This window comes from Physcomitrium patens, chromosome 26 (assembly GCF_059467195.1).
Source record: "Physcomitrium patens ecotype Gransden chromosome 26, ASM5946719v1, whole genome shotgun sequence".
NCBI lineage: Eukaryota > Viridiplantae > Streptophyta > Bryopsida > Funariales > Funariaceae > Physcomitrium > Physcomitrium patens.
This window is the reverse complement of record NC_143435.1, coordinates 1,834,305-1,894,994: the sequence shown is the minus strand read 5'-3', so window position 1 is coordinate 1,894,994 and position 60,690 is coordinate 1,834,305. Positions and strand designations below refer to the sequence as shown.

The 60,690-nt window shown below is 35.5% G+C and overlaps 9 protein-coding genes and 1 long non-coding RNA gene across 20 annotated transcripts; 4 read left to right on the top strand and 6 right to left on the bottom strand.

The window, feature by feature from the left end:
• Positions 1-10,244: 10,244 nt before the first annotated feature.
• On the top strand, positions 10,245-13,292 carry LOC112277784 (histone-lysine N-methyltransferase ATXR4). Its single transcript, XM_024510503.3, has 10 exons — positions 10,245-10,378; positions 10,492-10,562; positions 10,874-11,007; positions 11,102-11,212; positions 11,378-11,436; positions 11,583-11,709; positions 12,032-12,101; positions 12,266-12,448; positions 12,690-12,761; positions 12,902-13,292. The coding sequence occupies exons 2-10, from the start codon at positions 10,502-10,504 to the stop codon at positions 13,018-13,020; spliced, it is 936 nt and encodes a 311-aa protein (XP_024366271.1). The 5' UTR covers positions 10,245-10,378; positions 10,492-10,501; the 3' UTR covers positions 13,021-13,292.
• Positions 13,293-15,643: 2,351 nt separating this feature from the next.
• On the top strand, positions 15,644-22,313 carry LOC112278004 (uncharacterized). Of its 4 annotated transcripts, none has more exons than XM_090248190.1 (7): positions 15,644-15,815; positions 17,542-17,622; positions 17,952-19,199; positions 19,423-20,523; positions 20,770-20,995; positions 21,342-21,484; positions 21,632-22,313. In XM_090248190.1, exons 3-7 carry the CDS (start codon positions 18,111-18,113, stop codon positions 21,986-21,988), a joined length of 2,916 nt encoding a protein of 971 aa, XP_090104316.1. In that variant the 5' UTR covers positions 15,644-15,815; positions 17,542-17,622; positions 17,952-18,110; the 3' UTR covers positions 21,989-22,313. The 4 variants fall into 4 exon arrangements, with proteins under 4 accessions (XP_090104316.1, XP_024366725.1, XP_090104317.1 ...); XM_024510957.3 differs by having other exon boundaries at positions 17,542-17,627; XM_090248191.1 differs by having other exon boundaries at positions 15,697-15,928.
• A 1,509-nt stretch (positions 22,314-23,822) lies between these two features.
• LOC112278086 (uncharacterized) lies at positions 23,823-26,833 on the bottom strand. The gene is made up of 5 exons (XM_024511153.3): positions 26,386-26,833; positions 25,805-26,147; positions 25,522-25,672; positions 25,132-25,272; positions 23,823-24,997 (listed from the first exon to the last, which is right to left on the bottom strand). Exons 2-5 carry the CDS (start codon positions 25,904-25,906, stop codon positions 24,270-24,272), a joined length of 1,122 nt encoding a protein of 373 aa, XP_024366921.1. The 5' UTR covers positions 25,907-26,147; positions 26,386-26,833; the 3' UTR covers positions 23,823-24,269.
• A 489-nt stretch (positions 26,834-27,322) lies between these two features.
• Positions 27,323-29,692, bottom strand: LOC112278087 (uncharacterized). Of its 4 annotated transcripts, none has more exons than XM_090248186.1 (7): positions 29,392-29,692; positions 28,994-29,097; positions 28,565-28,690; positions 28,280-28,357; positions 28,123-28,166; positions 27,879-27,936; positions 27,323-27,647 (listed from the first exon to the last, which is right to left on the bottom strand). In XM_090248186.1, exons 2-7 carry the CDS (start codon positions 29,072-29,074, stop codon positions 27,597-27,599), a joined length of 438 nt encoding a protein of 145 aa, XP_090104312.1. In that variant the 5' UTR covers positions 29,075-29,097; positions 29,392-29,692; the 3' UTR covers positions 27,323-27,596. The 4 variants fall into 4 exon arrangements, with proteins under 4 accessions (XP_090104312.1, XP_090104314.1, XP_090104311.1 ...); XM_090248188.1 differs by having other exon boundaries at positions 28,280-28,346; positions 28,644-28,690; XM_090248185.1 differs by having other exon boundaries at positions 28,994-29,041.
• Positions 29,693-31,527: 1,835 nt separating this feature from the next.
• Positions 31,528-32,873, top strand: LOC112277950 (protein METHYLENE BLUE SENSITIVITY 1). The gene has a single exon (XM_024510840.3). The coding sequence runs from the start codon at positions 32,193-32,195 to the stop codon at positions 32,508-32,510; it is 318 nt and encodes a 105-aa protein (XP_024366608.1). The 5' UTR covers positions 31,528-32,192; the 3' UTR covers positions 32,511-32,873.
• Positions 32,874-34,080: 1,207 nt separating this feature from the next.
• Positions 34,081-35,911, bottom strand: LOC112277949 (uncharacterized). Its single transcript, XM_073531647.2, has 4 exons — positions 35,293-35,911; positions 34,951-35,111; positions 34,541-34,793; positions 34,081-34,377 (listed from the first exon to the last, which is right to left on the bottom strand). The coding sequence occupies exons 1-4, from the start codon at positions 35,569-35,571 to the stop codon at positions 34,318-34,320; spliced, it is 753 nt and encodes a 250-aa protein (XP_073387748.1). The 5' UTR covers positions 35,572-35,911; the 3' UTR covers positions 34,081-34,317.
• Positions 35,912-40,280: 4,369 nt separating this feature from the next.
• On the bottom strand, positions 40,281-40,780 carry LOC112277756 (uncharacterized). Its single transcript, XR_002968492.3, has 2 exons — positions 40,640-40,780; positions 40,281-40,527 (listed from the first exon to the last, which is right to left on the bottom strand). It is a non-coding gene; the product is annotated as an uncharacterized LOC112277756 (long non-coding RNA).
• On the top strand, positions 40,709-42,957 carry LOC112277755 (uncharacterized). 5 transcript variants are annotated; one of them, XR_016501195.1, is made up of 4 exons: positions 40,709-41,183; positions 41,464-41,589; positions 41,836-42,152; positions 42,655-42,957. XR_016501195.1 is itself a non-coding variant. In XM_090248000.1 (3 exons), the coding sequence occupies exons 2-3, from the start codon at positions 41,869-41,871 to the stop codon at positions 42,746-42,748; spliced, it is 378 nt and encodes a 125-aa protein (XP_090104126.1). In that variant the 5' UTR covers positions 40,986-41,183; positions 41,836-41,868; the 3' UTR covers positions 42,749-42,957. The 5 variants fall into 5 exon arrangements, 2 of the variants coding, with proteins under 2 accessions (XP_090104126.1, XP_024366218.1); XR_016501196.1 differs by having other exon boundaries at positions 40,709-41,188; XR_012216815.1 differs by lacking the exon at positions 41,464-41,589.
• A 1,179-nt stretch (positions 42,958-44,136) lies between these two features.
• On the bottom strand, positions 44,137-46,398 carry LOC112277794 (putative plant SNARE 13). The gene is made up of 4 exons (XM_024510523.3): positions 45,443-46,398; positions 44,956-45,048; positions 44,536-44,629; positions 44,137-44,440 (listed from the first exon to the last, which is right to left on the bottom strand). Exons 1-4 carry the CDS (start codon positions 45,511-45,513, stop codon positions 44,237-44,239), a joined length of 462 nt encoding a protein of 153 aa, XP_024366291.1. The 5' UTR covers positions 45,514-46,398; the 3' UTR covers positions 44,137-44,236.
• A 3,010-nt stretch (positions 46,399-49,408) lies between these two features.
• LOC112278164 (GSH-induced LITAF domain protein) lies at positions 49,409-50,966 on the bottom strand. Its single transcript, XM_024511334.3, has 3 exons — positions 50,412-50,966; positions 50,060-50,183; positions 49,409-49,928 (listed from the first exon to the last, which is right to left on the bottom strand). The coding sequence occupies exons 1-3, from the start codon at positions 50,726-50,728 to the stop codon at positions 49,845-49,847; spliced, it is 525 nt and encodes a 174-aa protein (XP_024367102.1). The 5' UTR covers positions 50,729-50,966; the 3' UTR covers positions 49,409-49,844.
• Between the last annotated feature and the right edge of the window lie 9,724 nt (positions 50,967-60,690).

The following is a 60,690-nucleotide window of genomic DNA, read 5'->3' as shown; positions in this document are numbered from 1 at the left end:
CAAATGCAGCAAAGGAGGTGGAGGCTTTTCATCGACGACATCCATCAAAATCAAGATGAAAACCTTCTTTATAAAAGAAATAACATCTAGTCAAGATAACATTCTACTTTCAATTCTTGTTCGTAGCTTCGTTGTAGTAGTGGCGCTCAGGAGATGGAGAACCAACAACCAGCGGATTCAACTCAAGAGCCTTTATTTGCTGACCTGCCAGACGAGACATTACGATTGTCACAACCTTCAAGACGACGCAATCGAGATAAAGATCTTCAAGAACGACATGTTCTTCTTCGAATAGATGGTGAGATACAACGCATTTGGTATCATGATTTGGGAAGGGACTCCCGATGTTTGGTGATTTTGTTAGAGGTAGGAACAACTCCTGATGGTGTTCCAAATATTCTATTCGAAGGAAGTTACGAAGGCCTCAACAATGATCAAATAATTGGGTAGTCTTCCCGCCCTGGTATAGGACACTACCGATGGTTGAGAGGCCCTATCAATCATCTTCAAAGAGAACAGAGATCAGAGTATGTAGCGAATACAATTCGTTGCATCATAGATTTCCTCAACATATGATGACCGCTCCTCGTGGAACTCGTCCCTAGAAGGGGAGGTAATGTCATGGCCATAATCATGTAAGCTAATAATTACATATAGAAATAGGTAGAAATAAGTAAAAGTAGATAAAAGTAAGTTAATTCTATAGTATTTAATATGAAAGCTTCCTAGAAACTTCTTAGACGCTGCTTTAACTTCATAGGTGTCTTTAATTGACTTTTTGGATTAGAAACGTGGTCAACAAGTTGGCCATGTGCCACACATGTTGTTAGCTTGAAGATCAAGCTAATTATGTGGCCCACACGTAGAAAAACTTGCCTTGTAAGTCAAGGCATGTGTCCTACAAAGTCAACACATATTAGAGGTCCTATAGAATGTCGCCATGTAGTCCCTAGTTAGATAGTATATATAGAGACAAGAGTGAAGGCTTCTTCACTCTTGTCAACTCTTTTCTTGCTTCTAGTCTAGTTTCAAGGGTCTTTAGTTTTCTTGTCTTTTGGCAATAGCCATTCCAGTTTCTCTTTCAATATATATACTTGTTTATGTATATTTTGTTACCTCTCTTTGAGTGAAGGCTCACTTGTCTAAATTGTTTTTTCATCGAGTTCTTGTCCTTGACACTAAAGTATAACATTGTCAAGTACATAAATTTGCTTCTTAAAATAAAACAAGCCATTACTGAGACAGTAATCTTGATATTGTACATTACCTATTTTCAATCAATTGGTAATTAACTTGAAATAAACATCTTGACATGTAGCTTCCTTCCATTGTGCTCTTCTCATTAGGTTTGAAATGACACTACTAATGGTAATGACTTCTGTCTTACCTTTTGATTTGAGCTTCAATTTTGGTTTCTAAGATTAGATATTGACTACAATTTGTTGTTGCCTTTGCTTGTATTCAAGTTGAATATTGAAGAATTGTAATTTTTTTTCCAACAATGATGTTATGACTTCATATTTTTTAGATTCAAATTGTGTAGCAGGGATTGATGGTCAATCTAAATAGTTACTAGCTTCTCTAATAAATAGTGCCGCCATAGTTTTGTGGCATGTACAATTATTAGTTGCTCTCAATTACATGTAGAATAATTATACTTTGCCCTTCTGAGCTTATGTGATTCATACACCATAGGTTGAAGGCCTCTACTAAAGTCTTGTTAAATGATTGTGCCAATAGCAAAGTCAAAAGCATCAATGTAAAGTGTATACAAAAAGTTGGGATCATATTGTAATATTGGAATAATGATGAATTCTTCTTTAAACTTATTGAAAGTTTGATTCAAATGAGACATCTTTCTCTAATAGGCTTATTAGTCATGCAATAATATATGCAAATTACTAAACATAATGACAATAATATCTAGCAAAGCCTAAGAATAAGCAAACTTTAAAAGCATCCTTGGAGGTTGGTCAATCTTTTATTACTTTCATCTTGTGATGCTCCATGCGTATGCCTTCAAAAGATATTATATGCCCCCAAAAAATAATCTCCAACTTCCAAAGTTTGTTCTTTAATTGCTTATAATAGAAGTGACTATCTTATAACTAGCACAACACTTTTTATAGATGTTACGCATACTCCATAAAGATTTTACTATAGACTAAGATATCATCAATAAAAATAACTACATACTTATCCAAAAGATCTCAAAATAATCAGTTTATGTAATCTATGAAGGAGGTTGGAGCATTAGTGAGGCCAAAAGGTAAAAGAAGTCATTCAAAATGTCCATAGCGCATATGAAATGCCCTCTTTTCTATATCCATTTTTGCAATATATATCTGCCAATAGCCACTTTAAAGATCCAATTTATTAAAGATAGTTCTATCTTGAAGTTGATCAAGAAGATCTTCCACATGTAGAAGTAGATATATATTTTTCATATTCTACTTATTGAGGCTTCAATAGTCAATGCAAAGTCAAAGTCCACCATCATTTTTGGTGCAAAGAATATAGGTGCTTTCTATGGTGATGTGCTTTCTCAAATAAGATCATTTTTTAAAAATTTATCTAATATCTTTTGCAATTCTTGAAGTTCATTTGATGTTAGGAAATAAATTGGCCAACTTGTAGGTTTGATTCCAAATAATAGTTCTATTTAGAAAGAGGCATTTTGATTAGGTGGCATGCCACTAAATAAGTTGGTTGGAAATAAATCTCGATATTCATATATGAATTGCTTTGCTTATTTGGTTCTTTTGATTGTCTTTTTCACCACTAAAGAAAGATTTGAATTTATCACATATACCAATTGCTTATGCTATATTTGCTTCTTCATAAAGGTCATCCCTATGAGTAATCTTTTAGTTGTAGATTGTTTTGCCACCTCACTTGATGCGGAGGTACATAGAATCACTTTGTGCCTACCATCTTTGAAAGAGATCTTCCTTGCTAGCTAATCAACTTCTTTATTTTCCACCCCTAGCTATGATATACCCAAAATAATATCATATTTAATTTTTATTATTCTAAATTTTTTCCTTAAGGCATAGATGTTACTCAACCTTAAGATTTTTTTTTTATATGTCTCAAGTAACATGTTTTTTCAATCATCTGCTAGATATATACTTCCTCTTTTGATTACCTTGGTTTTAATTCCAAGTCAATTAACAATCCCAATTAAGATATAATTTTTTATAGAAACTAAATCTTTAAGCACTCAACATGGCTATCCTTTTAATTGATCCATAAGACATACTACTTGACTCTTTTGATAGTTATTTGAGACCATGCCATTTGTCTTTGAGAGACATCAACTTTTGTTAGTACTAGCCCATAATGCCTTTATTAGAAAGTCCTATTTTTCTATTCCACTTCTTTATCAACTTGGTGAATCTTGAGATTATGAACCTGCCTTGATTTATTGGTGCTTGCATTTTGATGTTTTGAACAATCTCTAAACTAATAGATTAATTCTTGATAATAGAAATGCAATCTATTCTATGCCAATATTTTTTGTCTTTGTGGATTCAATGAACTTTATAGGGCATCAATTTCTATTGGCATTGGCTGTTGTGTCATAATACTAGATAGCCACATAGAACACCATATTATAGGTTGTGCTCCATAATTTCTAAAATCTATAGTATCAAACTTCTTTGCAATCCTAACTACCTCTTCAAATTTTTATAGATCCTTTGATTCTACCTCTTGTTGGAGTACATGTTTGAATCCTTGTATAAACTAATGCATCATCTGCACCTCTAAAATGTTATTAATTTGGAGACATAGGGGCTTGAATCAAGAGATATAATCTTGTATTAACTTAGATTGTGTAAAATTAGCTAATTGATTGTCTATTAATTTTTCTATATTAATGAGCTAAAATTGACTTCTAAGCTTTGTCTCAAATTTCTTCCAATCACCAAATTCATCTTAATCTCCATAGCTTTGAACTCAATGTTGCCACCAAATGGCTATCACACCTCTCAAATAATTGGATGTATACACAATTCTTTTGGTGGTATTTGCCTCAGATAGTTGGAGGTATTGTCATATACTCAAGAGCCATTGGCATACATCTTCTTGGCTTGAAGTTTCAAAGTATGTATTGGGCTTACTCAATTTTAGCCTAACAAATATCAATTTCTTTATCTTAGAGGCTTCTACTTGTCTTTATAGAGTAGTTATCTAGCATAGAAGATGTTGTATTTGAGTCTCCATCTAAATTTGCTCTACCATATCTCTCATGTTGTAATTTCTTTGTTGGACTCTACTACTATAATGTCTTCTTTCTTTTTAGTTGACTTCTTAAAAATAGCTCGTGGTAGCTTCAAAATAGTATTAGGTGTGACTACAAAAATTTACCTCTAATTAGATGGTGGCTATCAATATACTACTAAAGAAGAAACCAACAATCACTTTGATACCAATGAAAAAGTATCATGAGGCATGATTTGTAATCTAAGAATATACAAGATATTTAGCTTTAAAGAATTTAGTTTTAACTTATTGGCTAAGCTCTAATAATTAATTTATTCTATCTTTAACTTATATACAAAGCCTTGGCTCTCAAAATCTCTTCACTTTATATAAAATATCCAAATTATAGCAAAATTCTTCAAAATATATTTTTTCTACAAATGGTTCTTTTTTTCCAAATTTTAGAAATTCATATCTCTTAATCCAACTATTCAATTTCTTTCAAATTTTTCTATAATGTAGCTATTATCCTTAAGCTTTACCATAATAAAATAAACTATAAATTTTCTACTAAACTTTTGGTATCTTAGAAATCCTAGCAGATATTCTAAATCCTAACTTATAAGCACCTGAGTACTATTTTCTTTATATCTCAAAAATAAAAAATTAAATGCCACAAAATTTATATATAAAATTTATTAACATAATTATACACATTCTAAAAAAAATTGAGTCAAAATCTTATCAAATTGCTCAAGATATACCTCAAAACACAACTACTTGTAAATTGGGTCACTTAATATCCTTAGATTGCAAGTGTTGACTTCAACCTCTAGTATCTCCTTTATTTAAAATTAGAATTTATCAAATAATATATCAAAAGTATAGTTGAAAAAGTGCTCTTTCTAATTCTAGTCACTGATCTTTTATTGCTTTCTATATGCGCATATTATGTCCAAAAGAGTGATAGTAGGTACAAAATCAACACCTTAACTTTGAGTGCATATATGTCTTTCATATAAGCTCTAAATCACACAAAATTTTCACCAAAACCATAGCCAAAAACCTAAAATTGTTGATCCTAGCCTCCAAAGTTTGAATTCCTTCAAAACAGTAATCATAATCCCTAATAAGGCTTTAGACAGCCTCCTTGAAGCCCATTGGGCATGATTTTTGGCCAATAGGAATGGAGATTTTCATCATCCATCTCCACTCAACCACATGGATGTCCTAACTTCTCTTCTTGCTACCAAATTCCCTCTCAAATCCTTTTTTTAATAAGATTTATATACTATATGTCCTAAACATCAAATAAAAGAAAAAAAACAAATCTTTAAAGGTCACTAATTTCTAATAAAGGTGACTTTAAATATGTAAAAGTTACTATCAATCAAAATTAATCTTAAAAGTGACCATCAAAAAATATAAAATTATATAAATTCTACTAGTAGTTCTTTTAAACAACCTCTTTTTAAAGTAGTAATTTAACTATATTCTACAACCAATTAAAATCTAATAATATGGCTTTTACCATATTACTTAGTCTATTGTATATTAAACATATAAATACAATATTTTTACATGGTAGCCGAACCACAATACAACAATGGGATTGAACTCTCTTTAAGATCTAAAACCTTTCTAATTTATAGCAACATATATTTCATCACAACATAGAATATATCAGACTAAAATAAAACTAAATAGAACCAAATGAAATCGAACATAAGAATTAAAATATAACAAAAGAAAATAGAATACAACAGAACAAAAAAAAATACAAACCAAACTTTACTAAGAAAAAGAGATCAAAGCCATACTTGATTGAATATCCAAATAGCCTTGGCTAATCCTATTTATACTTTATTCAACCATCCTAGAACTTTCTAGAATGTTCCTAATAGTGGGTTCTAATAAGATAACCGCCATAATTCCCCCTAGAATGTTCCATGGTGGATCCTACATAAACCACCAACCTAACTCCAATTCTAGAAACTTCTAGAAACTTTTCAAAAATGGATTTAACTACCTATATCTATGTATCAATAATATGAATATCTTATCTATGCCATATTACAATATTAGTCAATTGTAAGAATATGACTTAGTGATACTTCATCTTCTACAATGTGATCTTGTATAAAGTAAAAATTTGCTTTAATGTGCTTTGCTTTTATATAAAAATTTAAATTTTGAGCCAAATGCCTACCTCTTTGGTTGATAGAATGCAAGTAAATATCATGAATAATTTAATATAACTAATTAAGAAAGGTTAGATTTGATCTTTAAACATTCAGTTTCTATAGACACAAGAGTTGAAGAAACTAGATTTAATTTAAGAAAAGATTACTTTATATAAATTCTTTCTTTTGTGGCTTTTTAATAATCTTTATATTAAGTCTTTATTGTGCTATTAGAAACTATTTCTTGTCATTTCTTATATTAAGCTATTAGGTTGATAGCAAGCTTGAATATATAGTAGTCTTTCAATCTATATGTTTTTAAACATCCTAAATAGTTCATATTTGAACATCCTTGCAATATAATATTTAGAAAGCTAATTTGGACTTCTTTATTTGATGAAAAAAAAAATAGAGAGAAAACTTAATGAGATTTTTTTAAGCATTTATTTTGAAAGATTTGATTGCATAATGATTTTGTAAGAGCTTTGCAAAGTCAATATTACTTTTGATGATTGTATTTTTCGTAGAATAAAGAAAGGATTACATTTTAATAAATTTTATAGATATTATAACAAATATATGGATGAAAATTTGTCAATTTGTGAATTTAATTGTATTAGATATGTGATGTAAAACTTTATTTAGGTAAACAATTAGATGCAAGGTTGTTAATATTTAATTGGTTTAGGATCTCAAAAATCAAATTTTTAAGATCAAAGATAGTTTTTTTACTTTTAATCAATTTTTCAATTGGATTGATATGATTTATTTGTAATTTTTTAGATAAATTAGTTTTTAATATTTATATAACTATTTATGGCAAGTTAATGGTACAAATAGAAACTCTTAAGGCCAAAAGATAATATAAAGGTTGAAAAAAGATGAAAATTAACATCTTAGAAAATTATGAGTATTTTCTTTGAATTTTTAGGTTTAACTATCTTTAAAAAAATTATACTTATTTTCAACTAATATATTAAAAAGAAATTAAAAACTAAATTAATTTTTATGATTAAACTGATAATTATATAAATTTTAAATGTATTATAGAATTTATGTGAGATTTACTTGGGATTTGATTCAAATTATAAAATTCAACTTCAAGTTAAGATCAAATCCTTCTACAACCAAATATGAATGTATTTTCAAGTTGATTTTTATATAACACAACAATGATAAGACTAATAAAAATATATCAATTTTAGAAATTATAGCATCTATATTCCTTTGTATTCTTATTATATCTAACATATGGAGCAAAGATAGATTTGTCTTGAAACTTGTAACAAAATTAAGAAAGAATATAAATAAAGAACTACGACTAAGAACAAATAATTCAAAAATATTAAATCTATAAAGAAATAATTCTTGATAAAGAATTGAAAGGTGGAAAAAATAAATAGAATAGTTGTTAAAAATATAAGTTGTAGTACAAATGGCTTTAAAAAAAAACTCAAAAATAAGAGGCTTTGAACATAATACCATGAGTAGTTTTTAGAAAAGTACAACTTTTCTTTTCAAAAACATTGGTTTGGCAAAGATTATTGGATATAATTAATTGTTTAAGAATTTTGTGATTGGTATAGTATTGATTAAAGATTCTAAAAGTATATTCACTATTATGCTCATAACAAAGAAACTTAAAAAAACAAACAATTTTTTTTTTATAGTAGTATTAGATATAATAAAGTTAAAAAAATAAAATTTCATTTCTATTGAAAAAAGTAAAGCCATGTGTAATAAAAAAAAATTATATATAAAATTGAATAAAAATTTAAATTTTGACTTTGAATTAAAAAAAAAAAACACATAGATATGATAGAATAATTTAAGTGGTCAAAAATTAATTGTAAAAATATGCTTTAGAGATTTGTTAGGATGTTGCTTGCAAAGAATATAATTGTTGCAATAGCACTCTGTGAAAGGAATATTGGAAATATAATCTACCAATTATTTGTTAGACATGTTATAAATTACATAAAAATTAATGTATCTTGATTAATGATGCCATAAATTATGAAAATGTTGTGGTGCTTCTTCTTGAGATTATGAAAAAATGAATAATTGTGGCAAGTACTATAAAGTCACAAATAAGTAGAGTTGACGTGGAGATAGCTAGAATCATAACAAGCTAAAAAAAAAAAAAAAAAAAAAAAAAAAAAAATTGTGGTAATTGTACAATCAACATGGTATAGGCAATACACTCTATTTTTAAAAGAGCAAAGAGTTAGTAATCAAATATTAGAAGAATTTTTTTTATTAATAATAATACATGAATAAGAATCTAATATTTCTAAGTGACTATCATTGATAATCTTGCTTGCTACAAGAAGATTCTTATCTATACCAAAGACATACAAAACATTCTTTGTTAATTTATTATTAAGATGAACAACTTCTTTTCTAATAATAGAAAGCTAATGATTGTTGGCAATTGATACACTTGTCTTTATTCTAAGAGGAGTGAAAGCATAGTGATATAAGGACTTATTTTTGGTGAAGTGATTAGAAGCTATAGAATCTATAAACCACTCAAAATCAAAAGAAGTATCACCCTTATTTGTAGACATGTTCCATGTACACTTCCTTAGGATAGTATTTATATGAAATATAATTGATAAAACTTATTCCTTCACTACAATGAGTTGAAATAGAGAAAACAACACAAATTTATATTGTATGTGCTAGAGATAGTATTGGCAGTCAATACATTTGTCAACAATGTAAAGAAAAACCCTAAATTCTAAGATGCACGTAATATAGCTATAGTTAGCTAACAAAAAAAACAACGTAGGGCATTTGTCTATTCAACTTAGATTGTGTCTATTGATCAGGAGAGACTAAGTGATCTCCAACACTCTGTTTGTAAGGTGTACTGAAAAATATCATACAAAATCCAAAACAAACCAAGTGCCTCACTACATATTCAGAATTTATTCAACAACTTGGAAACAAAAACAGAAAACAGATGTGAATATTATAATCAACATTACTACCTGCAAATAGCCCCCCACAGAGCGGTTGACATGGATTGAGGCGGGTTGACACGATAGCATTGGCGACAATCGGATTCGTGCACCTACACATAGAAAAGACTGTTAGATCTTGCCATCGGTTCCAGCCTCTGAAAATCAGAGGTCAGCAATGGAAATGGAGAGATGTGGCTCCTTCAGTTGAGACCCACTGGTAGGCATTTAACAATTTATGTTCGATTCTTGATGGAAAGAGTTCAACTTATATTTGAAACCCAATTCCTAAATGCAGTGGTTAACAGATTGAGTCCATCAATCCTGCAAATAAATGACCTACATAGTGCTCGGATTCGAGCAGCAAGCGTACGTGTGCAGCACAAAATCTCTCAACCTCAGCATCCATTACAAATTATCAAACTAGTCGAGGTTTGAACGTGCAAAACGCACCCGGTTCTGCAACCGAATGGCCCTCATTTGAAACCGCACACAGAACCCATTCCAACAACCTATTCCGAACGCCACCTCTCTCAAGACCTCTGCAACTCTAGATTCATTCAATCCCCCTCCCTACAGCATTACTACACTTATGCAAAAGTCATGATCATCAAATTGAATGCTACTCCACGATACAGGACCTGGTCTCCAGTTTTTACGTAAACTCAGTCCATCAAAATTTTCAAAACTTCTCCGCCCTTACAATCGCCAACGATCCTTCACAGTTCACCAGTAGCCCACCTGGCAGAACCAACATTGGTACTCTTGCCCGTGATTGCGATGAGTGAATATGGCGATGTATGGGTCATTTGCAGAAATTTGAGCATTGTGTGGATTATAATGCGGACAAGTGGGACTGAAAAAGGGTCTTCAAATTGTCATATGTGAGTGGCAAGCAGCACAGCAAGGAAAAAGAGACAAACAACAGCTGTACAGAGCACTACTAAGAGACCGCAAGCTTCGTCTATCCTTCACAGCCACTCACGTATCCGAAGGTCGCCGACCACCACCAGCCTGCCCCAGGTGAAGGTTCATATATTTCAGCTGGTGTGCGTTGAGATCGCAGAATTTGTCTGATGGAACTCAGATGAGCAGTGGCATTTTCTTCTCTAATTTTGAGCATTTATAAGTTTCAGCTTCTCTGAGATGCGGCCTTTTCGGATTGGATCGTTGTACTTCCTCCGCCGTTGCTCTACCCACGTTCAAGGTATGCTTGAGATAAACTTCTCTTTGAGATTTGGATTCCGCACTCCTTGTGTTATCTTTCATGTATCCAAGAATTTGATGTATGTGAATATTTATTTAATCTAGGGCCGGTGCAGTTCTGGATAGTATGCTTCAAATAAGTCGTACATTGGAGGCTGTTGTCTAAATGATACTACAGAAGTGGGGTTGTTTCCTCGGGATTCACTCTCGAGATACATCTAAACCCTAAAACGCAGCATTTCTTCATGTGTTGCCAAATTTCTAATTCATTTACAAATGAAGACCAAATTTTGAAGCAAAGTTTGGTTGTAGGCTTGCCCATCCGCGTGGGACACACTCTTGATGCCGGCCGTGGTGTGTATGCCATTCGGAACATAGCTCATGGAGAGCTTATTCATACTGCTGATCCCGTGGTGGCTCATCCCTCCATAGCATCTCTGGACAAGGTTCTCCTTCTACCTTCTATCTATTCACTCCTTTTCCAATCAGATCTCATTTTCCACTGCCATTCATATCTCCTTAGTGTGTGTGTGTGTGCAGGCGTGTTATTTCTGTCTGAAAGGCTTGAAAAGATCAGTGAGCTACGGTAGATTGCCTGCTTCCGAAGGTTCACCCACCTACTGTGATAGAACCTGTGAAGAATCAGCTCAAGTTCGTACTTCATTAAACCCTAAACCTGTTGCTTGACTTCTGGTTCATCATCTGGTGTAAATTTTCAATTGAATGAAAGGGTAGGGCAACGAAGACGCGAAATCACGTTTCCATCGATTTTTCTTTCAATCTTGTGATGACGAGTTGATCTGATTTGGTGTTCAGATGTTGTTCTATGCCGCTGAGCGGCAAGTGGATTGGTCAGAATTTCATGATTATTGCAGGTGAGCGTTGAGGTGCCTCATATTGCAGCAACTAGACCATCTATAACGTAATTAAGTTATTTCCCTTTTAAGATTTTTTAAATCTTTAATACTTGCTCCAATATAGGTTTTAAGCTCTAAGCTGTACATGCTTTATGACGGTACAGCACCTATGGCGTTCGTTTCCCCTTAATAGCGAAGCGGCTAGCTTGCATGGTGGCATCTTCCAGGACGTCTCCAAAATCGCTCGACATCCTGTCTCACGTCGACCTCTCACACGGTATTCCTGACAATGTAAGCGTATTCGTTTCCTGTAACAGTTGAATGATTTTGCATGCTTGTTTAGATTAGTTAGATTATTGAGTTGAGTGCTTCTAGACTTTTAGCTACTGAAAGAGATTACTGACCTATCTGAGATTAGTGGTGACTTTTAGCTGCTGGAAGTTTAACATCCACAGCTGATATTATTCTTTCTCGAGCAAGAAGGAATGATATGCAACTAAGCATTGCTGCATCAGAAGCTGAAGTAGACACTTACATATTTATCTATAGATCAGTTATAAGCTCTTTTTATTTTATAATTTTTTATGCTGAAGCTAACTTCGCACTAGTCCAGTGGATTACAGAGCGAAAGCTTCTCTTCAAAGCGATCAGTTCAAAGGAAGCAAGGGGCCTGAACTTGGAATGTATCCTTTTCTTTCTGAGGCATCAGATCTGAATTCATTCAATCATTTGTATTGTTAAGGCCTCAAACCTAGGCAATTTGTTAGGATCCAATCTTTGTGGAATGAAGTTTTATGAAGTTGAATGTGAAGCATTACTTTAGAGTTTTATTCCTTGACGTTCTTAGTCTTGACGGACGACTGGTATGCTGGAGTGCTCGCTAGATTGCACATAAATGCATTTCGCATTGAGAGGATAGAGGAAGCGGACTCTGAGGATATCCTTGCTGCCGCAGCAGCGTCAATCATGGGAGAGAGTATTGTGGGTTCTGCTGTTTACATTCTGCCCTCTATGTACAACCATAATTGCGGTATGGGCATTCTCTATCTTGTTTTTATTTTATGCAATGTTGTTGTTATAGAACGGTGAAGGAGATACTTTCTGCAATCGTACCTATTAGTTGCAAGAAACGCTACCACTACCACTATCAAAGCTCATTTTAATAATGTTCGGACGTTCAGTCACTCTCCTGTCCAACATGTAAATGGCCTCTGATTGAACGATAGTGTCACGAATTCAACACTTATGCTGGATGTTTCTATCAACGACAGATCCAAACGTGGACATTCTTTGGCCTTCCAATGCCACAGCAAACTTGGTGGCTCGTCGGAGCATCAAATCAGGTAAAATTTCCTCGACGTTTTCTTGTGTAAGACAAACTCTTCCAGCAATTTCATCACCACTCTTGAGGCTACGATTTTGTTATAGTTTTCTCAAAATCGAAGGTATGTGATTTATAGAACTTTGTTGTTCCTTTTTGCAGGTGAAGAACTGCACATAACGTACATTGATTCTAGCATGTCTCTAGACGAGAGGCGGAGCTTTCTGGAGCAACACTACGGTTTCACCTGTAGATGTGCTCGTTGCAGAGATGGAGACTGAAGATATACCAACATCTGTTGGCTCTTGCTGGCGTTTCCATATCGTTTGTTTGCCACCATTAGCTTACCATCTTAGATTCGAAGATTGGTGTCTAACTTGGGATGATTATTTTTAAATTCAAACGTTAGTGTTCATAGCAGCAAAGCGTGATGCTTTAGACTTGGAGATTCTAAATTGCAGGATATATAAGAGTAAACAAAATTTTATATTTTCATTTCTAACTTACTAAAGACTACCCCCCCTTTTTTTTGTAAAGGTGTAATTTAGAAAAAGATAGATTGGCAAGTATGCATTCTAAAGAAACGACAGTGTCCTTGGAAACTTTGAAGTGTCCAAATCAACATAATTCTCTTAGAACTTTGAAATTTCTAAATAGACAAAACTCTTTTTGAAATTATCAAAATATTTGATATAAAAAAAAAATGGTCTTTTGCTAAATTAAAGTAAGTAATATAAATTTAATTGTGCTAATCACAACCATGCTAAAAATATTGAGGTAAAGAATCTTATTTAATGGTTGGTATTTCCAATAATAATAATAATAAAAAAGAGTAAATCAATGAATCAAGGATAAATCTTTATTAGATAGTACAAATACTTGTAAAAGAGAAATAATTTTGAATCCTAAAAAAATATTTATAATTCTTCAACTTTTCCATAATTATTTATCTAATTTAATTAAATTTACATAATATATTTTAATAAATGAATAATTATATAGTATTGTGATTTTAGAATATTATATATTTATTCATGTATTTATTTCTTGTAAGGCTTGTATCTCTAGGCCAAAAAATAAGTTCAAATAAATTTTAAAAAACAAGTTTGAATTTTATGCATGTGCAAATATTTTCAATATTTAGATTTAAATTTTTCATTACACTCTATTCATCAAAGTATAGCATGTTGTCTTATAAGTTGCTAATCAATCTAATTCTTCTTAACTTGTATTAGATTCTTATTTGCTATTTGTTTTTTTTTTTTTAAGATTGTTTTGGCATTCCTAATTTCGAAATAACTAAATAAATAACGTGAGTACAATAGTTAGGTCATTTCTAGGGTGATGGACACATGTCATATGCAAATGAGTTTATTTTTATTTTTATTTATTTATTTTTTTTTTTTGAGACAATAACATTGTATGTATGCCTATGCCTAAAGCTAGTTACTTTTTGTCTCTACTCAAATGATAGATTACAATACATACTTGATACATTAAAATATGTTAAGCATTAGTAATTCTTCTACAATATATAATAACTAGTGTTTTCTTTTCTTTTTTAAAAAACTAAATACTTTAAGACTTTGTTTACTTTGAAGTTCTAATAAAATCTCTTGTACTTTTTGTATCTTTAAGACAAATTAAATACATACTTCATTGTATTAAAAAAGAACATGTAAATGTTTTAAACAAGGACTTCTAATATTAGCAATATTGGTGTTGTTGTTGTAAAATGTTGCTATTGCAAATTTTAGTATTAATGTTACTAACTATTGTTGATTTTTCTAAAGCATTACAATGAAATATAAGAATGAATATCAATGCAAATAATGTAGCTATTTTTTATTTTTTATTTAAAAAAAAAAAAAAAAAAAAAAAAAAAAACTCCATAAACACAACACAAAAATAATAAAAGAACTCAAAAATATGCAAACAAGTGAAAAAAATGTACATAAAAAAATAAAAAGAAATCTAATGATGTTTTTGAAAGCCAAATTTTAAAACTATTTTATTTGAATTATTGAATAAAATATCTTAATAATAATTTCAACACAAAATGTTATTTTTTAGGTCAATATATATTTATTTTATTTTTTTGATACAGAAAATTTATATATTGTGAACCAATTTTTTTTTTTTTTTTCAACATATTACTCCCAAAGTAAAATAAGAGGCCCTCATGCTAGTAACAACTTATAATTATAAATTTTGTTTGTTGTAAAATTTATAAAAATTAAATTAAACTTCAAATATTTGTGTATTTTAAGATTCTAAAAAAGAAAATTAATTTATAATTTTTCATTAATAAAAATATTATAATGAATAAACAAGATTGATTTAATTTTATGTTTTATATTAAATAAATATTTTAAAATAAACACATCCAATTTCATTTTGAAACATTTACAGATCCCTCCATATGAATTCAATAATAAATTCAAATCTTCAAATAATAAAAAGAGCAAGTTTCATGGCATTGATAAAAAAAAAAAAAAAAAAAAAAAAAAAAAAAAAAAAAAACATATATATAAAAACATAACAAAAACCTTTTCATTGATTGATATTTTTCTTCTACCAATAAGAATATTATTTGAATTCTCAAGAAATATTTTTTTGGGAACAAGAGAAGAACAACCGAAGTAATTCACACGAAATTGGCATAAAATATCTTAATTCCAAAAAAAGGAAACATCTTCCAAAACAAGAAATTAACTAAATTAATTTAAGTGAGAACTATTCCCACCGGGGGAAAGAGAAACGAATGAAACCACGTGGATGAATGAGCAACCGACTGATGACGAACGAATGAAACCACGTGGATGGATGGGTTGTGAAGGGATGGATGGCCATGCCAGGCCCAGGAAACGCGCCATGGCGGAGGGAGGGAGGCTGGCAATGGCGATGCGTGACTATGGCGATGGCTGCACGCCCTGTTGCTGGTCCACGCTCGCCGCGATGCTTTGATGGCCTCAATCTGCATGGCACCCTCCCTCTCTTACACTCTCGTGCAAGTATAGCGCAAGGGTTCACAGCTCACCATGTGTCACAACCCACCAATCAACCATCCACTCCCGTAATCGTCCACTGCCCCCACTCTCCGGCCCTCTTCCTCTTTCCTTTCCTCACTCCTTCAATCCCGTCTCTCATTCCCCCCATCATCGCTACCCTTCTCTCGATTTCACCATCGTAAGTTAGCGTAGCCGTTTGCTGCCGAATTGTTCCATGGGTTTTCGTGGGTTTGGTGTTTGTTTTTTTGAGTTTGAAGGGGAATCAGGGTTAATTAGGTGTACACGTTTCTTGGTCCCTCTCTTCAGGTGTCTCGCTCGCAACCATCGCAAGTGTTCTCACGATTCGATTGTTGTAGGTTTTGTCAATTGTCGTTTTTTTCGCCCAAAGGCTCATTGGCTTTTCATCGATTTGGTCAACGTATGTACTATTGATGGATTTAGGGTCGGTAGGGTAGACTGGATCCGTAGTGTGGTGGTATTTTTTTTTTTGGTTTCGTTCATGCTGTGACGTGTGCGATCTTTGCGACGAGGGCGGATTTGGGTCTAAGTGACTGCATTTTAAAGTTATATATTCACGTATATATATACATACATACTTATTTTGTGAAGGATTTTTCGGGAGGATTTTGGTGATTTTAAGGAGTTAGGGGTGTTAGCATTGTTTTAAGAGCGTATGATGCGTCAGAAAGTGTTTTGAGTGGGGAACAGAGTGTGCTGCAATAATCGAGAGATCATATTTGTTCCTATTCATTGTGATTATCGATTGTTTGGGTTGGTGTAGGGATTGTGCCCTCTGGTGCCGATCGTAATATGCTAGATGGAGTTGATTTTTTTGTTTAGTTTTCTTTTCTTTTAGGTTTTTAAACAATAAATTCAAATGAGATTGAGGGCGTTCTCGCCGGCTGCATTGAAGGGCGTAGTACTCTTTGTGTTATACACAAACTTTGCAGCGAAATCTCTAGGCTCAAAGATGTTTTCTGGTGTTTTAGGGGTTTTCTCTGATTTTGAAATTGAACTTAACAAAGTTTATTTTTCATTCTTCCGCTGAAACGTAGCTCATTATGACAAATGTTAATTATTTAGCCTTAGTTTATCCGTAATTGATCGTCAATCTTCCTTGTTCATCAGCTGCAGTACTAGCAATAGCATCATTCACTGTGAGCAGACTCACGTCAATGGCTTATCGTTCTGGAAAATGTAGATTCGATAGAGTTTATTTGTATTGCTATACGCTTGAGCCGAATGACTGCGCCTGTGATTAGTTAGCCTCTCGGGGAGCATTCTAAGTAGTTCAAATGGAATAAAGAAGTACTTGGATATGAGAATCCGCAGGCACTAGAGTTTGGAAGCGCGGTTTCCACTCGATTTTGTGATGTGAAGACTTAACATCATTTGGGCATGGACATGCCAGAAGACTAGTAACTGCACTTGAAATCGTGCTGTTCAGCTATAATATGTATTCCCGTGGATTTTGGATCTTTATCACAACATCTCATAAGCAGCTGTGTACCAGTCGATCTTTGTTTACGGGATTTGATAATCATTAGTCAGTCATGTTAGTGAAAAAATGAAACAAACTTTAGGGTTCTGTCTGCTCCTAAAGCTTCCATTGATAACATCCTCCGAACTTAATCTGGTGCAGCACTGGCTTTGGTAACGGGTGAAATTTGTTCACTACACCATCTTTCTTCTTTTTTAAGACCTTTTTATGGCGTATTACAAAGTTTTTTTTTTAAAAATCTAGTAAGCCTGGTCTTGATTCACAGGTGTCTTGTTCTGTTGTTGATCCAGTGTAAGCTGGAGACTTGAAGACTAGGATATGGAAGATTCGATCAACAGCACAAACAAACACCTGGCAGGAAGGTCATGGAAGTAAGGTTAAATACTGGACATTAGGGCTTTAGGATTCAATTTTCTCTCGTCCGACTCACTAGCATTTTCTGGGCAGAGAATGCGCTTCCTGGGAGAAACAGATTGTTACTTGGACTCTGAACTGCTAGTGTGGTTTTACTTCACTTAGGGAAAGCACATAGCTGGTACGATGCTAGAGCTATTTGCATGATTAACAAATATTAATAGCAACGATAGAAATATACATTTGGTAATTTGTGTGCCTAGGCCGTCACGATATTGTTGTCTTTAGTATTACATTATCGTTTCTAAGCATGGACTCACAGAGCCAGTCGGGTATACCTATACAGGCAATTTGCACCTACACAGAGCGGGTGCAGAACATGACTTCGTAGTCGCAAGATCCTCCAAGCATTATTCAATATAACTACATGCAATCTGAAGTCGCCTTGCACCTGGTGCAAGTTTTTTGATATGACCTGCTGTTGTCGGACCGTTAATTTGTAGACATGGAAGCGCAGTCTACTCAAGCCAATGAGCCGGTCGATGACGGTGGATTTAGGGTTTCTGAAGATATGGTAGGTCGGGTTAAGGGAACTGGCAGGCCTGACCTGGATGAAGATGAAGATGATGATGTCAATGATGTGTCTGAGCAAGGAAGCGTTCTATCTGATTTTGAAGAGGAGGATGACATAAACGAGGTTGTGGTTGGGTCCATGCCCCTGGTTATCCCTACAGCAGTAGAGAATAATAAGAGTCCTCGTTTGTTAGGTAGCAGTATAAAAGACTCCCTTGTAGAAGTTCAGGGAAATACAAAAGTGGATCTCTCGTTTGGAGAGGGACGACTTAGTTTGGAGCATTCTGTAGACGGAGATTTTATTTCGCCAATTGTTTCTAGCACGCTCACAGGGGAGGAGAGTAGCCAGCACTTGAAAACGATTTCCAAAACGGACTATCTCAGCGAAAGTTATAAGGATGGCCTTTCTGAACCAGGATCAGATTCAGAAGTCCATTTCGAGCAGCAATTAGACAATCATACAAAGGAACCGAATGGAGGAGAGCCACTAAATTTAGAGCATCCTGCACATGGAGATTCTTTTTCTCCAATTGCTCCTAGTAAGCTTGCAGAGGGGAAAGTAGAGGAAAACAATCCACCTTTGCAAATGTTCTCTAAAACATACTATCTCAGTGAAAGTGATGAGGATGTTCTTTTCGGCCCTACACCAGATCTGAGGGTGCTTTTTAAGGAAACATCGGGTGTGCCCATGGATACTGTGAGCACATCTGTTACTAAGGACAACGTTCCCCAATCTGGAGAAGGAGCACCTCAAGCTATACCCTCTCCGAAGCTTGATCATGTTGATGCCGTGACGTTAAGGACTGGCGGTCCGGAAGTTGACAGCATGTCTTCAGTGAAACGTGATGTGAACGAGACCACCAGAAAGAAAGGGACAATCATGCGGTTGGGGTCGAAGGAAGCAGAAGAACTATTGCAATTGGACCTCTCGAAAGCGGGGAGAGCTATTTTTCCTTCTGTCAAAAAGTCACCGAAAACAAATAGTGTTGGTTGGGGAGTTGATGACCTTGGGCCTGATGAGGTAATCTGATCTTGTACGACTCTGCAGAAGTGTGAAATTTTCGTAAGTCTCTTGGTGTAGGTTGATATTGTTGTGGCTTGACTACTATGAGAGCCTGTGCTCTTCCTATTTCAGGAACATAAAATTTGTCCTGGTATTCCTTGCTAGTCTGTCTGTTTAGAGTTGATTTTCCGTAAAGTCTTAGCTTTGTAACAAGCTTAATTTCACCAATGGTAATCAACAGCTCTCAAGATATGTCGAGACTCCAGAAGTGAAGGAAACGTATTTGGATACCGTTCTCGATATGGAAGACGTGCTGCTTGAATCCGATGACAACCGCCGGCCAAGCAAAAATATGTTCACAAATCCCAAGCAAAAAATTGAGCGGGACGGCAGCCTTACTGCGTCTACTTCAGGAATTTCTTGGGGTTTGGGTAACAGGAACTCTCAGCTCGCTACAAACCATCTTGTAGAGGTTGCCTGGGTTGAAGTCGTTGGAGCCAGACAAAGAAGAGGTGGAGCTTCATTTAGCGAACGAGTTGTAGGCGTGCAAGAGCATACAGTGTACCGAATGCTCGTACGAGGTACTGATGGTCAAGAATGGGAAATTGAGCGCCGCTACCGCGATTTTGTGTTTTTATATCAGCAACTGAACCGCACTTTTCCAGCAGAAAGCACCGTCTCTCTCCCTACTCCCTGGGACAGAGTAAGAGCCGAGTCTCGTAAACTTTTCGGTAACACTTCACCCAACGTTGTTGAAGTTCGAAGTGCCCTCATTCAAGTTTGTTTGCAATCACTTCTCCAAGCAGGTCCCCCTCTTAGTACAGCTTCTCCATTCCTCCGTTTTTTGTTTCCTACCACGTGGAGTGTAACGCAAAGCACGATACTTCCGAGGGCTAGTAGTGAGAATTTAAGGACCAGCGGTTCTGGTCTTTCGCTGGACGAGTTTGGCTCCGAGCCAGGATTCTCGCCCAGGTCTGATACAACTAGTGTGGTTGCGGATGGGGGTACGCCTAGCTCTCAATCTGTATTTGGAAAAACTATTCGTTTGAGGCTTGAAGTGCACAAAAAGAAACCATTGGCGCAGCAAATGCAGTCACAGCATCACTCATGTGCCGGCTGTTACAGGCCGCTTACCTTCGCTGTGGGGTTTATTCCTGGGCTTGCACAAAGCTTAGGACTTAGCGGGCCTCGATGGTGCGAGTACAGCGGGCAATTATACTGTTCTTCGTGTCATCTCAATGAGACAGCCGTTATCCCAGCTTATGCGGTGCAGCACTGGGACTTTGGACTTCGTCCAGTTTCACAGTTGGCAAAAGCATATCTTGACTCTATTTATGACAAGGTGGGACTTTTTTCAATGATAGAGTCAGTCTTTATTGTAGATAATATATTTAACCGGAGATGAGTAGTGTTGTCTGAGAAGTTCATCACGGTTACAGTTTCAACCTTCGTAGGAACTCTGTGAATTAAACTATATGAAGTTCAGTACTATAGTTGTCGAACAACTATATGAAGCTCGTATAATAACTACATGAGATTCAGTACTATTTATTTAAAGCTGACTAGTTCTTGTGGGTTCTTTGAACAGCCAATGTTGTGTGTTAGTGCTGTGAATCCGTACTTATACTTTAGAGTCCCGATTTTGGTGCATTTACGAGAAACAAGAAAGCGACTTAGCAGGATGCTGGCCTGTATCCGATGCCCTTCAAGATCTCGAATTCAAGGCATGGTGGGCTCAAGGCGGTACCTTTTGGAGAGTAACGATTTTTACGCCTTGCGGGATTTGACTGATCTTTCCAAGGGTGCCTTCGCTGGTAAACATGCTGGACTTTTCTGTTGTATTCCATCATCCGATCTCTTACTACTTTCATTGTTCTAATCTCTCTCACTAGCAAAGACGACCTATTTGTAAATGTGAAATGAGAAGGGCCGTGTGTATTGATGACCTTCAAGGTTCTGAAAGAGGAACAGCTGAACTTGGATCAACTGATGTTTCAAAAAACAAGGTTTTTGGTTACTTAACATGAAGTAAAAAGGAAACTTCTCATATTGGTAATTATTGGTGCTTATTCTCTTGGGAATAATAAAGTCTAAATTGTTGCCTTCGGTGTGGCTCATTTGTTGCGCAATGTTCATGTGCCTTGTGGGCATGTATTTCAGGATTACCTACCTACATGAATACACTTCTAGAGAAGCTTACAGTTCACATAAAGTGCGAATGTTCTATTTGTCACGAAATGGGCGAACCCTGTGGTGCGGGAAAATTTTGTAGAGATCCTCTTGATATCATCTTTCCGTTCCAGGTACACATCAAACTTTCTGCTAAGGCCATTGAATTATGATAAACAGTGTGAATTATTAGTGTTAACTATTTATGCAAAGATGATCAAGTATTCCTTGTTTACTGGTCTACATCTAACATTTGTATTTTTGTTAATTTTGTGCTACAGGATGATGGCGTGGTGAGATGTCTCATATGCCAGTTGCCTTTCCACAAGCTTTGCTTCAGGCTTATAAAGATTTGTCCTTCATGTAGTGGAGAATCGTCTCTCGACATTGCCGAGATGAGCCAGGCTCAACAAACCTCCATCTCCGACGCAAGTAACAGCGCCTCTTCTCTAAAGACCACTCCAGATGCTCTTGCTCCAGATGCTAGTGTGCAAGCTGATAGGCAATCCAAGATTAAGGTGCCTAATTTCTTGTCAGGTATTTTGAAATCCAAGGATAGCAATAGTAGCAGAGAAGCAATTCCCGATCGGCAGGACTCGATAGTTTTGGACATGATATCAGGTCCACTTGAGCTCTAATGAGATGAGGACCCCTCAACCGCATTTTATGAGTGATTGGAAAGATGCAAGCAATCGTCACAGATAGGTAGAACTCGGTGTGTTTGAATACACTGAGATATACAAGCCATGGGAGGGTCAGCAGCACTGTCAACAACTACCCATTGATCTGAACAGGTCATGAGGTTCATTGAATACTTAAGATACAATGTCAGTTTAAGGTGTTTCAAAGGATGAGACTCCAGGGTTGGGTAGCTTTCAGCCTCGGATATCCACCCGGATGTAAATTGTTACTATGATCTTGAGAGTCAGTAATAAGTTCTAATTCCCAGATTTTCAGAAATTATATCTTCTGAAATTTATGTTGCGTTTCATGCTTTGTTTCATTTATTTCTTATGTATTATTTTACTCTAAGAAATGGTTGTTAAGAATTAGTTGATATTATAGATTTGTTTTAATCATGGCGACGTTTTTTTTTTGAAGAATTGCACATTGAATGATTGCAAATCCAAATCAGAAAAGTCAACATTTCAATTTCATTTGAACATTTCACTATATTTTTAAAGCTTTTGAATCTTTAATAAGCATACAAAATATATTTTTTAAATACATTGCTTGAAAATACGTGTGGTAAAAGTAATAATAAAATTAGGGAGTATACTTATAGATATATTTTAAAACTAATTATAAATGTTATTCAAATCATTCTTATGAAGATGTAGAAATTATTGTTTTATTTGAGAATTTGATTATACATATTTTTTTAGAGCCCACAAATTCCTATGAACAAAATATTTTCTAAGTATCTTGGTTTACAAGCATGCCTAAATTTTCTATTGCTAAATACAATGATTTGAATATATAAGGTGATATTTATTAAAATTATTAAAATTATAAAAAAATTATTTTTGAACTTTGTAAAAAGAAACATTACTATTATTTAATACATATGATAAGTAAAAAAATATTATCATTCTTCTAGTAAACTTTTATAACTGTTGTCTATTTTAAAGCAAGAATAATTATTTAAATTAATAAGCTTCATTGCAAATCTTTTATTATCATGTTTTATTTTTAATCATGTATTACATTTTAAACAAATACATTTTTGTTTTAAGAAATTACAAAAAACAATTATACTTTAAAATAATTAAAAAATATATATATCAATTAAAGTTTTCAACATCTACAAAATTATGAGTTTTATTATTTAATTATTATAAAATTTTGTACTAAACTTCATTTAAATATTGAACAACAAGCTTATGGTGATTTAAATAGTGTAAGTAACAAAAAAAGATATAGCCATTTAAACTCTTGTAAATCATTTTTTTAATCCTATTTTTCTTTAAGTTTGTATGTCTACTTACATTTTAAAATAGCCATTCAATCGTCTTATTAAATCCTAATTTTACAATACACCTTGATTCCTATAAATGAAATTATCACCTACATTTAAATGATTGTGTGATATTTTTTTTTACAAATTTAAGTTTTAATGTATCACAAAATTAATATTGATAATAAAGCAGGTTATTTTTCATTTAACTATAAAACACTTCTATCAAGTGTTTAAATTTACATAACTGATTTTTGATGATTTAGTCAAATCAGTGTTTATTTTTATTTTGTTCTTTTTATTTAAAAACTAAAAATAATTGCTTGAAACACAATACACAAATTCTTGCATTTGCATTGTAGACATTATAATAAAATTCGACTTGTGATATTTCGATTCATAAGACATTTTTTCTCTTTCAAAAGGTAAAAAATCATAAAAAAGAAATAGACAGTTCTTCAAACCATCAAGCATTTGCCTCAATTTCAACATAAAAATTACTAGCGACACATGAAAACAATGAACAAAATGAGCCTGTGAGCAAATGTTGGTATTCTCTTGTAACATTATACGAAACATTCCTAGCTTACTCAACACTTCAAAGAACACATGACTCCAGAAAGCTTCTCAGGCATACTGGGTTTCCATCCACACTTTTAGTTTGGAAGTTAACATGCAGAGTTTTTATGCAATTGAACGATGGCAAAAATTAATACAAAACCATACCGATCCATTGGATGTTAGTGCAGGAGCGGCATGGGCTGAGAAAATTGGAGTGAATCTGAATAAATTGTGCTCATCTCCAGAGCCTAACGTTGCAAATTTGCATCGGAAACAATGCCTGCACACACAATCTCGGCGAGAGCTTCATCCTTCCGTGTTGTATCGTGTTTGCTCAATGCTCGAAATGCCCATGATTCAGAACTGGGTACAAGTTTTGATCAATTTTCTCCGTTGCATGCTCATTGCATTACATCGATAGGTTCAAGCAATCTGTCCAAAAGCTCCAACGATGCTTGAGACTCGGGCTTCGTGTTGCCATTAACAAGGACCGTCTCGTTGAGAAGAGCATGGATTCCTTGAGGCAGTGGCAGGTCTGATTCTTTGACGCCGCATAAATCTTCTGTTTCCTGCATGATCGGCGTTGTGACGACGAGGTTGGTCACATCGTTTATGCTCAACTCTGCGTCAATTTCTTCATCCGGGTAAGGATCTTGCACTAATGTTGCCGTGATTGAGGCTACAGTAGCCTCGATTAGCGCCATGTCTTCGATATCTTCAACTGCAACAGATGCTTTCAAATTGGCAAGCTCACCTTGGATATTGTCGAACCCGGTTACTATGTTACTGAGCAGCATGCCTTCTACTGGAGGATCTGAAGATTCTAGTGGTGGTTTGTTGAACACAACTTCTAAAGGGATTTGCACATCTAGGGTCATGGCCTCTTGGGCGATATCAACTTCGACATCCTTGTCGTCCCAAAGTGTCTCAAGCTGAGGAACTCTTGCGATGTCTACTGCAAGTGTCTGATTGTTAAGCAGAGAGACGTGCGAGTTTTCGAGGGGCTTACTGACTTCAATTTCCGCTACTCCATTCTCACCGTGATTGCTACCCACGGTATGTGAAGGTGCATCTGAAGTTCCTGATATCTGACACCGATCGACAAAGAGCTCCTCCTTAGCGACCGTTCCTGAAATATTAAAACCATGAATCAGTTAAGCCCAGGCGTTATGTTTCAACTTTTGAAGAGATAAAGCTTAGCCTATGCACTAACCCTTAATCGACTTAACACTGAAGTAGGAAAATAACCTGCAGGTTTCCTACCTCTGCCAGATTGCAGTGCGTCTTTTCCATGGCTGTTCTTGTTCCGCCTCATCCGCTTCGCTGGAAGTGTTTCTAATTCTTCGAAAAGAATGTGTCGTCCCAGCTTTCTATTCAACCTCGCGGACCGCCTCGGCGCTTCAACTGAAACCATGACTCCGACACAAGATCCTCGGTTTCAGGAGAAATTAGAAAAATTACTATTACACTGCAATTGGCATCTCTTACGGCACTCGCCTTGACATTTCATGCGGCTCCAGAAGCAAGACGCTCAGCTACAGTGCTTTGTAAAAATGTATCGGATTCGAATTGAACCACAGTGATGCGTACGATATCCCAAGTAAGATTCATTCTTTAAAATAGTTTAAAGAAGGTCCCTCATCAATGAATCACCTGATGTCCAGCAAAAGTCTCCCGCTTTGAGGTCACCCGCGTAAACTTTCAGATAGCAGATGAGATGTCTTGCAGACTTAATTTCTTCGCCATTTGGAGCAATGTAGCTCACATCCTTCCTATTAGGCACGCCGCCTTCTTTGGACCAAAACTGCGTCACACCACGGCTGATTGAATGCACAAAATTTATGTTCATACGCATCCAAAACGCATGGTCCAAGATTTCCAACAATATGTTTGACGCGAGTCAATGACAAGATTCCAGCTAGAAGTCGGAGGAGACCTTTTTCTTCCAGCCTCTTAGTGTGCCGAACAGGTCCTTCACGACGCAATCCGTGCTACCGGAGGCTTGAAGCGTCGCACCATTGACCTCTGGACTCGCCATCCACCCCTGCGTGCACGTCTTCCAAAAACTACACGAACTTGAAAAGAAAATTTTAACAGCTTGCGCGCACGTCTGCCGTGGTTACAACGTCAACCATTTCTTACCCGCAGGCGTACAGAATTGGCCCATTGCTGGATGTCAAGCGCATCTTTCGCGCTCATAGAGCAAACTCATGTAGCTTTTCAGGACTCTTATAATGTGACTTCACAGAAAAGCGCAATTCCAAGCAGCTGAATGCAACCTTGAACACAACCACCGCGGGACTGAAAATTAGAGGACGTAGAACGCGGAAATTAACGACGCTGTTACAGCCAAGCTTCTTGAGTATGGCATCTTCATGAAAGAATGGCAAGCATTTGAGGGAATGAAGAGGATTTGCAAGGGGTTTGTGAGAGGACAGGGGCACGGAGGTGCGAAGTGATGTGGAGAGCAAGACACCATAGATGTGAAGGAATGCGAGGTTAGAGAAGAGGAGGCACCATGCGAGCACGGAGGAGTTGCAATCTTCCACAACCTCCTTGAATCTCCTGCCACTCTATCGCCATTGTTGACAACAAGGGATCTCGAAAGTATCCGTTCTCCCCACTCGACGCCTTCGATGATCGATCCCGCGACTCCAGTCAGTCCTGCCGCCATGGCCGAGACCACCATCAATCTACACAGCACAACCAATAATCATAACTCGTAATTTTCCAGATCTCAATCCTCCGGGGAGCTTCAGCCTCCCTAAATGAACATGAATTATGAACATGAATAACTCCCTGTTATTGAATAGGTGCGTCGATTAACGCTATGCATGCAGACGAGAACAAGGATTAGTGATTGCGAACGGAGAATGGTCGATCCGATCGAACTTCTTGGGAAAACAAAACCTAGTAACTGTTCATCGGGCAGGCGATAGCGGCTCAAGACGATAACTGTATTCCGTATGTCTATGACACCGCGTAAATAATGCGTGTTTATACGATGTGTACAATGTCCAAAGTCAGTATATTATTTCATGACCTACAGTTCCATGCAGATGCCTTGGAACAAGACTGCCGTACTTTCAGATATGAGCACATTTGCTTTGCTTTGTTTTTGTTTTTGTTTTTGTTTTTTTATTTTTTTTATTTTCTGTATTTCTCTTCGAAAGGATACAAGCACAGTTGGTAACATCCTTGTGGCCGCTCCCACCTGTCGGTCCTTAGATAATTGGTACTTGTAGGATCCCGATTGGAAAGCTACATCACACAGTATGTGACAAGGTAGAGCATGAGAATAGAGCAGGAGAGCTATTATCAATTTAGAGGTTCCTTGACAAGATTGAGATTAGAAAAGGAGGTATGGGTCGGGGTTGTTGACGTCTTTGCAGCACAAAAATGGAGAATGACAAAAGCAGACTTAACATGCTGTCGTCGTTTTACTAGCAAGGAATTATCTCAGAATTTGATGCACTCTTTACATTTGACAATACAAGTGAAAGACTGATTTGGATTCTAGAAACCCAACCAGAAGAAACCTTTGATTTCACCAGGAATTGACTCTTCTTTCACAATCTGCAGTTTAGAACCAGTTTGCAAGTTCTAAAAGCGAACTAATGAACACAAATAAACTCACAATAGGAAAATGACCATTACCGCATTAAGTAAAGTTTCTCATCGCCAACCTGTAAGCACACTACAAAATGTTCTACAAATGTGTGTTTAATCTACCAGATCTTGTTTTCAACCACCACTTCAATGATGTCCTTAAGAGTTTCCTGCAGAATTTTAAAAAGACAATACAACTCGTCTGTCAGTACCATGAAACTCTAAACCCTAAACCTTGGAAATGACGCCTTTAAAGATACAATGTTGTCGTGTTAAAGTCTTGGACTTGCTGAACAAAAAAGATCGACTCGAAAATAATTGAAATCTCAGGTATGACAAACACGGCAAGAACTGGTTCAAATGCATTTGAAAGCGATAACGAGATTTGGTTGAGCACTTACTGCGGAATGATCAGCGAGTCCCAACGAGAGTATCAAGGGCCTGGAACAACCAGTTTTACTGCATCCATATCACAAAAGACCGCCATCCAGTGAGGACAAACCACTGAATGCAACGTAGAGTCTCCGTTTTACATTCTTCTCCCATTTATTGTCCCTAGTTAAACATATAGAAGCTGCAGAAGATTAAGCATATTGAATAAAGAGACAAATATAGGGATATTGAAGAGAATCTTGAAGAGAATACCTCATCTTCTCAATAAGTTGACGAGCACAAGCCATCATCAAAGGCTGCAAAGGCAACATTATGCTACTTAGATCGTGAAGAATGCCAAGAGATACCTGTACAAGTCTAACATAGAGAATAGAATTATGTAACAGCCATTTATAATTCGATCCAATACCTCATCACGCTTGCCCATAAGGATACTGATATTAAAAGTGGGACCAGTGCCATATCCCTCCTCTTTCCTGCACAGCCACTTTATTGTTTGAACCAAATATTTATTGACTTTGTAGTGCCACCAAAACACTATCTAGTGTTATCCTTGTACAACTCTAAGGTAAAGAAAACACTCTGTAAATGTCTAGATCAGCATATTCAGGATAAGAAAACCATCAAAGATCTCCGAACTGAGTAAAAAACACAAAGCAGAAGCTGCAAAGATCTTAAAGGATTCATTTCTGACATGGCATGGATTGAAGCTGCCCAACATTCTGGAGATATGCTTCGACATTAAAGAAATGGACCTGGCAAGGAGTATGCACCTTGCATGCAGGAGAGTGCCCATTTTCCCGATTTGTGTTACTGCAATCTGCGAACAATACCACGCCAGGTACTCTAATATCAACAAGCTATATCTTTCATAATAGAACATTACTTATGAGGAATCACGAAAGAAGACAAGTTACCTCAAAAGCAAAAGCAAGTATTTGGCTCTGTTGAATTTCACAAAGAAATTCTGTCAAGGGATTTCGACATCAACTATTCATGTAACCTCGGAAATGAACTACGACGCAAATAAGGGTTAACAGGTGATAACCACGTGGACAGCATTTGAACAGCAAACTTCGCACGAAGGATGCGGGTGTGGATCATGTGATGAATATGTGCTCACCATAATATGATCGTCATAACTAAACTGCACGACTTCTGTCTTCAGGCCCTGCACCGTTCCGTCAACACCATAACACAGCATGATTTGAGCTTCAAAACATGTCCCTACACTCGCCACAGCATCATCACTACGCAAGCTCCAATTTCAACAACTAAACACTGGCATGTGCAAAACTAGAGATCAGCATAGGAATCCACTGATCGCCTCGAATTTCAAAACTCATAACCTAAAACCTCTCCACTCATCGCTGCTCACCGTTGCGTGAAAATTCCCAGCTCTCGTTCACATGATCAAACGATCGCCCTCACTCCCAAGACATAAAAAAAAAAAAAAAAAAAAAAAAAAAAACGCAATTAGGTCGATATGAACTACTACAGGGAGGAGCGTCGATGTTGAACCTGAATAGAGGTGACGAACTGCTTGGATTTTACTGGAAATGTCAGAGGGGACGCCATAACCTCTTCCAGAATCGCAAAGAGCTCCTAAAGCACCGAAACAGTGAAAGCAAACCCTGGTCCTGAAGTTGCAGCTTCGACACGACACCAAATTCGACACGAAAACATTCAATAGCTGCGTCGCGACCTCGGGCCTCCGATGGTGACTTCCAGGTGTGCGTCGCGGGGGTAGAAAGCTGATCACGGAGGCTCAGAAACAAATTCTTCGAGGTTCGTTTGGCGATGTCCTGAGACTGAGAGTTCGGTGTTGGCTGGGCGAGGGGCTCTGCACGACGAAACGACTAAGCCGATGTCCTCGTCGCGTTCCCAACGTGCCCACCCGTTCCCTGCGTTGAGAGCATTCCCCCAATTTCCACCCTTCTATTCATTTTCCTTCTACCCACAATTAAAACAAAAAAGAAAATAGATATTATAACCAACGTTGGAAGCCCTTTCTTTGCTACCAAACTTATGGTCCATGTGTATACTAGGGCTGAAAGGAGTAAAAACTGGTTATTAAAATACTATAGATGAAAATTGGTAATTAGAAATGTATGTTATATATAGAGATATGATAAGATTGTGGTCTAATTAACAAGTTTGGTTATAGGCTTGGCTATATGTATAATTGCGTAAAGTTAAGAGTTTTTTTCTTGATACAACACTCATTGGCATATATTTTTACTTTTTACAATAAAACATGAAAGTACTTGGTAAAAAAAACTCAAAGAAAAATATTTTGTTTAATAGTACAAAAAATATAATTAAATTTATCTCATAAAGAATTGGTGTCTAGTACAATAAAATATTCTCATTGTTATTAATTTAATAAAAAATACTAAAGGATATATAATATGTGCATTGTGTACACTTTACAAATAATTCTTATATTAGAGTTATATTTTTGCATTAAAATTCTAATGTATAGTAGTAGAAAATTATTAAAATTTATTGCGTACTAAATAGAAGTATTCATTCAAAAATTTAGCCAAGAAAAGAAACAAATGAAAGGAATCTAAGCAATTTGCTATGTATAGAGATTTAAATAGTATTGGTTCTAAAAATTGGAATGATTGCAATTTAAACTGGTTGTTGATAAACATATGTATTATTATTGATCTTAAGAAGAAAAAAAAATGACTTAAAGTACAATGGTAAGATAATATTTAAAATTGCATGTAGACTTTGAAAAAATTTTAAAGAAAATTATTAATTAAATTCAATAACAAAGAGGTTTGTTAAGACCACTAAAATATTGTAGCCTGAAACTACAATTAAAAATAAAAACTATTACAATATTTAAAAAATAAAAAATTATTACAACATATATGCATCAATTATTTTTTAAAAATTTAATTTGAATATTATAACAAGGATATGATAAGAAATTAGTATTATTATTACTAAATTAAATTTGCATAAGTTCCCAATACTTTGATGATTACTTATTAAAGACTATTAATTTTATGAGGAATAATTATTGATAAAAAAAAAAACACTATATTTTGCAAGTAAATTTTCTTTAGTAAAGTAAAAGGCATGTTTATGCATGCAAGAAGGTTCCATATTGCAAAACTATGTAACAGTAAAACTATTCAACAACAATTCAATCAATCATTTCTATAACTTGGCACATTATAATTCATTAAGCAAGGGTCCTACATGCATAAAGAAATTTGGTAATAGAAATTAATGTAGGAGATTTCTATAAGTTACGTAGGGAAGTGTCTTTCCGAACGACTTAATTGGAGAGGAGCAATGTGGAGTCCGCCGACAGCACTGGCTCTCCGAATGTACTCACTCTCCGAATGTACTCACTCTCACTCATCATTCGGCCGCAATGTATATAAAAAAAAAAAAAAAAAAAAAAAAAAAACATTTTCGCGATTCGGTGGTCGTGGAAGGTCACTCACATCCCCCAGCAACAAACAAAGTGTTCTTCGATTCAATGGAGAATGGTAACGGGAATGGATCAATGACCTGCCCCATTCTCTCTCTCTGACATCCCCCCCCCCCTCTGGGCTTTTCATCACTGCCGCGAGGGGTCGGAGATATGTTTGCATCCGAAACGCCGCGGTTTGTTTTCATCCCTCGGAAGACTGTTGATGGGATCCCACCATCGGAAGGAACTATCTGAAACGAGGGAGGATATCAAGGTCGGGAGGAACATCGGCGGAGAGAACGAGGCCGCATGTCTGTGTCGGAGAAGATGTGTCTGGGCCAAAGGGGTCGCCATTCAAATCGCCATTCGATAATCCACCCAGGGTTCGATTGGGAGACGATGGGTTCCACCACAGTGACCTGTCGGAGACGGTGGAATCTCTCAAAGGAAGAGAAGAAAATCAAGGGCGAAACGAACATATGGTGATGGCGGCAGAGGGGGTGATGACTGTGTCGGAGAAGATGCAATCCTGGGGCTGTCAGAAAATCAAGTTTGTGATGAAGATGCAATCTGACGCTTCGTAGTTACGAGCTCCAGGTTGTGACGAAGATGAGGGGAAGAGCGCGGTGAGGCTCGCTTGAATGCCTAGTTGTGGAGACAAGGGATACCCAAGACCAAGCGGAGCTGGCATCCATGGCTGGTGAGTCTTTTTTGAAGGTTTGCACGTTAGGGTTTGCATCGCAGTTGGCCCCTACCTCAAGAGTGGCGTGCGCTTTAGATTTTTTTTCATATCCTCTGGGGTTCTCCTCTCTCCGGGCCGTTTCTCTTGTGGTGCGAGCGCCGATTTGGTGGAATTTGAGTTTAGAAGGAGAGTGAAGCAAGGATGACGGGGAAGGCGAAGCCGAAGAAACACACGGCCAAGGAGATTCAAGCCAAGATTGATGCAGCGACGACAAACCGCGGCGGAGGCAAGGCGGGAGTAGTGGACCGGAAGGGGCTTGATAAGGGCGGGCACGCGAAGTTGGCTTGTCCCGTGTGCAAGGCGACGGCACCCGACATGAAGAGCATGCAAATCCACCACGACGCCAAGCATCCCAAGCTGCCTTGGGAAGAGGACAAGCTGATCAACTTGCACGCGTCGACGTCGGTTGCAGCGGAGGAGAAGCCCAAGCCCGGCGTGCGCGGAAGCTTGAAGAAGTGAGACTGTTGCCAAGGTGCATGCGATGTAACGGAATTGTAGGACTGGTATTGTGTTACGAACATGTATGACGAGGCATAGTATTGGAGAGGAAAGCAATGGCAGTAACCTCGTAATGCTAATCTGGCGGTCCAGTGTTGAGACTAGGGTTTGGCCTGCGTCGCTTCAGTTGTGACGCTCCGCCAATGCTTCTCATAAAATACGCGATCGATGCTCTAGAGAAGCCACGAGCAATCTACGCAGCCCCTAGGAGTTAAGCACCCTTGCAATTTAGAACATGTGTGCAGTTTGCGGCGATGCGCCTTTGTGCTATTTATGAATGAATTACCAAGCAAGGGATTTGCGGGTGGCGATGCTTTACAGCTATTTTTCTTGTGTATTAAGCGGCACGGTAGTGTCGGTTGTAGCATAGAGTGATTTCCTCTGCTGTTGAGCTCTACATCATGAAGTTTGTCGTGGTGATCTGCATTGCCTTCTGCAACTGTTGTGGGAGAGAAGGCGGTAGTTTCATTACAAATCACTATGTATGCATGCTTCTACAATCGTGAAATGAAGTAGCCTTTTATCTTCGTGGTTGTCAATTGAGTGGGATCTGTGTTGTTGGTGAGTATCTGTTGTCTTATTGAAACCACTCGTCGTGAAGAAATGCAGAACACGGCACATAGCGCTATTTCGGTCATAAGTACAATTGGTTGATGTGGCGCTAGAATTCGTGCCAGACTTCGAAGTAATCGAATAGCCGGCTGTTGAGCGTGTGTAGCTGATATTCTGCATTTCGTCGTCTTGGAGGCGGTCATCCACATGACTCGGTCTAGCCTTTTCCAGAACGTATCGTTTCGAAAGACGAGACACCAAGTTCTACAGCGTTTGGAGCTGGTCGTCGTAAAGCAAGAGGTCTTTGTGGAAAAGTTCGCAGGCAGGATGTACACTAGACCAGCTATTAGGGGGAGATAATCCGACCCCAAGCAGAAGAATTGATACACTGTCACTAACTGATAGGAATGCAGCCTGATTCACGACGTGTCGCATCCAGTTTCTACAACTAGCTGCCGCGGTTGCAATGATACAGCCGTCATTACAAATTTGTTAACGTCGCAAACTGATGATTACCCCCTCGTACCCATTATATTCCGTAAGTTTCAGGAGCAACAAGAGAAACTGTCATGTTACAGTGATGGTGTAAAGTGGTAGGGAATGGAAGAAATGGGTCGCATGTCGGCAGAATTGAATGACCTTAAGAGTCTTGATGCAGTCGTTCTTAGGGGACATTTCTCTCTAGTATAAAAACAAAAAACAAAATCCTCTACGACATCGACCTAAATGATTTCAATTCTAATGCAAGGCTCGTTACTCAATGAAGTTACAAACGCTTGCACCTCACCATGTTGCTGATAAAAAAAGAAAATTGACAGACCGGTCGAGCAATGCCATCTCCTGCTTTGCAGCATTCAGATAATCGTTACTCCATAAATCCACGACTATACACTTTCCAACGACGTGTAGCTTTGTTTCATTCATCATTGCAAGCTGAGTGACCGTCTATGCGCACAGTAGCATTGTCTCGGTGAACCGGTTAAAAAGGATGGAAACGATGTTGAGAAGCCGCTTCTCGTTTCAATCATTGATATAGAACTCAAGTTAACACTTAAATCACAGGCGGTTGAAATCTCTCTAGAATTTCTTTGGTATCCATTGTATCATCTCTACTGTACAATTCCTGTAAGTCTACCATGCCAATGTTCTACACTACTGTATAAGAGCAATACCACGCTTCACTGATGAACTAAAACAGATTCTGAAGAGTAAAGCTTCAAGCCATAGGGCGGACTCCTCGTGCTAACTGCGCAAGCTCCAGGAGCTGGCTTGGAACCTGCAAAGATAAGAAAAATCATTCCTTCGACATCAAATTCATGACGAGCATGAAAACAGTCAATCAAAACAGGCGAAAGAGAGAGAATAATGACATCAGCAGCAAGGGAAAATGAGAGATAAATGAAATGAAGGGGAAACCGATTGCAATCAAGATGATTCACCTGTTGAAGGAGCACATCTACTTTGCTGCGAGCTAGCTTAAGCGACTTGAGCGAGCCTTCCACGTTTACTCTAGAAATGGTTTGGTTCTCGATCAAGCTGCCGGGCGAGGACACCATGCTTTGGGAGCACATATCCTCTTCCACCAGGGCCAACCCTTGCAGCAGCTGTTCGGAGAAGTCTTCGTTAAGCTCCAGCTCTTCAACTAGTCTCGGTAAGTTAATCTTCAGGCGATTGTACACGAGAGTGAGGGCCCTGAACACAAAGTCCATACAGAAAGTCGTGAAATTCCATTCCGCACGGTTTCGCTATGTGTCGTTGAAATTGAACACATAGCTGTAAGGTGAAGGAAATTCCCGATTGTGACACTAAGAGTATGCACGGGGAGATAGGGAGTGGTATGGGGCTTTACTTAAGCCGAGTCTTGCATTCGGAGGATGGTCCGAACTTTGACTTTGCTTGGAGAAGAAACGTTGAGAGCGCAGGAATCATGTCACGTGCGTCCAAAACAGCCACCACTGCCATTTCAACTGGATCCTCCGTAGCATCGGCTGCGCTTGCCGTCTGTCTGCCCTACACGAAACATGGTGCACAGTCACTACGGACCCCCTGGTTCCGCATACTTCTGTACCAAGCAGATACACCAGACATCGTTCAGAGCGTGGGAAGATATCAACAGGTGCTGGAGCGATGGTGCATATTAGGTCATTTTTGGAAGCAAACTAGGTCAGGAATGGTCATGATCAATTCATACCAAAGGTAGAGAGTATTTGAACAGCAGCGGGGACACCAGGCCGGCCAACACTCGCCTACGCCCGCAATTCATCTCCCTTCGCTTCCGACAAGACAACCCGGTGTTGTCCACATCTTCTGTCGTCCACTTCTTGCTGACCGCGGCTTCTTCACGAGGTCTTGGTGCGCGAGCTGCGCACCTCACTCTGAAGATTAAATCGGAGGGAACTGCTCTGTGCGAAGGCTTGAAGTTCAGAACGGCTCCATGCCGTACTTGCAAGGTGGGGCTCATCCTCTCCATATTCGCCTGTTCTAATTACACTGTACAAACAAAGAATTGATCAAACTCTGTTGTCAATCGTCTTTCAAGCTGCCATGTCATTACTCCTCGCCGCCGCGACAACCATGCCGAGAAGAAGATGCAGAGCTCCACACCTCAAACTCAACAGTCGCCCACGACGTGATGGTTAGAAAGAATTGGGCGTCTGCTGCAAGTGAGGAATCTAGAGGCACAGCGACTTGAATCTGCTGACGCAAATTCACACAGCGAGAGTGAGAACAGATTCAAATTCCACATGCGCACAGAAGGAAAAAGTATACACAGGTGGACGGCTATGGCGGAATGTGCCAAACCAGACGCAAACCTGGCGAACACATGACTTGCAGATGGCCCAAAGCTTTATATCAAAAAGCTAAGATCCTTCCTTGTTGCGTGTACGAGATCGGAACCAAGTAAAAGTTGCCGGAGATGTTCAGAGGGTGGATCCACGGTCTGACGACAACTTCTGTTCTACGATCACGATCAACTTCAATAAAAAAAAGAAGCTCTTCCCTCCGATCGATCGACTTGCGGTCATTCTGACTCCTCCTCACCAGAAGACCGAACGCTGATTTCGATCCATGACTCTGGTAAGGAGCAGAACAAAAAAGAACGGGACGATGAGAGAGTGCAAGGCGAAGCCAGCCTGGTCGATGGAGCCAGACTTCTGTTGCTGCAGAAACGAGATTCATGTCGGAGTAAATGTGGATGCAAGCAAACTAGGGTGATGGAGACGAGACAAGACAAGACGAGAGGAGAGGAGGCGAGGGAGGGAGAAAGAGGGATGGATGGATGAAGGTGTTGGATGAATGAAATGTTTCATCCTCGGAGAAATGGCTCCTTTGCCATCCATCCCCCCTCTTTCCCCTTCAAGTTGCATTTCTCATGAATGTTCTCTTTTCTTCTTTTGTGTTACACTTACTTTTACTTTTACTTTTCGTAAATGAGGAGTTTATAAGTTTGTAATGAGTTGGTTGAGGTTGTGTTCTTGTAATGCAAGCTATACTAGTCATAAGTGATTCTATAGATGATAATAATAATAATGTTAGCTAGTGTGGGATTTCAAAACTATTCTCTTATATTTCAATCAAAATGTGATGGATGTTTGTAAGAAAAAAACATTCTATTTTTTTCTTTCTTCAATTGGTTTTTTTAATGATTTTTAAGCATGTAATTTTAATGAATATAATTAAAAAATAATCTCTGTAAAAGAAATTTAAAAAGCTAACAATAAAAAAATATATAACAAATAGTTACAAACTTTAAATTAATTATAAAAAAAATTGCAACCAAAATTGAGAATTCTATTTTTTTACTTTTTACAAAAAAGAAGAAATGTAGAGATTTATAAGATGGAAAAAAACCCACATATCTATATATAGATATAAGTATCATTATTAATGAAATTCTATGCATTTTTATAATTTACAATGTCAATATTAAAATTATTAGAATTGCATTCGATTGTAATCATGATTATAATAAAAAAAAAATTACTCATATTTGATATGAATATAAAAGATAAAATTATATATATATATATATATATATATATATTCACACAAGTCTATATCAATATTTGTAACTTTTATGTATATTCACATAAATTACTATGTATTTAGTTCGTAAGTGAGCAATTAACACCATATTACTACTACCTTATCAACCAATAGTTGGTAGTATTACCAAATATATCATGTAGATTAACAAAATAAGACTTCTAGCAATAGAATAATTGTTGGTTTTTATTGCACTAAAAAGTTCTCATTATTAAATTGTAGACTTATTTTTATTAAAAAACATATATATATATATATATATATATATATATTTTGGGAATTTTTTTTAATCTTATTTAATGACTTAGTTTTTAAACCTTCTAAGAAAATTAAAATAATTAGCTTTAAAGATATTTTAATAATAATAATAATAATATTTGATTCTTCATTCAAAATTAACGATCCAATTAGTTATCAACTATCTACTTTTAAAATCATTCTTGTTGCATTCTAACAAAGTGACAATATATATATATATATATATATATATATCAATATTTCCTTGGTTGATTCCCATTCTTATGCTTCCGAACAAGTATTTGTTCTTCGAATCGAACGCGGCAGCTGAAGACACACCATCAACTTTCAGCTGCTCAAGTCCATTTGTTTACAATAGCAATTGCATGAATTTCAGTGAAAATGAATCCTGTTGCAACGTTAGCGATGAGTTGTGATATTGTACACAAATCCAAAGCAGAAACCAACTAGATGAAGATGGATCTGCTACTTCTGCACTCACACTGAAGTAGCATTGCTTGCTGCCAGGCCGAGAATCACTCACCACGAGAGTAAGAGATTGCTCCCTCGATCCCATCTGATTGAATCCCTACTGGAACTGATGCACTTCTGTCTGAAAAAACAGTGAAATCATCAATTCCATCAGCTGTTTATGAGTCAATCTCTGCAGCATGGACTCTAATAGTGGAAGCTGACCAACTGAAGCAGAAGAAGAAGAAGGCGAAGAAGAAGAATCCCTCTGGACCGACCGAAGCTTGCAATCCAGCATTCGCAGTCGGTGTTTAAATGAAGTTTCATCTGTAATCTCTCTCTCTCTTTCACGTTCGGTTACTTCAAGACAAGGTGAACCCTAGGACTTTCTAGCAACGCGACAGCTTACGCATATGATATTTTTGTGCAGCTGATGCGACCAGAGAGTACCGAAGACAGTTTCGGGGACGGATTCATGGTTCTCTTCATGAGTACATGGAATCCAGTGACACTGCCAGGCATCTTATTTGGAGTAAAGATACAAATCTTGCGGCTCAGGAGAGATATTCAGAAGAGTGGACCTGATCAGTGCTTGTGCTTTGAGAAGGTAGACGCAAGAAAGCTAGGTAAGCAGACACTTCGTGCATCGTGGCATCGAAGTGCAACTTTTAGCTCGAATAGCAGCGCAAATTTAACGAACTTGACCCAGTGTTTATGACAGCAGCGTCGCTGGCGCTTCAGGACCATGATTGTGACGATCACAAGCTCTCGATCTAACGAAAATCAAATGCATACGGCGTTGTGAACTCCCAGTTTTCTCTCAGAAGCTCAGAAGCCTTTCCATGATTTCTCTGCAATGCAAGTCACGGTTTCATGAGGAAAATTGAATCGTATACCGCAGATGGTCATTAATTGCTGCACTGTGAGTTTAGCAGAATGCTGGGTCATCTAAATGAAGGAAACCGGATTCCGAAAATCGATCAGTGAAGCAAAATCTAAAAAAGTTCGGGAAGTCGTTACCATGCAACTCGAAACAACACTCAGGCGTGTCAGGTTGGTGTTAGTCGAGTAGGGTTTAGGGTCATAGGAGAAGGAAAGCACAAAAATTCGATGTGGGTGAGGATGTTGTTTTATGTCATGTTGTTATCTTATAATTCTCTTTAAAATAATGATCACAAAGCACCAATATATATATATATATATATATATATATATATTTTTATTGGCATTTTGTGTTACTAACCTAAACCTAAGATACTTTCGTGTGAGTACAACCGTTGTGCTGATTAACATGTAAGAAGAAGTAAATATCAAAACAACCCCATTGTTGCATGCATTATTTCATAACTTCTTAAACACCATTTTTGTTCATTACAAATATCTATATTCTGTAAACATCTTATCCTCTAAATGCTCCTCAAAGTGAATATCACAATTGCTATTTCTATTTATCAAAGAATAAAAGAAAATACCAAGGCTTCCAATCAAATTGATAATTACTTTGTGAAATATTGTAGCACATTATAAAATCAATCAACTTTCTTCTAACCTTTGGTTTAATGTAAGTCTTAAAAAAATTGATCTCTAAAATTGTATTAATTTTATCCATGCTATTCAAAAATTTATCCTTTTTTCCCCCAATGGTTTAAACATTTTCTACAAGACAACATTCACCAAACATATACTAAATTCTATAATAATATACAAGTTTAAAGATTATATAATTACATATAAGAAAGCCTATAATACAAGTTTACAATATATATAAAAAAATTAAACTTAATTATATAATTATATAAAAAAATTAAACTTAATTATATAATTATATAAAAATTTAAACAATTTTATACTTTTTGATTTAAAATAATATTTCTTAGAGCAAATTTTTTAACAACCAATACAATTATATACAAGTTTTGTTGCAATAAGTACATATTTGTACAGTTGACAAAATATTAATTTACCTTTGATATTATTTGACATCACAAAAACACTTGCAATAAAAAATTCAACAGTTTAAAATTCAAATTTAATTGTGATTTAAACATTTTAAAAAACAACTCTATTGTAATAGTCTTAAATTCATCATCCAAAACTTATTAGTAATATAAGGTTATAATACAAAAATTAAAATTAAATTCACAAATAAAATTAAAACATTTTTAAAAAATAAAGCACAATATCTATATCAAAAATATTCTATTATTGATTGATTTATTTATATTTTAAAACCAATCTAAGAGATTTGATCTTAAAGTCTTCTTTTCATCATTGCATAATATATTTCTACATCTTACATTATTCCAACATATCCAACCCATCTCCTTTCATTAAATCCAACTTATTTATAACCAGGAATTATCTCAAGTTTTTAAATACCATGTAGTATTCATAAAATTGCCTCCAAACTCTTTCTTACCAACACATTGCATTTGTTTACGTTTTATTTATTTATTTGTTTATTTTAAACATTGATTTATGCATAGTAGTGGTTCAATGAAGAAGATGGGCAGCCAGCTTGCTTGTCTTGTCTGTCTGCAGAAAAAACCCTAATTTGACGAAACCCTAATCTGCGCTGCAGCAAAGCGTTGCGCCATCTCGTGCAGCGAAATCCCTTCCTCCTCCTCAAGCTTCGGCGCTGCTCTCGTCTCATCGTGTCCTTCACAGGTTGCTGTGGCCATGTGCAACGCAATCTCGTCAAAGCCCACAATCCTCACATTTACATACATTGCAGAGAATTATTGCCAAAATTTGAAGTGGCTCTGTGATGAAGAAATGCGTACATTCGTATCGCCTTCTCTTCTCGAGCTCGCGCTTCGCGGCGTTGCAATAATCCTTGCCTTCTGTTGCAAATGCTGAAAGCAGTTCCAGTTGAATCCTGCTCAACCCCCACGGAAAATTCCTTGAAGCCCTCTCACTCTCACCGAAGCTTAGTTACAATTTCGGATTATTCTCAGTTCTTACCCAAGCGCAATCTTCAACTCGCTGCCGGGAGAGCAGTTCCGGAGAAAACACTATCTGCAACGAACGAAGTGATGAACATCCTCAGAAACCCTAATTCAATGCCCGATCCAGGAAAGGATGGATACCCTGTGGTCGACAGCCCAAACTTCCACCGTCAACTTCGAAGATTCGAGCAAGAGATATGCTGCGCGATGTTCCTTCTCGGAAAGCTTACGTGCACGACAGAAGCGGTGCAGACAAATGAAGAATCAGCATCATCCCGCATAAAAGAGATCATCTAATTACACGCGCCATTGATTTCTTCGTTACTGCTTCCTACCATAGGGATCTGGGCCACTTGCCGACTTCGGGGGTCGCTGTCAGGTGAGGTAACATCGATTCCAGATGGGAACTATCTGGCAGATGTTCATTCGTTTGGCTTGAATCTTTAAGCGGTAATTTAATATAGTGAAGAATTCTGGAGATTTGTGTTACCAGCGCTTGCGGGTTTTAGACTAGAGCCCAGATCGAAGTGACTCGGAAACTGAGAAAGCTTGGATTAGTCACTCTTGGGTAGATGCCACCGACTACAGTACAATATGCCGCCAACCGGCAGCTGACTCTTGTATCAAGTCTTACATTAGCTTGTTCGATTATGTTTCAGTTCCACACGATTTGATTGTCAATTTTGGAAGGATTTCAACTGCGCAGCAAGCTCCGGTTGCATTGAAATTGCAGAGGTTTTGGACGTCGAGTTTTTAGAGTTTCTGGGTGCCAAGTCATTCCCGGGGTAGGGTTACAACCGATTCGTTTTCGGTTACTTCATTTCAATTGTGGGTTGTTCGGTTTGGGAATGCTGATTAATGTGTAATGTTCGTGCTTGCCGCTAGTGGTCGTTATTGGAACAGATATAAGCTTACACTTACCCTCGAGGTTTTAGGATAGATTTCTGCGGTTCCTGTTTCCGAAATTTTGGCCCATTTGGGATTTCACTAGAGTTCGATAGCTCATATTTATCCTAATTTTTCTCGTGCAGGGTTGAATTAAGAAGCAAGGGAATTCTATCGAGATGCCTAGCAGGACCAGCACAAAGCTGGTGAACAAAACTGACAAAGTTCTCTACTTCTTCGTGGAGTCCTCGGCTGGGAACTACTCCCTCACAAAGGTGCTTCAGCCGCATTCGGAGACCTCGCATGAGTACGATCCTAATTGCACGTTTGCTAAGCTTCGTATGTTTGATAATAATAGGAGCCCGACCGACATCGCCATCACCACGGATGACATGATCGACCACCAGGAGATCAGCATCTCGGAGAAGGACGGCAGATTTGAGATCAAAATGATGCAATCAGCGTAAGTAATCTTCAAATCCTGCACTTATATGCTTGGTTTGCTTGCTGAGTATCATTTTCGAAAATACGAAAAAAAAAAAAAAAAAAAAAATGAAGAAGGATCAAAAAAGAGAGCATATTGTTTCAATTTGATGCTATGAGGTGTGGAGTTCAGAATTTCTAGAAGTTCACCACGGTTGTGGTTTAGTTCTTTCATACGGCGAAAGAATTCATTCATGTTCAAGTCTCTCTGCAAGTCTCTCGCTAGAGTCATCCATTTGCGGCTTACTGACGTCCTTTCACGTTTTTGAAAGTTGGTATGAGTAGTCACTAGAGACATGGAATTTTACATTGATACCACAACCAAGAGACACCAGATGAGCTTAAATGAAAGTGACTAGTTCACCACATAAAAGTAAAAATAAATAGTCCTTCAAAGAAACGTCGTTTCTGTTATCATTGTTTGTTTGTTTGTTTTTCAAAGCTCGGTGGCTAATGAAACATAAACGTATGAATCGATGCAGATCAGGAGAGACTTCAACAGTCGTGACCGACAACACTCCGGGCTCCTGGTTCTCTAGTTTCATTTTGAGATTATCCAGGAGGAGGTCATCATAGAGCATGAAACAACAACTTCAAAGCCTTTCTTTGGATGTTGCTAATCCGTGTTCTGATTTCGCTCTTGTCAGATATCTGAAGCTTTTCAAGTTCACTACACGTTTTCATTTTCTTCATTTTTGTTTCTTTGTTTATATGTGTATGATACGAACATATTTTGAGCGATTTATAATTATGTTTATATAAAGCTACAAAATCGGTTGTATGTACATGAGTACATCCACAATGTTTTTGGTTTTTATTTGCTTTTTCTAAAATAAAAAAGGTTGAGGTGAATGTAATAAGGTTGATTATGTAAGATGATGAGGAATATTGAATCAAATTTTTTGAATCAAAATTTTCTAAATAATGTAACTTAAATTTTTATTAACATTAATGACAAGCATTATACAAAATATTTATTAAATCTAATGATCAGAATTGGAAATTACTATCTAAAGATATTTCATATAAAACAAATTTGTACTAATTAAAGTATTCTTAGCTATCATGATTTTAAAAACAAGTATGTTTGCTATTAGTTATGGCATACAATTATACTATTGAATTGTTTCCACTAATACTTGTATTTTCTCCTGTATTTATACTTTAACAATTATTTAATACTATTATATTTTCTATATAAGTATTTTTGTATTTATATTATTATAAATGGGATTAATAAAGTAAAAACCTGTAGATAGATAATCTACAATCTTTGAGATATTATTATAATCTGAAAAAGGATAAATACTATATTTAATTATATTAATTATCAAACATAGATATTGTTGTTCTTAATTGTGCCCCACTATTTCAAATAGAGTTCAAAACAACAATGCAAGTGAATAGTTCTATGCATAAAGATAAAGAAATGATAGCAAAAAATAATAAAGTGAAAATAAATTAAGATATTAAAAAAACTACAGTATAATATAATAAAATCTAAAAAGATTCAAGACACTAAAGATATGTTGGATTTTTACAGTTTATAAATATATACATGGTTTCTACAGTATTATTAACTTATTTATTTATTTAAACTAATTTACATGTGCAACATCACATTCTCTCTCAATGAAGAATACTAAATTAGTAATAATAATAATATGCCCATGAAAAGAGATCGATACAAAGATATATCAGTCAACTTTCATGCTAAATGAAGAGCACTACGTAGCTGAAACCAATGCTTTAGAAGTAGATGAATGTGATAGAACGCAACGACCTTGTTGGACCTTTCGCTTGTCTTAAATGTATCATCTGTCTATTTTCTTCCAGGCTGCATAAGCTCTTGATGGGACAGAGCTGCAATGTTGTCAGGGAGAGAAATCCCAAATCATTAAAACACTAATTACAGATGCAGTGTAGTCCAACATGTGCGAGGGACAAGATTGCAACGCAGAGCATCACGTGAAAGATGTAGATAATTTCGTGTGAAACTTCATTGAAGTAAAGCACAACAGAAGCTTCGGGAACTACAAATAATCTAATTTCGGTAATCAATCTCTACAGTATCTGCTTCTGACAAGAGAAGCATGATAGGAAGAAATGCAACGCATGAAGCCTAGGAGATAACCAACTTGAGGCCACACAGACATCCGCATCCTGGGCAGACCCAGCATGTGAGTCTTTGTCGAGGGATTCTTGCCTGTTCCCTATCAAACTTGTGTACGTTCTTCTTTTTGCGACATACGAATTACGCTCCGTGATCTGCAGGTGTAATTTTTGCGTGTTAGGGACTGTGAAGACCTTTCAAAGAAAACCACAAATCTAAAGGGGATATCATCGGTTGTTTCTTTACATACCATAAATTGTTTCTTCTCAGTCAGCAATTTGTTGAATTCAGGATTAATTTTGCCTTCTTCCACTTTTATCTCTACATCGAATTCCTTGATGCGACTGCAGAATCCAGATCACCAGCTAGCCTCAGAAGCTGTTAGTGCCAAATAGACTTGTGAGACATCTTCATGACCCCCATCAACATGATAGTAATCAAATAAAGTGCAAACTTACTTCAAACAAAACGACACCCCAACAATTTTCTATTTTCTATTTTCCTACCTTTTTGTAGACTACACCAATGCATCTGTTGACAGCATTAATGAGCAATTCACAAATTCTGCAGCCTTACCAATGGTAAAATCTACTGTAACAATGCTTACAATAATGAGGACTAAGGTGACAAACAGATCGAATGTTGCTTCTGGTTAAAAGAAAGTGTCCACCTTTTCGCCCCCCTCATCCTCGCAGACAGCTCCTCCAGATGCTTGCTCTGCCTTCCTGCATCTTTGATTTTGTCTATTCTTTGAAATCCGGTTCTGTCACATGAATTCAAGTTTATGAAACCATGAAAATTATTTATTTATTTATTTATTTTAGTAATGGAACATATATTGACGTCCAATACTAATCCAGCCACATTAAGACGCAATTAAAGTCAAACACATCATTTCAACACAGATGAAACTTGCAATGCCACACGCAAAACTAAATTGAACCAAGAAGCGCTGAATCGCACACTAATAGCCAGGGAGGGAAAATGCCATCCTCATACATGCCAATCCCAGAATGCACTTGTGAGAATGGCACTTGTGATTGAAAATGAAGAATGCAGCACTTATCTGGCAGCTAATAAGTGTACTTCTCATAATCCACGAAAGAGGAAATTTGGGATTGTCATAGGCAACTACAACAGGACAAGGAGGGACTTACGCAAGGAACTTGAAGATGCCTTGCACTTCCTTCTCGATGCTGGCCAACTGAGGTGGTATTCCCAAAGCCATTGATGCGTCGTATGCAACAAACCAGCCACAATCCTCTGCCTTCAAACTATGTTTTCCGTTTCGAGAATGTTACCGATTAACGTAATCCGATCATATTTCACATGCTTATTCCCTCACCCCGTCAAGAAGTCCTCCAGTTCATTTCTGTTTCATTGAAGAAACGGGATCTCCCGTTGTTGCGCAATGTGACAATAAGCCGGCACTCTGCCAAAATTTGGCACGTTTCCCTAAGAATACCTTAGCCTTCCTACTCAAGACTCTAGGGACTTAGTCCCAGCCTCAAAAAAAAAAAAAAAAAAAAAAAAAATCCTACCAGCCAAGCTCACTATCTAATCTGCCTCATTGATCTCAAGGAAATTAAACACATACTCTTCTGCAGCGTAACGCCTGTCCTCCAAACTCACAATCACACGTACAAATTTTTCCCAATAAAAAAACAACAATAACGCTGAGTACAACCTATCAACCTCTAATCTCGTTCAATACTGACAAACCGAGGCTGCAGCTGGAGAAAAAAAAAAGCGTGAAACTATCGACCATAGGAAGCGTAAGTGGCGAAAATGCATACGTTTTCAAGAGGAAGAAGAGAGGGACTCAACCTTACAATCGCTAATGGCACATTCTTCCGAGAACTTCAACACAACAGCCTTGAACGCAACCTATTCAGCTCAAACAGACAAACCAAAGGCCGCAACCCGAGAAAGGGAATTGAAACTGACGATATACGCGGATTCAGACGACGAAAAACATACATTGGAAAGAGAAGGAGGCGAGGAATATAGTAAAACCCACGGTACTACGAATTGAAGGAGAAAATACAAGCGCGAGGCGATCGAAAAGAAACGCCATCTCGCTCTCGCTGTGTGAGAAAGGAGCGAGAGCGAGAGCATGGACGGGGCTGGGAGACCGGCGATCATACGTGGCAGTCGAGGTCTACGTGGCCCATCCATGTTTACGTGGAATGTCCAGGTCATGCGCCGACGTGGCCCTCGTGCTCACAAGATTCTGTGCTCGTGCCACTTTAAGGCGCTTCTATTTGGAGGTCATACCCATTAATTGACAACCCTAAAACAAGGCCATTTTACAATATTTACATACTCGGAGATCTTTCTCTTTTGACATTATGTTGAAATTGTTGTACCCCTCTTTGAAGGACATCTGATGGGCATTGATTGTACACAATTGAACTTTATTGTTTTTGCTGAATCTAGAATACTATTTTTTTCTTTTTTATTTCTTTTTTAATTTTTTGTTTATTGTTTTTTGTTTTAATGTATACGAGTTCATAATTGATTTGTTGAATGAAGAAGTCTTCTTACAACAGTACATGATGCAAAACATATTATGATTAAAAACCAAATGTATGAAATCTATTAATGGAATGTATGTTGTATTAATGTTGTGGAGGCCATATTTTATTTTATTTTATTTATTTCTATTAATTTTATTTTATAATTTTTTAAGATTTCAACTCTTTTTGTATTCTAACATGATCATTTTCATCTCTACAACTCTTTTAATTCATCTTGTGAGTTCTTGTAGCGCTTCATTTCTTCAATGCAAAATGGGATAATTTTTTTTATTAAACTATAACTATAACTATAACTATATATATATATATATATATATATATATATAATTTTTAGAATCATCTCTAACTTTTTAAAGATTCTAAAATGTATGAATTGAATACAAATTGTTATTAAGTTCAAACATCAATCTTATCTTATTTTTAATATCAAAGTTTTAATTTTGATAAAATTTATTTTTTAAAAGAAACTAATTTGTAGCTATTAATATAAAGTAGTTGACAATTCAACCAAAAAATATATAACTAGAATAAAAAAAAATTCTTTGAATTCAAAAAATATAGAATTCAAAGAAAATAATCAAATAATCTCTGATATATTATAATAGTCAAATACATTACTTAATAGTTTTTTTTTGTGCTACCATATAGATTTTTCAAACCATTACTACTTCAAGTAAAAAAAAACTTTTATTGCATGGCAAAAATATGTATTAAATTTGGTTGTATTATAGTGCAGCAACAATTAAAAGGATGTATAGCTTTTACTATTTCAAACTATAACAACAGTTATTGTGTTTAGTTTTTATAGGCATTACTTTGTACAGATTGATTCAAGGAGCCTAAAAGACAACCCTACAAGTGGCAAAGGGCAAAATGTTTCATAGCAAAATTGTTAAAAATAAGTTTGAGGAATTAATTGTAAACTTATTTCTCTTGTTGATTTCTAATATATTATAAGTCTGATTGTCAATGTCTAAAATTAATATATGATTTGATGTTGTCATATCATTTTTATTTGATTAAATAGCATATGTTAGAAACTAAATATTTTCAAGATGCTAATCTAGATTAAAGTAGTTTTATATAAATTTTTCACCAAAATAAAACAATGCACAAATCTAATATTTACAGAATACATCCATTCTTGTTGTAAAGTCATTTTAGCAAATTATTGGATTGACTTAAGGTTGAATACTTATAAGGAGTTATTTCTTGTTTACTTTTTGATAGACAAATATTGAAATGTGCATCAAAAGATTCCCATGAAATATTTTCGAGGTACAATGAAATATTAGTTTAAACATCTATAACACATTTTATGTGAAAAATTGAAGTGATATGTAAATAGTCAATTATTTTAATAAATATACAACCAATAATGAGATAGTTCTATTGCTAGGTAAATACCTTTACAAATACTAAAAAGATAATTGCTATCTATTTGATGTAGATATCAAACATATTTGGGAAAAAATGAGTAGGTATTTATTGAGATAAATGAGATTCATACAAGGTTTATGGTTGGAGATTGTATGAGCAACAACATATATCTTATAATTTTTTTATTGTAAAATCATCAGGACATGTTTTGGTGTAATTGTCGTTGCTAATATTTGCAATATTTTGGCTCATTGGTCCAATTGAGACAATGAGCAATTAATTGCCTAACAAAAAATTAAACAAAAGCTGATTGCAAATATTTTTACAAATTTTATTTAACAATTTAGAATAGGCATCTATAGAATCTAAAAAGTCATCCTACCAACTGTGCATCATTATTCTAATGGTATAAAAAAAGAAGAGACATATTATATGTTTTGTATAAGTTGTCATAATTTCAATTGAAGGTAATCTTTATGCCTCTATTTGTTAATTGGATAGCCTTGTTCAATTGCAAAAGTGATTTTAATTTACATTATTTCTTCACAGGAATTGAAAGATGTTTTAAGGAGTATAAGGATGTTGACCTATTAATATCACCATTAAGATGTTCAATTAGTGTATAAATATACAAGTATAATAAACTTCAATTAAGACTTTTTTTTTTTTTTTTTTTTTTTTTTTACAAGATTAATAATATGTGAAACAAGCATAAATTGTTATCAAGTTCTATTATAAATCTTATTTTATTTATAATTAACTTGATCATTTGTTCCACATTTTTGTTAGATTTGTGTTTTTTTTCTTAATTTTTTTTAAAAAATATGTACAACATTTATTTATTTATTTTTGGAAAATACAACATAATTTGAATTACAATCTACAAAAGAGACAGATTTCGAACCAAAATATAGAACTCATGTTTATCTATGAGTTTCTTAATTTCTACTACTAAAATTTAGTGCCAAATGAGATGTAGTATGCATATGTAGAATTGAGCAGTAAAAATTTGATAAGCAATACTAATAATTTTAAGTGTTATGCTAAGAAATAGCTCTACCATAAAACGGAATTCTATTTAATTCAACTTTGCTAAATGTCATGCGATTTTGCTCATTTCTACTCAACAATGACGTATTCGTAACCATTGAAAATACTTGATTGGGATAGAATTCTTTGCAAAATAAAACGCACGCTACCATGAACAGGAAAGATGATGTTTATGTTGAGAAAAAAAAATTTACAATGTTTACAATTATTAAGTATCATAACGACACAAACTTTTTAAATCCCTGAGTCGGCTTCCATAAAATTCGGAGGTTTCCTTAGACTGCAAAGCAAGGAGAATGAATTCCACTATTAAAGCTCACACATAGTACTGTGGAGACTTTATTCACTGGAGAGCAAAGAATTTATTTTTTAAAAAAGCACTCAAATTCCCAACAAACTGGTCTATCGCTATGTACATAAGAATATGGTAAATTTATAATGCAAAATTATCTTGTAATCTGTCATGATCATTTGCACACAGAACAAGGCAGAGACATGGCTACAAAAAAACACTAAGGAAACCTTTCACACGTGGAAGAAGAAAAGTTGTGGAGAAATTGGATGTTCAATGCAGGAAAATGCTCAGGCCTCAAGCGGGTACAGCATAACTAGGCTCAGTCCAGTGTGGAGGATCTGCAATGATGCATGGATCATCCTTTCGGAACTCCGCCACCTGTAAGATTAACAAAATTGCTCTAAGAGTTTGTAAATTTTGGTGCAAGAAACCACACGATCCTGCTATATATGAGCAAACTGAACGCAATGAAAATGAATCAGACGCTTGAACATCACCAGGTATCTTACCTTCTGACCGCAACCGTTGCAGTAGTGTTGTTTGTGCCACAAGCAGTCACAGGAACGGGTGAGGAAGCAGAACCCACATACGGTCGTCAGGCATGCAATCCAAGCTGCAAGGCTGAGCGATGACCTGCGACGAGAAAACACCACTTTCTTCAACAAAATCGCCACCACTGCAGTAAGAGGTTAAGAGGCTACGAGCAAGCCATGTGGAAGAACCAGACATTTACTAATTGCAATTGTGAGGCAACGTCTTCCCAGCTAGAAAGAGTGTCAACGTGCATGGACAGTTCAAACTTATTTAGGGATGGCGAAGGTAAAGTAAGCCGAAGTGAGAGCATAAGGGAATTCAACGTACCTGACATTCGTGAGACCAGGTTTGCCACAGTGAGGGCACTCGAAAGGTGCGGGCGTATCCGCGTAGAAAGTCTCCTGTAACCCCATCCCAGGAGGAGGAGCACCATAGATCGCAATCGGGGGCCGCATGCCCGCCGTGTAAGGATTCGGCTGCGTGTAATACTGAGGTGGCATTTGTGGCTGTGGGGCATTGGTCATTACAGGCGCTGGGTACCCGACTGCCGGACCAGGATACACATACGGTATTCCCAGTTGAGTCTCACCTTGCACACCGCTACCAGTAGATGGACCCAAATTCTCACCATCGCGCTTCGCCATAACTCCCTGTTGCACTTCAAAATCTCAACCCCCTCGAAACCCCTACAGTAACTGGATCCTACCTCGAAATCCTAGCACACACACACAAACACACAAAAGCCCTTGAGCAATCTCTCGTCAAACACGTAAATTTCTCCGCCTCTGTTCTCGAAGACAACCCAATTCTGTCTTCGCAAAATCAATACAACCCTTGTCGAGCTTGTCTCTTTCCCTGTAACCCTAACTGCAGGGCAGCATCGGAAGTCGCAATGTCCGCACTAAGCTCGACCTAGACTATGGTAACTGCCGCTACGCTCTAGAAGCATCACCCTTGAACGCGTCTCACCACCTAGGAAAATCAATCAACGCGATCTGAGTTGGCAGAATGGGCGCAATCCCAGCCTGGAGTCTGAAAATCCTCCTTTCCAAGAAAAAATAACCCCCCACCGATGCAAGTTCTCGAAACATTTACTGTTCAGCATCATCCATCCTCGCTTTCACATCAACGTTGCACCGGTTCCGTGAAGCCCTCCACGACATTACCAGGATCTTCACAATCAAAAAGGCGCTGCGAAATCCTGACTGCCTTTTCTCACCGGCTACCGTTGTGCCCCTAGGACCGCAGCTCGTGGGAATTGGGGACCGCCAGCATTCGAAACCACGGCTCTTGTAACGACTCTGCTCGTGACGAGGACGACGACGACGCTAGAGCTCGAAGGTGGAGACGAACGGGCAAAATAACCCTAATTCTGGAAGCAACTCTTTCTGGAGGGAAGGAGAGGTACTCCATTTTCAACATGGAGATATGGGTGCTCATCGACATATAGCCTTTTTAGGGTTGAGCAAGACATGGTGTTTTGGAGCAAGTGAAATGGTGTGGCTAAAGTTTAGGATATTTGTGATAATTGAATTACATTGGACCTTTAAATAAGGCATCTAATAAGTCTTGTTGTTTGTTAAGACAATTTATAATATTTAATACAAATTGTCACAAAGACATATTTGAATGGACAAGTTACAATTTAAGAGACATGTTATTGTGAATACTCAAGGTTCTTGTGATTGATACAGATTGTAATTGGATAAGAAGCATCATTTAAGGAGTAACATCATTCTTAGAATAATTCTGTAATAACAATAAGTTCTTTATCATGAATATTATAAGTAATCTTGATTGTTGAAATTTTTTAAAAATAAAAATAAATAAAATAAAGTATTTTATTTGTATCTATTTGTAATATAACTACATCTATTATAAAGCCTTCTATATATTTTATTTATAAAAAAATAATCAAAAAATAATATAAAATAGGAGCTAAAGTGAAGGTTGTTTTCAAATCTTAAAATATTGCTTATGCATCTTGATTATATTCCAAGTTGTTTTTAGAACTTAATTGTATAAATGAGACAATGTTTTTAATTTTTAAAAATAAATACTAAATAATAAAATCTAAATTCTAAAAAATATTGGATATCTTATATAATTCTAGAAGTTGTCTTATCTATGATAATTTATATTTTTTAGAATCTATTTATAAATTATTGTTTAATATAAAATATTCTAAATATTCTACTTATGTTATGTAATATATATATATATATATATATATATATATATTTATCTTAGCAAATATTCTTATGTCAAGGACATGAATCTTAAAAAAAGAAAATCCTCAATATACTCTTGTATGACTAAAAAGAATTAGAGATTCACTCAAAGATGATATAATATTGAACTAGAATGGCTATTACTAAAAACAAGAAAACTAAAAAGTCTTGAAACAAGACTAAGGACTAAAAAGGTGTTGACAAGAGTGAAGAAGGCTTCACTCTTGCTTCCATATATACTTTCTAACTAGGAGCTATGTGACAATATTTTATGGGACCTCCAACATGTGTTGACTTTGTTAGCCACATGTCTTAACTTGCAAGGCAAGTTATCTATATATGCGCCACATAATTAACTTGTTCCACAAGCTACCAACACGTGGTTAACTTGTTGGCCAAGTTTCTAATCTACAAACACATCTAAAGTAAAAATTGCGTCTATGAAGCTTCTAGGAAGCTTTTCTAAAAGAATTTATGAAATTAATCTATATTTACCTACTTCTATCTAATCATATAAGTAACAATTGGAATAAATGTATATATCCGTGACACCTTATATCTCTAAGTGTTTGCAATAGGAGGTAAACATATTGTTTATATTTCTTCATATTCTTAGAGTATATAAGATAGTTTTTTAAATAACACATAATAAAATTATCTTAAATTTTATAATATTTATCATCTATTAAATATTAAAAAAAATTGAAGCATTTGTAAGTCTAAAAGATATGACATTATATTCAAAATGAAAATATTTAGTTTGAAATGTAAACTTTTATTAATCATTTTGTTTAACATATACTAAATTGTATGTTGCTTATAGTTTCTTTACTCAATAATTTTGCTAAAATCTATTCTTTACTTTTACCTAAAGGCATGTTACATACATATGCAAGAATCCATATTTTTTTATTTTGTTTGCAAAGATAATTAATATACATGTAATAAATTTTGAGTGTGGAATAAAATTCTTTGTAAGATATCGATTAACATATTCTTTCAAAGTATCATGCTTATTTTGCAACAAATTACAAGTTGGTCCAAATTTTCTTATTTCTAAAAAATTGATTAATTAATTTTTTCAATCAATATCAAGATGAATATTAATATAAAAAATAAAAAAAGAAAAAGTGCCACTAGATTTGAAGGACATTAAATGATATTAAAGATAATAATAAATATTTAATTTTTCATTCTGACTTCTAATGGCTTTATCTTAATTTATAATTTTTTGGATAGAAATACTAAATTATCAATAGTTGTCATATATATATATATATATATATATATATATATCTTTATTTTAATAATTAATTAAATAATACAAGTATGTAGAAATAGATAGAAGTAAGTAAAAATAGATAAGATTAATAATATCTTATGAAAAATCTTCTTAAAAGCTTCATAGATAGGGCTTTACCTTTATACATACCTATACATAATTAACAAGTTAAAATCTAGGCCAAGAAGTTGGCCACATGTCACAAATATTAGAAACTTGTAGTACAAATTAGCTATGTAGCACATATATAAGAAACTTGTCTTATAAGTTAGGCATGTGACTTACAAGTTGGATATATGCTCAAGATCTTATAAAACATTGTTACATAACTTCAAGTTAGATAATATATATAGAAATAAGAGTAAAGTTTTTTTCACTCTTGTCAATTTTTTTTGAATCTAGTATAATTTCAAGAATTTTTAGTTTTTTAATCTTTAGCAAGAACCATTCTAATTTTTTCTTATATATATATATATATTAATTTAATTTATCACTACAAAAAAAAGTAAGATTGGCAAGAAGAAAAAATATAGAAATAATTAAAGCTAATTCAACATCTTTATCAAGTTATATTACTTCTTTTATAATAGAATACCATTCAATTGTTAATGAACTAAAAGTTACCTTACTTTAGAAGTTTGATGGCACAAAATCAACGTTTTCAAGATTTTTCTATTAAGTATAATTAATGATTAAACTTCAACATCAAGGTTATTTAATTTTAGGATTATAAGTCACGTTTATTATAACACTACTTTCAAGTTTTACTTTATTATAATTTATTATAATTTTTTGAAGGACATGATTTGATATTGGTTAATTTGGAGGTTTTTTTTAGCAAAGTTTTGATCCATATGTAGAAAATATAATATAATTTATATTACTACTAATAAAATTTATAATTTGCAATAAGACAATTGATTAATAAGATTATATGTTTTATAATTTTTAAAACTTTTGAATAACATTAAGTAGAATGATATTGCATTCATTAGCTATTTATTTTTTTTATAAATTATAATATGAGATAAAAAAATTGATATTGAATTTATTTGATCCTCAAATATTGAATCAAACGATTGATTTTGTTATAAATTATGACAATTGGTTTTAAAAATTTTGATCTAAGAATTTCATAGTTGAACTTCATTGTTTTTATAATTTAATGGCAACACCTATGCCTTCTCAATACATACATCCAAAAGTAAGAGTCATGCAAATTAATGTAGTATATTTTAAATTTCTTATTCAATAAAAAAAGACTTGTTATTATCAAAAAGCATTGTATTTATACTATGGAGAACCTAAACTTACTACTTAACATAGTCTAAAGAAACAAAATAATAACAAAATGAGGAGTATGATTTTCAAAAAAGATAATATGCCGATTTTTTTTATCCAATTAGAATAGGAACTATGCATTAGATATCTAATTCAATATCTACTATATATATATATATTTAATATTTTTATTTCATAATAGATGTTTATATAAGATCTAAAAATCACAAAGTTCTTGTCTTGTTAGGTTTAAGAGCCTTAGCTTCTTTCTGAGATGAAGAATTTATTGAAAGACATAATATATATTTAATAAAAAAACTATTATAGACATTTAATAAAAATATTTTAAGAATATTTTAAAAATATCCTATTAGATTCTATTTTTTTAAAAAATATTCTTAAAATATTTTAATAAAAGGTTCTAAAAGGTTATAAAAATATTCTAATAGAATCTAAAAAAATTTAAGAGGATTAAGAAAGTTGTTTAAGAAAGATCCTAAGATTGGTTGATCTCCAAGCAATATGAATTTTTTTTGAGAAGCTTCTTAATATCTATTAAATATTGGAGTCAAAGTTGAGAGGATCTTCAATCTCAACAATGTCTCTTAAAGCTCTAATTTATCTCTCTTGATATTGATCTTGTACTTATCTGATTTAATCATAACCATGCTAATTTTCTTCTTGAAATTCTTTTATTCAACTTCTTATTTGGTCTTTTATATAGTATATCCATGATAATTTATTGAAATTACTCTCTTATCAATAATAGAGCTTAATCTTTTTTGATAGAAAGTAGATTATTTTTTTTCTTGAAGACACCTATATTGAAGAACAAGCACTTTGAAGACACAACACTTAATATCAGCAAGGTTGCACACAAAGAGAGTATGAAATAAGACGTCTCTCACTTCTAATATCCATTACTTATAGGTAGTGGTTGTTATCCTAAAAGACAACTTCTACTCTTTGACTTTTACACACGTGGCCCTAGGATCCTTTTGGCATCTCACGAGCCTCGAGGATATCCTATGACACATAATAATGACTCATATTTAGTCTTTGGATATTCCCTTGTTAATACTTTATACTTTTGACTTTGACTCTTGGTTCATGACTTCGTCTTATATCTATTGGATGCCCTTACTATATACCAAGAGTCAAACCTTTGACTACTAGCAACTTCCTTAAGTTATTATCCTCTATAAGATAACTTATTCTATTTTTACTTTAACACTCCCACTTTGCTTTTGATCAAATGGCTTTTAATCCTAATGCCTTTGTCAACATGTGGTGTCTATCTTTTATGAATGCCTTTGTCAACAAATCAGCAAGCATTTCCTCCGTTGCACAATACTTCATATCAATCACTCCTATTTCAATCTTCTCTCTTATAAAGTGATGTTGAATGTCAATGTGCTTGTCTTTGAATGATGCTTTGGATTCTTTACAAATATAAGACATCTTTGATTGTCACACTCTATAGGAGTTGCTTCTATTTACACATCTTCAATGTCCTCTAAAAGTTGTCTCAACCATATTGCCTCCATTGCACCATGGCTTGCTGCCATGTACTCCGCCTCCATTGTTGACCTTGAAATTATTGGTTGTCTCTTACAATTCCATGAAATTGCTCCCACTCCAACAAAGAATACATAGCCCATTGTTGACCTTCTATCATTTGTATCTCTAACCCAATCCACATTACAATAACCATGCAAACTAATGTTATCACCTCCAAGGCATAATTTGAAGTTCAAAATGCCTTTTAAGTACCTCATGATCCTTTTGATGGTTGCTCAATGGATTGGTCTAGCGTTTGACATGTGTTGGCTTACAACACTCACTGCATATGCAAGATCCACCATTGTGCCAACCATTGCATACATAAGCGAGCCCACTATTGCCTTGTATAGAACACCTTGCATTTGACCTTTTACTTCAGCAAATTCTTCATCTGTGAGCTTCATCAACTTCAAGTTTACATCCAATGGTGTTCCAATAGACTTACATTCCTCCATGTTGAATCGTTTTAACACTTCTTCAATATACTTGCTTTGGCTCATTGTAATCGTCTTCTTAGCATGATCTCTTATAAATTCCACTCCTAAACAATAGTGAAGCTCTCCCAAATCACTCATTTCATACTCCTTTTCTAACTTTGCCTTCAACCAATCCATTATCTTCAATGTATTGGTTAAGATGATAAAATCATCAACATAGAGGATGACAATCAATATGAACCTATTTGATTGCATCACATATAAGGAATGATCAGCCTCACTCCTTACAAATCCTTCACTCACAAAGAATGTACCATATCCTTGGTAATTGCTTTAGCCCATACAAAGTTTTCTTCAACTTACAAACAAGGTGTTGTTTGCCTTCTTCAACAAATCCTTGAGGTTGCTCCATGTAGATGTCTTCTTTCAAACTTCCATTCAAGAAAGCCGTCTTCACATCCATTTGATGCATCTCCAAGTCCAATGCTGCTCCAATTGCCACAATGATTCTAATGGTGGTGAATTTGGCCATGGGAGCAAATATTTCATCGAAATCCACACCAGCAACTTCTAAGTAGCTTTTAGCAACCAATCTAGACTTGTATCTCACAATATTGCCCATTGCATCCTGTTGTTCTCGTTGTGTTCAAGCTTCAATATACCAAAGCAATTGAACTAATAGAGGTGGATTCAAACATGAGGAAAGACTGGTTATATGCATTGGGTCTGTTAGTGTCACAATTAACTGTACTCTAGTAATCTGAAATCAATTATCAAATTACAAAACACTGAGGCTTACTACTTCCATCTTAATTCAATCCATAATCCATTCTATGATTATCAATTCAACAATACTTCTCTCAATCACAAATTTTCATAAGAAAATAATAAAGAAAACAAAGAGGTAGCATCAAGCTTATCTTGGCTTATGACTCTCATAGTTTGGCTCTTGGCTTACGACTCTCAACCTATTTATCCTACCAAAAAGATGATCCATCGGCCAACAGATTCCAAAGGTTTTCAAAGACGTAGCAGCATTGGTTTTTTCAGTCAATGGCATTGGCTTACCATCCTTTGAATTGGTGATCTTCTCATCTTTACATCTTTGTCATCTGCCTCAGTGTTCGAGGATTTTCCATCCAAACGTGTCGTCAAATCTTCATTCAATAAACCTAATTCCTATACCTAAGACTCACGTCGGGCAATTTTATTATCACACTCCTCCAACATCTTTTGCCATTCTTCTATCGGTTTCAAAGGTATCTTCAAAGGTGTTATCGATGAAATTGGCATATTGGTCCATACTAAATTATTGGCCTCCTTTGCTAATGCAGCTAGTTTAGTCTACAACATCGCAACCTCTACCTACAGCCGTTCTTGCCGTTCTTTCAATTGGTCTCCAATCTTGCTTTTTCAAACACTATGTTCCCCATCTTGTCCTTAACCACAAAAGAAAACATAATGCTTGTCAAGAGCCCCCCTCCTACTTCTTACTATAGTCCAATCAATTGAGTCGACTCCTCTTTTTGTAACAAAAAACCCGTCCTGGGTTTATATATAGTAAAATTTAAACCGATTAACATTGATCCATGTCATTTTAAATGCTTGGCTCTTGTACTAAATATACAGAAATCATCTAGAAATATTTTCATTAAAATTCATAGATAATCTTGGAATGCTTATGTCATTACCCTTTGAAATGTAGCAGGTGCATTACAAAGCCCAAACGACATAACTTTATAGGCAAAGGTCCCCTAATCCGTAGTAAAAGTAGTTTTTAACTGGTCTTCTTTTGTAATCTTAACTTGATTATAACTGGAGAATCCATCAAGAAATGAATAACATTTATGTCCAATGACAACATGCAATATACTATCCGTAAATGGTAAAGGAAAATAATCCTTCTTGATAGCGGCATTTAATTTTTAGAAATCTTGACAAATGTAAACTTTTCCATTCTTTTTTGGTACCATAACAATTAGTAAAACCCATTCATTGAAAGGAACCGAATAAATAAATCCAACTTCTAAGAGTTTATCTAGTTCTTCTTTTACCATAAGTGAATATTTTGGATTAAGTCGATGTTGTCTTTGGCTTACTGGTATAGCATTTTCGTCCAATATAATTCGATGCTCACAAACTTTAGTGGGAATTCTTTTCAAATCCGCATACGATCATGCAAAAGCAATTTTTTGCCTTAAAAAGTAATCCACCTAAATTTCTTTCTCCTTGTCTTTTATACCGTCGTAAATCTGAATGATTTGAGGAGCCTCCCTTGTACCTAAATTAATTGATTGACATCGTAGAATTTCAGGTGTCTCTAGAATAATGTTCTGCTCAATTCCAAAATCTTTCATAAAATCTGACACATTAGAATTTTTCAACTCCAATTCAATAGTACTAACGTAATTAACATCCTGTCTATTCATCTAATATGCAATTATATGATCAGAATCGTCAATAACATCTGAAAGAATTAAATACTCTCCCGGTCCCCTACACTGGTAGTTCATTCTAGTGTACTCAACAACTTACTTTGTATCAGCATAAATTGGGTCAGTTGCACCAATTGCTTCTTCTGTAGATTCATCTTTACAATCCGACATGAATTCTGAACTGACAACTTGAGTTTCTCCCTGATAATAGACATGGTACATTTGAAGCACAATTTTATCATTACCTTTTCCAATTATTAATGTACCACAGTCCAGTCATTTTGAGCTTTAGTTTGATACAACGACGGTCGCTCCAATAAAATTGGGTATGAAAATGTAGAGCTTTGTAATCAAAAAACAATATAATCAATTTTGTAGGTAAACCGTGTAATTACTGTATTAATACTTCATAAAATATCCATAGGTTTAACTCGATTGGAATCAGCCATTCTCAAAACTATTGTAGTAGGCAATAAGTGTTCCAAATCCAACTCCTCTATTATAACAACATTCAAAAGATTTACATTAAATCCTCCCTCTACTTGTACTTCTGATATTAACACTCCATCAATTGAGACATCAATCGTTGGTGCATCCGGATTGGGATTTAAACTTACTTCTCGGATTTCTTTATTTTGAGATCTGCGACAAATTAATGAAGAATTCAAGATAGTTTGATACTCAGGTACTATTGCTAATAGTTGTTTTATAGAGATTGTGGGCTATATGGTGCCAAAATCTTTTAGAATATGATATGGTTTTGTATTAGTGATAATTCTCAATATCCGTTTCTTCTTCCTAGTCCTAGATACTGACGCAAGTAAATTGATTTTTTTTAATATTAGAAATTGATAAAGCTACTGGAACTAAATTTGACGGATCTTATAAAATCGGTTCTTTCAACGGATAAGATTATTCTTCCAATTGGGCTGATATTGGTTCTTTGGAATTCATGCCTCTGAGAGGATCTTTCAATGGAAAGGACATTTTCTAAAAGAGTGTAGAGAATGGAATAACTCAATATGGAACCAAAGCCTCCGTAATTGGTACCTCATTAGGGTGCACAATTGATTCAAGTCTTATACTGAGTAAAGAGCCCATGTCAGGACTTGGATTGGATGTCCCCGTAATTAGGTCTAATTGGTCCTTTGCTTCAAGATCACCCAAATGTTGAATTGGTCCTTTCTTATTTTGCCGACTTCTTGTTTGGACAACTTAGACTACTTCTACCCAATGAATTGGTGAATCTTGAGGATCTTGATTTGTTTCCTCGATTTTTCCTTAGCTTTGGATCTACTGATCTCGATTATTGAAATTGAACGGAGCATTGCATTGCTGATAAGTATGTATCGACTGCTCGCAATTCGTACATACTGA

What these genes read in the sequence shown, in the direction of transcription:
- LOC112277794 (XM_024510523.3), bottom strand. Translation starts at nt 45,513, where the DNA reads ATGGCTTTGGGAATACCACCTCAGTTGGCCAGCATCGAGAAGGAAGTG. An exon ending in AGGATGAGGGGGGCGAAAAG is followed by an intron (nt 44,630 to 44,955) that starts GTGGACACTTTC and finishes TGGATTCTGCAG; the next exon opens with TCGCATCAAGGAATTCGATG. An exon ending in CTGAGAAGAAACAATTTATG is followed by an intron (nt 44,441 to 44,535) that starts GTATGTAAAGAA and finishes TTACACCTGCAG; the next exon opens with ATCACGGAGCGTAATTCGTA.
- LOC112278164 (XM_024511334.3), bottom strand. Translation starts at nt 50,728, where the DNA reads ATGGCGAAGCGCGATGGTGAGAATTTGGGTCCATCTACTGGTAGCGGT. An exon ending in CCTGGTCTCACGAATGTCAG is followed by an intron (nt 50,184 to 50,411) that starts GTACGTTGAATT and finishes TTCTCGTCGCAG; the next exon opens with GTCATCGCTCAGCCTTGCAG. An exon ending in GCAACGGTTGCGGTCAGAAG is followed by an intron (nt 49,929 to 50,059) that starts GTAAGATACCTG and finishes TTAATCTTACAG; the next exon opens with GTGGCGGAGTTCCGAAAGGA.
- LOC112277949 (XM_073531647.2), bottom strand. Translation starts at nt 35,571, where the DNA reads ATGGAGAGGATGAGCCCCACCTTGCAAGTACGGCATGGAGCCGTTCTG. An exon ending in TCAAATACTCTCTACCTTTG is followed by an intron (nt 35,112 to 35,292) that starts GTATGAATTGAT and finishes TGTTTCGTGTAG; the next exon opens with GGCAGACAGACGGCAAGCGC. An exon ending in GAATGCAAGACTCGGCTTAA is followed by an intron (nt 34,794 to 34,950) that starts GTAAAGCCCCAT and finishes CTTTGTGTTCAG; the next exon opens with GGCCCTCACTCTCGTGTACA.
- LOC112277784 (XM_024510503.3), top strand. Translation starts at nt 10,502, where the DNA reads ATGCGGCCTTTTCGGATTGGATCGTTGTACTTCCTCCGCCGTTGCTCT. An exon ending in TTGCTCTACCCACGTTCAAG is followed by an intron (nt 10,563 to 10,873) that starts GTATGCTTGAGA and finishes GTTTGGTTGTAG; the next exon opens with GCTTGCCCATCCGCGTGGGA. An exon ending in CACACGGTATTCCTGACAAT is followed by an intron (nt 11,710 to 12,031) that starts GTAAGCGTATTC and finishes GCACTAGTCCAG; the next exon opens with TGGATTACAGAGCGAAAGCT.
- LOC112277755 (XM_090248000.1), top strand. Translation starts at nt 41,869, where the DNA reads ATGCCTAGCAGGACCAGCACAAAGCTGGTGAACAAAACTGACAAAGTT. An exon ending in ATCAAAATGATGCAATCAGC is followed by an intron (nt 42,153 to 42,654) that starts GTAAGTAATCTT and finishes GAATCGATGCAG; the next exon opens with ATCAGGAGAGACTTCAACAG.
- LOC112278086 (XM_024511153.3), bottom strand. Translation starts at nt 25,906, where the DNA reads ATGGCGAGTCCAGAGGTCAATGGTGCGACGCTTCAAGCCTCCGGTAGC. An exon ending in TAAGAGGCTGGAAGAAAAAG is followed by an intron (nt 25,673 to 25,804) that starts GTCTCCTCCGAC and finishes GGTGTGACGCAG; the next exon opens with TTTTGGTCCAAAGAAGGCGG. An exon ending in CGCACTGCAATCTGGCAGAG is followed by an intron (nt 24,998 to 25,131) that starts GTAGGAAACCTG and finishes TTAATATTTCAG; the next exon opens with GAACGGTCGCTAAGGAGGAG.
- LOC112278004 (XM_090248190.1), top strand. Translation starts at nt 18,111, where the DNA reads ATGGAAGCGCAGTCTACTCAAGCCAATGAGCCGGTCGATGACGGTGGA. An exon ending in TTGACTCTATTTATGACAAG is followed by an intron (nt 20,524 to 20,769) that starts GTGGGACTTTTT and finishes TTCTTTGAACAG; the next exon opens with CCAATGTTGTGTGTTAGTGC. An exon ending in TTCCAAGGGTGCCTTCGCTG is followed by an intron (nt 20,996 to 21,341) that starts GTAAACATGCTG and finishes CATGTATTTCAG; the next exon opens with GATTACCTACCTACATGAAT.
- LOC112278087 (XM_090248185.1), bottom strand. Translation starts at nt 29,448, where the DNA reads ATGGCGTCCCCTCTGACATTTCCAGTAAAATCCAAGCAGTTCGTCACC. An exon ending in GCAGCTTCAATCCATGCCAT is followed by an intron (nt 28,358 to 28,564) that starts GTCAGAAATGAA and finishes CAAACAATAAAG; the next exon opens with TGGCTGTGCAGGAAAGAGGA. An exon ending in GACTCGCTGATCATTCCGCA is followed by an intron (nt 27,648 to 27,878) that starts GTAAGTGCTCAA and finishes AAAATTCTGCAG; the next exon opens with GAAACTCTTAAGGACATCAT.
- LOC112277950 (XM_024510840.3), top strand. Translation starts at nt 32,193, where the DNA reads ATGACGGGGAAGGCGAAGCCGAAGAAACACACGGCCAAGGAGATTCAA.